Raw genomic sequence first — 69,524 nt, 5'->3', positions numbered from 1 at the left:
CATCACTGATGTGCCTCAAAATGTTAAATAGTTTCAGTAACCACGAATGTTAAAATGATCCATTCGTTTCAAAAGGAATCCACTCAATCTGGAATTTCGTGTGAAGGCTAAAGATTTCCCTTTGCATATTTCACAACGGGTTGAAGTTGGACACATGGATTCACCATGTTGATCAACAGAAATCTGCTTGGTTTGAAAGTGATTTCTGCGTGAGCTGTGTTGCTTCATACATCGCAACAATGACAATGGACCTTCATGACCTACAAAATTTTGTTAATGTGTCAAGCTACAAGATTGCGCTAAATAGATGTTCACTTCAATAACCATAGCAGCAAAATCAGCACAGACAAAACAATTTCTGTCTCTTACTTATATATTTAAAGGAGAACTCCAGTCAATTTTAACATTGAGCTCATTTTTTTGTACATTTGGAGTGCTGTCAATACAGAGAACAACGACAAAAATCGGTGTTGCCTACACAGAGTTATTCTATTTTTAAAATTTGCACCCTGTTGACTTCAATGGGGCAAGTACTAAACCCGCTTTTAGCCTCTTAACATCCTTGATGTGTCATTACAAGTGCACAGAAAATGTGAGTGACTCCTTCTGAGTGAACACGAGTGAATCTGACTGCAGTAGATGTTAAAGATATGTATAAAAATGATGTTATTTAAGTCAGCGCAAATACCTGTGTTTACATCCTGTTTTCGGGTGAAGTCCAAAGTAGTTGATTGCCGAGTTCACGCGCGTGATCATAGGTAACTAAACCTATGCGCGTGAACTCAGCAATCTTTTAATGAATCAACAGCCTATCGGCTAAACTTCAACATGTTTGCTCTTAAACATCCATTTTGGATTGATCTATTTTAAGAGTTTACACCAAAAAAACACTGTTTTAAAAGAGAAGTCATGGACAATTGCGTGACAGGTAGGATAATTCAGTTTATGGCACTTCTCTTTCATTTCAATGGTATCTGCAATCAGCACAACTCTGAACAAAATTCAATGACGTCAAGGCTGTAACTCGTATCTCACAATAATAAGACCATGGAAACTTTTCGCATTAGTTTGTGTTTTAAGTCCGACGCATTCGCATGCGTGTATGAATGGAAGTCAATGGAACATAAAGTGTAGTGTGTTTAGTGACACTAAAGTGAAGTGTGATCAATATAATGGCGAACAAAATTGTTGGTATCTTCAAAAACACAGGAAAAATAGCTCTCTGAGTAATGACAATTAAAGGGATAGTTTACCCAAAAGTCATTAAAGGGGTGGTTCGGGATTTTTGACATCGGACCTCATTTTTAAGTCAGCCTGGTTGTTATTCATCAGTGGAGACATTTTTAAAAAAAAATTATCCAGTCCTTATATTTGGATAGTTAGCCGATGCTAGGCTAGCGCGAGTCAATAGGTATATGTTAGCCAGCCATTAAAAAACGTTTTACCCACTCCACAGTGCACCAAATGCAAATCAATTATAACACTAGACTATCGATGTATATGTCCGTTGAGAGAATAATGTTAGAAATCAAACTTACCTTTCATCACATTGCATTAGTTATAATTTGTTCCCTGTAATCATAAGCCTTTGTCTACAGCAGCAGCGGAGTTATATTGATTACCTAGGCAACCGAGTGAGCCGGTCCACACATGATGCAAGAGTACCGGCATTTACCTGCCGCAGGCACACTGTGTGTTTACTTTTTGCCGCATTACTAACCGGAGCATAGTAAAATTCCGCAGCTGCTGAGAAACTAGTTCCTTTGGGATCATTGAGATGAAAGGTAATGTTTGATTTCTAACATTATTCTCTCAACGGACATATACATCGATAGTCTAGTGTTATAATTGATTTGCGTTTGGTGCACTGTGGAGTGGGTAAAACGGTTTTTAATGGCTGGCTAACATATACCCATTGACTCGCGCTAGCCTAGCATCGGCTAACTATCCAAATATAAGGACTGGATAATTAAAAAAAAAAATGTCTCCACTGATGAATAACAACCAGGCTGACTTAAAAATGAGGTCCGATGTCAAAAATCCCGAACCACCCCTTTAAGTACTCATCCTTATGTCGTTCCAAACCCGTAAGACTTTCGTTCATCTTCGGAACAAGATTTTTAAATGAAATCTGAAAGCTTTCTTGCAGAAACAAACCCCTTGCAGAAGCTCAAACGTAAGCTGCGTAACACAAGATTGAACCTCATTGGCTCTCGCACGTCAAGCGAACATGCTTGAGCTTCCGTTTACCAACAGAGGGATAGAAATCTCTCTGATTTCATCAAAAAGATCTTTATTTGTGTTCCAAAAATGAATGAAAGTCTTACGAGTTTGGAACGACAAGGGTGAGTAATTAAACTAATTGAAATTTTTAATTTCAAACTATCCCTTTAATAGATGATCATGCTGTCGCAGCTTATTTTTGTGCTATAGACCGGCTGCCATAATATTATCTTTTGAGTAGTATGAATATTATGAATATTTATACATACGTTATTAGTTTGCTATGTTTTTATCCATGCACTGTCTTGGTTATTTTTGATTTATATCAAATAAAATAAAAACTGACAGTTTAATAAGCCACATTTTTAGAGTATTCAGAACTGAATCTGAATATAAATATGAGGTTGTTTGTTTAAATATTCCAGGTATTCTCTCCTTTTATCTCTCTTTATCTCTCTCTGTACTGTCTCCTCTCTGGGTTGACCGGGTTCATGTATGACTGCCTTTGGGCCTTAGTAACAGTCGCCAAGCCTCTGATCCCATAGCAACCGGTCACTTGGTTTTGTAAGGCAGAAGGAGAGGACCCGCACACACTCTAACACACATCAAACCAAATGTAACACTCCTACAATTCTGACGGATATCATTGCTGACTATGGCCTGCACAGTTCTCTATCTGTTCCCTTCGATTTGACGAATAACGAGTTCTGCGAATCCAAACCTGAATCTAAACCACAGCTCCGTTTATAAGACTAGATTATTTGAGTTCCAGTGGTCCACTATCACAAAAAAATATAGACTGGTCAGAATCCAGAAGCGATAACCATAAAATAAAGGTTAAATTTCAGCACTTCCACACATAGCACACACACACACGCACATACGTGAATGAAACAGGCGCCAACATCAACATTAACACCTGATTGGGTATGGAGGTAACCATGGATACTGGTCTTGCCTAGCAACAGGCTCAAATGCATAAGTTGTAAACCCCGCCTACCTAAAGGAAGCTGAGAGAACACACATACCTGCACTTTCTCGCACACACATACCTGCACATGCTCACACACAGTCTCTCATTTGTCACTATCCACCCACCTCTTGTTTTTTCTTCCTGTTTACGCCCCCATGCTCCCCCCAGCCCGAATCAGCAGGGTCCCTGGAGGGAAAATTGCCGCCTGTCATTGGCTAACTGCATCTCCATGGTGATGCAGCTGCAGCTGTGGTCGTGCATGCGACAGAGAAACACAGTGTGTAAATCTCATCCCAGCCAATAATGCTGTCAGATCTGTAAACTGAGATGAGAGTTCACTTCAGTCACCTGTGCAGGTGTGTTTTAGTAATGCCAAACAAGGGACTACCAATATCCAGCAAGTGTCCCTAGCAATAATTTTGATCAAACAATTCAAATATATTTATATGTAACCAGCCACTGTTGTTGTAATTTTGGACACGTCTGAAATGGGTCCTATCATTGACATGACCTAAAGTTAAAGTAAATACACTCGAAAAATGCTCTTTTCAAGGGTGTGGATTTAAAAGTGTAAGAACATAAGGTGGGCTAAGCGTTTAAGACATACATGCACAGTTCAGTTGATTGATAAGGTTTCATCATCACTTTAACTTAATGTTGTTAAAATTACTATACTGTACTGTTTCATTCGAATTTTTAAAATGCCCCTACTATGCTTTTTCGAATATTACCTTTCAAGAGGTGTGTATAATAGCTGTTTGTGAATGTAAAAGGTCTGCAAAGTTTTAAAGATCAAAGCACACGACAAATAAAGTTATTGTCTCCTAAAGAAAAAATAGATTCTGAACTGCCGAAACGAATCATCAGCAACTCCAGTCCCAGATCCTGTTACATACCTACAACAATGTAAAATTGTAATAGCAGCCTATGGTCTTCAGACTCTGTAGTCGTAGCTGAAGCCTGGAAGAGTTTGGTTCGTGTTGCCGACATGCAGTGAATCCACTTTGTATGCACTTCAAAAGGATGATGACTCACGCTGGAATTGATACAGGAAAACAGACGCCATTGTTACTGTTTGTATCAATGAGTAAAAATGCAGAGGAAGCCTCTGGAGCTGAAATTCAGATATAGTAATGGGAGTTTTGTTTCCGTTTCACATGCTGTAAGTGGTAGACCAATCACAATAGACTTGGCCATCTGACCAATCAGAGCAGAGTAGGCTCGCAGAAAGGAGAGGTTAGAGATCTTCGAACGAATCGTTTCAGACTCTCTAAAGAAAAGTTTTTTGACATTGGATGCATGTAAACCTATTGCAGGAGACCTCCAAAACTAAATTAGGAACCTTTAAAATAGCATAATGGGGCACTTTAAAAGAAGAATTAATGTAAGCGCTTTTATAAAATTACAATCTACACCTCTGCCATTAAAGCCTCCAAAATGGGTCACATTCACTTCCATTGTAAGTGCCTCAATGTAAACTTGATTTTTACAATAATAAAAACTAAATGAGAGGCAATTAGTTTTTTGTGCTAATCAACATTTTTACAAACAAATGCTGAGCTTAAATGGATAGTTCCTGTCAGATAATTTTTTTCAAAGAATTCATTTTTTACTCATCCTCATGTCATTCCAAACCTGTATGACTTTCTCTCTTCTGTGAAACACAAATTCTAAAGAATGTTAGTTTCTCAAAATATCTTTTGTTGTTACACAGAAGAAAAAAAGTAAAGCATGTTTGGAACAACAATAGGGAGAGAAAATGATGATATAATTTAACATATAGTGGCCTGATTTAGAGAATTTCACCAATTTATCGCATTACAGAATTTGTTATTGACTGACAGGCACAAAACCATTTTGCTTTTCTCAATGCTGCAATGGCAGTTAGACTTAATGTCATTTCATGAAGTTTTAGCCCAAAGAAAACAAATTAAAGATGACAGTTTGACACATCTGTGCCTGGAGTGACTAGTACCAACAGAGAACTGCCTGGTGTATAACTGATATAAGAGACCTCAGGAAGATGAAAGTCGTCTTGTGTGTTCAAATGAGGCAGGTCAAGTTCACATGTGCATAGGTTGCTATGGCCAGGGGTGTAGAAATGATTTCTGAAAATGTCAGGACGAATGTTAAAGTTGAAGAATCCCAAACCTCAATAGATTTGTGATCTCCTAAGAAACTAATTAAAAATCTATGGATTTTTCATTATTAACATCATTATTTTATCATCATTTTATTTATTTGTTATTTAAATGAACATTATGTATCCATGTGTTTTGTCTCTGTGTAGATTTTTTTTCTATAGGTCTAAGCTCTCAAATATTTTGATCTTTCACATATTCAAACTCCAAACCAGCAGCATGTCTTGGTTATGTGTTAACCACAAATCTGTACTACTTTGTGGTATCTTTTGTGGTGCTTTTTTTGTCTATCTGCAGCTTATTATATGAAAGGGTTAGTTAATCCAAAAATGAAAATTCAGTCATTAATAACTCATCCTCATATCGTTCCAAACCTGTAAGACTTTCGTTCATCTTCAGAACACAAATGAAGATCTTTTTAACGAAATCTGAGATCATTCTGTCCCTCCATTGACAGCCTACGCAACTACCACTTTTAGGCCCCAGAAAGGTAATCCATATGACTCCCGTGGTTTAACCTCAAGTTTATCAAGTGACAAGAGTGGTTTGTTTGCACTTTTTTTGAAGATCTTACCATTTTGGAACATGAGGGTGAGTAATTAATGACAGAATTTTCATTTTTAAATTACCTAACCTTGAATTCATAAAAAAGTTTCACAGTAAAAATTCCGTTAGCGTAGAAAGAAAGTCATACAGAGGAACGACATGACATTGAGTAAATTATGACAGAATTTTGTGTTATACCTTGAACAACCGTGTGAACTTGATTTGACAAACACTTTTCTGTCCTGTGATGACGCATTTCCTGTTGAAACAGGAAGTTTGAGCATGACGTCAGTAGTGAACCATAATTCGCTAGTTGCTAGCAGGTTACAGGTGGCCTTAAAATATAATGATCATCTCCTGAAAAATCAGCCGGGCAGTTATGATGAACACCTTACCTACATTAAACATATCCTGTTAGCGGCCCATTCTAACATTATTTAAATATTCATAAGGCTTCATGCATAATACAGTACCTGAGTGGTGATCCAGTCTGCTGAGAGGCCGATGGGAACTCAGCTCCTCCCTCCTCCTATCACAGGAAACATGATAATGGATTCTGAATTTATGATTAAGAATGCCATAAAGAATGATCAATATGGACTGTCATCTGCTGGAACACACACACACACATCCAAAACAGCTGCACATTGGTGGGGGAGGGGGTCTCACTGTTGTTGCCAAGCAACAGCAGATACACCATTCTCAGAATTGTGACTGTATGGGAGCAATGAGAGAGAGAAAGAGAGATTTTACACATAAAATGGCTATTTATGTGTGAAATTGTATCAAATTGTTTTAATTATGCTTTAGCTGTCAGGTAACAAGTGAATGGTTGTGAGAACTTACCCCATATAATGTGAAACATAATTTTATTTATTTAATTTTAGCCAAGATGTTACTGTATGCGTCTTAAAAAAACAAAAACAAAAAAAAACTCTTTGAGAAAAATACCGTAAGTAAAAACTATTCCCTCTCAACTTCCCTTATACATTCATATAATTTTGAAATATTAATGCAGATAAAAATTATCTGCAGGCATGTTATGTGTCAACTACCCGTGTGTGAGCATCCAATGCTGAGAAAATATCTGCAAACTGTTCACAGATGGCTTGTCAAGTAACAAACACATCATCATTCCACACACACACACACACACACACACACACACACACACACACACACACACACACACACACACACCCTACAGTGCCACAGCTGAGGTCGTATTTGTGCCAGTTTTCAGGCATTTTAACTCTTTGATCTTTGAACAATCATTTCATACCTCCTTCTCTCCCTCTCTCCCATCTTTTTATTTCCCCTCTCTTGCATATACCACTTTGTCACTCTCAGCATCAAAGCTTTCCACTGTTCACCATGGCAACTGCCTCCATTCAATTTTATTCGTCAGTTTAAAAAGAACAGAGCCGAGAATAACAACATCCTAGAGTGCGACAGGAGTGATGTGGTTATTAGCCCCGCCCACCCGTCAGAAATACAGGCGGAAGAAGCAATGTCCGACTGACAAGACGATGATCTGTTCACACCTACGTAAGAGAGTGGGAAGAAGAAAAAAGAGAAAATCTGAATAAATTAGGCTACTGTTGAAATATTATGTGAATAATTTAAACAATAAAATATCAAATACATTCTAATTTACTTTTTTAATTAGAAACATGTTCTATTAATTATTTACTAATATTAAGAGATAAATCACAGTAGACACATGCACACATATTCACTCAGTTTTCCTTCAATCGTTTGACCTGACCCTAACTTCAGTCAACATCGCCCTCTGCAGGACAGACCTGCACTTCCACCTGATCAGCTCTAGATAATTTAGTTATTTATCAGAGTTGATTTAGAATCACATATTTAAGTATTAACGCTGAAAATTAAAACTTTTTCAGCTTTCAGTATAACTTCACTAAGCCCAAATGGTTTTAAAAAAAGAAGCTAAACATCTGCCAGCTTTCACATCACATACTTTCATCGGAAAATCCTTCACAATTTTTGTCGTTCTCATTTGTAAATTGTTCGTGTTGGGCCATAATAAGATTCTCTCAGTACAACTTCATTCTTTATCTGTAGCATTCTGTAGGCTATCTATCTGTGCTAAAATGTATCTGTAATCAGGGCCGGTTCTAGACATTTGGAGGCCCTAGGCAAAATTCATGTTGGAGGCCCCCCACCCCCAATAAAAAACACTTGAAACAAATATGATTCCTAACCTTTTTATTTATACAACATTTAATTTTAAATTTAGTATATTTTTACTTACACAGTACATAAGTTTGGACAAATTACTATTTTTAATGTTTTTGAAAGAAGTCTCTTATGCTCATCAAGCCTGGATTTATTTGATCAAAAATACAGAAAAATAATATAGTGAAATATTATTACAATTTAAAATAATGGTTTTCTATTTTACTATACTTTAAAATATATTTCTGCGATTCAAAGCTGAATTTAGTGTCACGTGATCCTTTAGAAAACTTTATAATATTCTGATTTATTATCAAATGTTAGAAATGGTGCTTAATTTTTATTTTATAACATGTGATACTTTTTTCAGGATTTTTTGATTATTAAAAAGTTGTTTTAAAAAAGTTTTCACTATCACTTTTATATATTTAACACATCCTCGCTGAATATTCCTGTTTTTTTCTGTATTTTGATCAAATAAATGCAGGCTTGTAGAGCATAATAAGAAACTTCTTTCAAAAACATTAAAGATAGTAATGGGTCCAGACTTTTTACTGGTAGCTACTACATCAAAATTTATCTAAGGTAATCTCTTTTTTGTTTAATGAAGATGTTATTGTTCTTGTTGTTATTTTTAGCTGTTTTATTCAGTTTATTCACAGTTCCAGAATCCCACTTCAGTAGATGAACATGAACCTGCTTTTATAATTGTTTTAGCTGCGTTATGGGCAGTATTTTTCCCTCCCATTTAATCAATATCTGCAGATATTGTCATATTATTAATATCAGTAATATGGTATTATGTATTGCATTGCTACCTTAAATATGCTATACACAAATCAAGTGGAAGAGAAAGATACGATCGCTACTGAGCAGGAAAAAAATTCTAATCTAATATTCGTATAGGCTATGATGTCAGGGTATTATCTAATCATCAGCATCAGAATATAGAAGATAGACCCATAGATATGAGATCCTTTATTTGAAACATTTAAAAATGTTGCAGTGTGTTGGTTTTTTAACTTTGAATACAAACGTCTTGTCTTTTACTTTTGTAGCTTTTTACTAGTCAGCTCCCAACGCGATGTTATTCGTTGTACGCGCAAATTCAAAGCGTCGCGTCTGGGCACGTTAGACGCTCGCGCTCTTTTAAACTCGTAGACTAGACAAACAAAGCGGTGAATGATTTTTCCAGAAATACGCTGATCTACAGTAGCCCACACGTTTATATTTAAAATACATTGCAATCACTCCAAAATCGATGACCTGCATTTCGAGCTGTGCTTCTTTGCGTGCCTATTTAGGCTTTTGCTTCGCACTCGCTGCACCTGATGGATGCGTTCGTTGACCGCCTCTGACGTCCCCTCGGACTTAACTGGCTGGCGCCTCTATATATACAGTCATGGGCTGGCGTTAATGTGACGTAATGTAACAGTCTATGGTTAAGATAAACATCGTCACTATTTTTAGTTAATTAATACATTTTGAAATAAATTGTAGATAGGACATTTGTACATTTTTTTTTTTTTTTTTGTCCCTCTGTCTGGGCCCCATCCCGCCAATCGGGCCCTAGGCACGTGCCTAGTTTGCCTTTGCGTTAATCCGGCTCTGTCTGTAATAGAAATCCAGGTGCTGGTGCTTGTTAAAACATCCAGGCCTATGTATATGAGGCTAAAGATTGAGCAACGAATCTGTTATAACATACTTCAACATCGTTTCTTCTTGCAAACTTGCAAAACTATAGTCAATACAATAACAGTCAGAGCATTCTGGAATACATGAAGCGTTGACGTTATGTCGGGGTTCTCGTGCATGTTTAAGAGTTTTCGACGCACAAGAAAATAAACATAATTCTGATTTGACCATCATATAAAAAAAAATAATAATAATAATAATATATGGCCTATTTAAAAAATGGCAGCAGCATAAACTGTTAAAGGTAGTCAGTTCTATGTGTATACTTATAACAGGTCTGCCAACTTTTGAGTTCAACTTGAAGTGAGTGTAAACTAAGGGAACCTTGTCAGCTGGTACATTAGGCTAGAATAGGCTATAGCAGGCCTACTATTTAAGTATATTATAAATATCACTATACATTACTATAATATTAATATTACTGCAGTATGTAATACAATATCAACAACTGATTTGTAGCCTATAATTAGCCTAATACAAGGCACTTTTTATAATAAGGTTATATTTTAGAGATATGAATAAAAATAGAATGAGTACTGTATAGTGCCTATTTAGCAAAATGCTCCTCTCTAGAGTTAATTTGCCTAGCTAGCTACTATTGTCACTGAATGGCTTTTCTGAGGTAAATGTAGCCTAACATTATGTGACATATTGTTTACCAGCTGTTTTGACGTCTTTCCGTGGTTGAAACACTTATTGATCTATTATGTTACATGATACATTAACAGTAAGTTGCACTGTATCTTTCAACATACTGTAACATCTCTCAAAGAAACCATCAGCACAGTTAACTTGTTTATTCTCCAAAAGCACAACGTGCAGGCATTAGAACACAGCAGGCGTGTCTCGCCCAGAACAGAAAGAGCGAACTTCCTCAACTCAAACACTATAACCCCCCGGGCGTCCGCCCCTCTCTCCAGGCTGCCAACCGACAGCGCGCCCGGGGTTACACACAGCTGATTGACAGCTGCACAGCATTTTTCAGTCGCTACATTACCCCGCCTCATCAAAGTTCCTCGACCCTGAGGGAACAACCAATAACACATCACAACAACAACTTTACACAAAGTCTCTCAGGTGGGCCGGCGGCCTTGTCTGCCTCCGGGGCCGTGCAGGCCCTGCAATGTCATGAGCTGGAGAGAGTGGCCCTGGGGGGGTGTGGGTGGTGGAAATGTCTGGGTGTGTGTCTGTGTGCCCGTTTGTGAATGTGTGTAGGGCCCGGTGCCCCTCCGGCTGAGTGAGTGCAGGGTGAGTTGTGTCTGGGTGAGGGTTGTTAGGGGGGGTCTGTGAGGGCCTGTGTGGGAGCTGGGGGGTAGTGTCACCGTGGTAGGGGGCCAATCTGTCTCTATGTATGGCCACTCGTCTGCCACGTGGGGGTAGCTGTACTCTGTATACCACCTCCCCAAGTCGTTCTAACACTCTACAAGGGCCTACCCAGTCACTGTCCAGCTTGGGGCAGCGGCCTTTTTTTCTCTGCGGGCTGTGGACCCAAACCAGCTCTCCCGGTTCCAGGTGGCGGCCTTTGTGATGTAGATCGTAGTTTCTACGTTGTCTCGCCCCTGCGCTCTGCAGCTGCGCACGTGCAAAGTCGTGGGCCGTCTCTAGGCGGTCCTGAAGTCTCCTGGCATACTCTCGTCCTGGGGGCACAGCTGGGGTGTCGGGGGGGAGGCCAAAGGCCATTGCTGGTGGGGTGTGGAGCTCTCTACCCAGCATGAGCAGGGCTGGCGTGCAGGCCGTAGATTCTTGGACAGCGGACCGACAGGCCATCAGCACCAGCGGGAGGTGCTTGTCCCAGTCGCGTTGGTGTTTAGCGGTGATGATGGCCAGCTGCTGGATCAGGGTCCTGTTGAAGCGTTCTACTAAGCCATCGCTCGCCCAGTCTATGAAACAGGTCAGCGAATACTCGCGACTCAAAGTTTCGCCCTTGGTCGCTGTGTATGGTGTGGGGCGTCCCAAAACGGCAGACCATGCCCTCCAGTAGGGCTTCAGCCACTGTCTCTGCCTCCTGGTCAGGGAGGGCATAAGCCTCGGGCCACTTGGTGAAGTAGTCCATGACTGACAGCACATACCTGTTCCCGCTGTCAGTGACCGGAAGTGGACCGACTATATCCACCCCAACTCTTTCCATAGGTGCGCCGACAGGGAACTGTTGGAGTTGGGCGTGGGACTGTTCGGAGGGGCCCTTCTTTGCCGTGCAGCTGTCGCACCGCCTGCAGAAGTCCTCTACGTCCCTCCTGAACTGCCCCCAGTAGAAGCTCTGTCGTAGGCGACGGAGAGTTTTGGTGACCCCGAAGTGACCGGCCCCCGTGGCCCCATGCACTGCCTTCAGCACGGTCAGTCTCTCTGCTCTGGGGACCACCAACTGCCATCTCAGCTCTCCCGTCGCTGGATCCTTCCAGGCCCGCTGTAGCACCCCGTTGGTGAGCCGCAGGGCCTGGAACTTTGCCCACAGCCCTTTTGTCGCTGTGGAGAGTGGTGCCACCTCCTCCCATGGTGGCCGTGTCTGCATTTCCACCCACTGGAGCACTGGCTGTATGTCCGTGTCGGCCTCCTGCTGTTGTCTCCACTGCGTTGCTGAAATCTCAGTAAGCTCGCAGCACACAGCCACCTCGGCCTGGCTGACGATGGCTGCCTCCTGACCCTGTAGTTCTTTGTCTCGTGTCTCCCTCCTTTCGCAGTGGCGGCATCCTTCCTCAGCACAGGGTCTGCGGGACAGGGCGTCGGCGTTGGAGTGGCGGGCTCCTGCTCTATGCACCACTTTAAAGTCATAGGACTGTAGCTCCTCCATCCAGCGTGCTACCTGGCCCTCCGGCTCTTTAAAGGACATGAGCCACTGGAGGGCAGAGTGGTCCGTCCTGACGGTGAACGGTAACCCACAAAGGTAGTATTTGAAATGTCGAATGGATGATAACACAGCTAGGAGTTCTCTGCGTGTGACACAGTAGCGCCGTTCGTGCTTATTAAAAGTCTTACTGTAATACGCTACCACTCTCTCACCCTCTGGGCTTAGCTGTGCTAGCACCCCCCCCACTCCCTGGCCACTCGCGTCACAGTCCAAGATGAACGGGAGAGAGAGGTCAGCCGGAGCCAACACGGGAGCCTCTACCAGTGCCTTCTGTAGCGAGGTGAACGCTGTTTGACACTCACTGGTCCAACCAAAGTCCTGGTCTTTGTGTAGTAGCCTGAACAGCGGTGCCGCCACACAGGAGAACCCCCTCACGAACCTCCGGTAATAGGAGGCTAAGCCCAGGAAGCTTTTCAGCTGTTGCTGGTTCGCTGGTGTGGGCCAGTCTCTGACCGTTCGTACCTTTTCATCCATTGTGCAGATGCCATCTCTGCCCAGCCTGTGCCCCAGGAATGACACCTCTCTCTGCATGAAGTGGCACTTTTCCGGGTGGAGTTTGAGACCCGCTGCTGCTATACGCTCCAAAACATGCCACAGGGACTGGAGAGCTGCCTGGAAAGTGGGGCCGTGGGCGAGAATGTCATCCAGGTACACCACACATTCAGACCGAGGGACACCTGACAGCACTTTGTCCATCAGTCTTTCAAAGGAGGCTGGTGAATTGCAAAGGCCAAATGGGAGAACTTTGAACTGCCAGAGGCCATAGCTTGTACAGAACGCTGTTTTTGGTCTGGCAGAGGGCGAGAGAGGTACCTGCCAGTATCCAGATCTCAAATCCAGCGACGTGAACCAGGCTGACCCCGCTACCTGGTCCAGGGCTTCATCAACCCGTGGCAGGGGGTAGGAGTCCTTCCTTGTCACCCCATTGAGCCGTCTGTAGTCCACGCAGAACCTCCACTGACCGTTCTTTTTTGGGACCATGACAACAGGGGCAGCCCACGGGCTGTCAGACGGCTCCACAATGCCTGCCTGTTGCATCTCCCACAACACCTGGTCTGCTGCTTCCTGGCGTGCCAGTGGGAGGCGACGTGGGCGTAACTTGATAGGCGGGCTGTCGCCCGTATCTATGTCATGCTGCATTAGGTGTGTGCGCCCCACGTCACCTTCTTTAAATGCAAAAATATCCTTGAAATGTAGCAATAGTTGCCACAATTCTTCCCCCTGTTGGGGGTCTAGATGAGAACAGTTCTGTCGCCATATGTCCCGTACTGCCGACACGACACTTCCCTCCTCCATTTGGGGGAGCCGGGCTGTTAATGGGTCAGAGGCCTGGCTCTTAGGGCTCTGTGCAGTGTGTGCCGGCTGTGGCGCAGGTGGAGCGGCTAGGTGAGGTGAGAGGGGTAGTGGGGGTGGCGGCTGGCGTGTTCCGAGCAGCGGGGGCTGTAATGTGCCTCTATTCAGCTGTGAGTGGGGGGGTGGGGGCGACGGGGATCTCGAGGGGCGGGACTCCTGGTCCCTACGACAGGGTCGCTGTTGGTTTCAGCGGTGTTTGCTGACACAGTGGTTACCTGGGGTGTTGTAGGGTTGAGGCCCTGGGGGGGTGGAGCCATGTTGACTGGACGTTCCCCTGGAAAGCACAGGGTGGCCTCTGCAAGGTCCAGCCGACAGCCCGTGTTCTTCAGGAAGTCCAGTCCGAGGATGCAGGGGTCCTGGACTGACGCCACCCACACCGGGTGGCGCACTGTTTTACCACCCACCACAAATGTCAGTGTCCCTTTGCCTTTCATGGGTGATAGTTCCCCAGTCACCGTCCGCAGGTGGACTGCTGTTGGTTCCAACACCGTTTGCCTGGGGAGCACATCGGGCCGCACTAATGTCACTGTAGAGCCGGTGTCGACCAGCGCCACGCACTTTACCCCCTCCACGGTGACTGGGATGTGGCAAAGGTCCCCAATTGAAGTTCGGCCCACTACCGCCACCTCCATCGGGCCGGCCGTGCCTGAGGGTGTATGTGGGGGGCTGTGGTTCGTGGTCCGCGTCGCCCCCTCTATGCGGACCCGGGGTCGTTTCCCCGGTGTCTGGGTGTTTTTGGGCATGAGCGTACCAAGTGACCGGGTTCCCCACAGCCCCAGCACAGTCTAGTAGTGCGGTCAGAGTACCGTTGGGTGCCCAGGGAAGCTGCCCGCACCAGCTCTGTCAGCTCCGCTGCCCATGCTGGTGTTTGCGGAACCTCCGCTGCTGCTCTGACCTGGGGACTGTTGTGTCCCTGTGTGGGCATTGTGATATAGGCGCGGGCCGTCTCTCTCTCTGACGCCCTCTCCAACGCCTCCTGCAGGGACCGTGGGTGTGTCAGCTGTACCTCCACACGCAGTTCGGGCGGTGAAAGGGCTTGCATGAACCGATCGCGGGCTAACTCACTTTGTACCATCGTCGGCATGCTGCTATATGCTCTGCGGGTAAGGCTCTCAATGTCATTGGCTAATTGCCGTAGCGGCTCGCCGTGTCTTCTGTATCTATTATTCAGTTCATTGCGGAGGAGCTCCACTCCTGTAAAGTTCCCGAACCGTCGCTGGAGAGCCCCCACCAATGCGACATAGTTCTCTCTGTCATCTACATCTAAGAGTAGCAAGCATGCTAAAGCCTCGTCTGTAAGGCACATCGCCAATTGTAACGCTTTAGTCTCTTGTGACCAGTTCTGTGATTTAGCAAGCAGCTCGAATTGTGCATGAAAAGCTTCCCAGCTCACCTTCCCATTGTACTTCGGCGTTTTCACGGAGCTAGCCACTACCGCTGTTATTGTGGACTGGGCGCCGCCATTGTTGTTTACTTCTGAGCTTCCCGCGCCGGAGGTGACGTTGGTGTCTGCGCCCCCCTCTGACTTCGGCTTGCGGATAGCGCGTGCATGTCCTCGTCTGTCAAAGCCAGCCTCAGAGGCCATTGCTTCCATCGTGCCCCTAAGATGTCCTCTGCTGTCCTCCAGCCGTCGCAGTTCCCTTTGTAAGTCACCAAACGTCCATTCCGCGGCTCTAGCTCCTTCTCTGTCACTCATCTCCCCACGCACACTGTGGCGACGCGGTCTCGCTAACGCTAACTTGACTAACTAAATAAACTGGTCCCTAACTAGTAGTGCAGGGTGCACCCTTGGTCTTCCCTAATCGCGTTTCAGATAATTTTTAACTTCTGACACCAGTGTAACATCTCTCAAAGAAACCATCAGCACAGTTAACTTGTTTATTCTCCAAAAGCACAACGTGCAGGCATTAGAACACAGCAGGCGTGTCTCGCCCAGAACAGAAAGAGCGAACTTCCTCAACTCAAACACTATAACCCCCCGGGCGTCCGCCCCTCTCTCCAGGCTGCCAACCGACAGCGCGCCCGGGGTTACACACAGCTGATTGACAGCTGCACAGCATTTTTCAGTCGCTACAATACCTTCTGAAGTTCAGTCATGTTTATTTCGTGCTATAAATAGTAGTAAAGAGAAAGTGATGATTGGTGCACGTGCCTGTTGAACTGAGGCACATTAAAGAGCGCCAAAACGTTAGGCTATTTATTGTTTCAATAAAATTGATAGATTTTGAAAGCTGGCAGTTTGTTTCCTGTTCTGTTTCCTCTCCTCACTGCTCCACCATGTTTTTTTTTTTTTTTTTTACTGCTTGAGGAAATGGATGTGTGGTGTGAGAGTGTGAGAACAGTGTCAATCGCGAGAATCTCGCGCTAAATGCGTGGGAGTTAGCAGCCTTGACTTATGTGTTCTAGAATAACCTAGCAACCAGTCAGGAAAGCTTAGCAACCAGGTAGAACACTAACTTTTTGAATGCCTGGCAAGAAGCCAGAACAAATTAGCAATGTCTGCCAAATGTACATTACTTTCTTGGCTCTCGAAGTCACCATAGAATCAAAATTGACAATTCATATTTTTTTAAGAAATATTGCAGTATTTATAAATGATTTATCCTTGCACATTATTCTTTTCTTTTTTTAAATTCATGTGCCTTCATATTCTTTAATCAAAATAACTTCCCCTTGCAGCAACAGCAAACCACAATGGTCAAAATCAAGTCCCTCCCTACATTTTTTTCTTGTTCGAGAAGCCGTTTCTCTCGGATATATGTCACAATAAGGAAGACAAGAAGACTAAGGTTTCATGCCGAATTCAAACATAGAGGTAAACTGATAAACAATCTGTAATTGAATGTTTTGCTGTCATCAACAGCAATTCATGTGGGACCATTTTGGTTATGAGCATTGCCTAAGAAATGAAAAATATCTGAATCTGGGGATGTTTAGAATCTCAGAGTTATAATAATTCCGACATGACGTGAACGCAGCATTAGATCAAATCATTCATACGGACCTTTATTGAAAGGAAGCTCAGACCTTTATAAAAAAATTAAACCCCTTTATTGTTTCTCAAATACAAAAGAAATACAAAAAGAAACACAGACAGCAAGAGAGACACTCAGTCAGCGGCAGCAGTCTGAAGTACAGCTCAGTCTTTTGGTTCAGTACGCAGTCTGTTTTCCTCATCCAAGATCTAGGCCAGGTCGCTCTTGTCCGTGACCTCAGCGTGGCTGGTGTCCGAGCCGCCCGGCGCCAGCAGAGTTCTGCGGTTGTAGTGGTGGCCCTTCATGATGCCTGAGTTGTTGTTTTCATTGAGGATTTGTTTCTGTTTCTGCCGGTTGAGGGACTGGACCAGGCCGAGCACCACGGCGGCGAGCGAGTACTGGCCCGTGATCTTCCTCGGCTGCAGGATGAGCGGGTTGGGCTGCACGCGGCCCATCAGGAAGTGCGTGCGGATCTTGCCTTCCTGTTCACTGATGCCCTTCACGTAGATCTCTCCTCGGTACTCGAAGGCGAAGCCGCGCTCGTTCAGGATGGCGTAGGTCTCCTCTGGGAGCTGGATCTTGCCGCTGACACCCGTGCTGTCCATACGACTTGCCAGATTGACCGTCTTCCCCCAAATATCATACTGCGGCTTTTTAGCGCCGATGACTCCAGCCACCACAGAGCCATGTGCCATACCTGAGGGAGAGAGCGAACAGAGTCAGCATCAGCAAATTCACCCTGCTGAAAAGACATGATGGTGCAAGCTGCAATGGAGCTACATTTCAGCCTTTTAATAGAGTGCAAGGGCCCAGTTCCGGAAGAACAAATTCTATTAATTTTCATCACAAAACACTTTTTTTTTTTTGTGATGATAATAATGACGAGTCCTGAAGCTTGTTTATTTGACTGTTTTATGACATGTTAGCATCTAAGGTTATTTTCAGTGTAAGAACAGACTAGAATCTGAAAAAAGAAAAAAGAAAAAAAAGGGTAAATAAATAAATTAATAACATACTTAGAAGGTGATAAGGGCTAGATAAACAGGAAAAATATTTATCAGAATTTAAAATAACTGTTTTCTATTTTAAAATATATTTTATTTATGTGATGGCAAAGCTGAATTGATCCTTCAGAAATCATTGTAATATGCTGATTTGGTGCTTGAGAAACATTTCTTATTATTATAAGTTGAAAACAGTTGTGCTGCTTAATTTTTGTGGACACCTTGATACATTGTTTTCAGGAATTTCTGACGAACAGTATTTATTTGACATTTAAATCTAATAAATTTCTTCACTATCACTTTGATCAATGTATCCTTGCTGAATAAAAGTATTCATTTCTTTCAAAACAACATTTTTAAATGGTTGTGTACAGAAAAATAAAATGTAGATTTTTTAAGTACATTCGAGATAGAAATTCTATAAGTTTTCAATGTGATAAAAAAAAAAATAAGACAAATTTTTTAAAACAAAACTAAGAACTACATTACCCAAGATGCTGAAAGTATCAGTAACCATGGAAACAGGAATAGTGACTGCCCACTCCCACAAAGCATTGCAAAAGATATACCTGTACTCAAGTACGGCTCCTTACAACCTCAAAAACCTTATGTGAATATTTCATCAAAAAATATCTTTCCCAATTTTTACTTATTTATTAATTGTAATGTTCTGAATCTTCTCAGAGCTGGTTGGTTTCATTCATGACTTTAAATCAATATAAAAAAATTCTGAAATTCCTATGGAGAAAATAAACAGGTAAAATACGTTCGGAATCAAGGCTGATAAAAAAAGAGTTGGCAGTCACTATTGTCACTTTAAAATGTGTTTCTAAAAAAATAGTATTTAAATCATTTGACTCTTACCGATTCTGAGTTGGAAGTTGTTAAATGAATGTTTGTTGATCTCCTGAATGCTTTCATTCAGAGCAATGGCGAAATCTGCCAGCGCACACAGATGCCCCCATTTATCCTCACATTGCTATGGTAACACACATATATAGAGAGATTAGTGCACAAGCTAACCCTTTTTCAAACTACAGACACTGCTTATAAGAAGACATCAGATAATATGTTTTAGCATGAGTGAGTGTGTATGCTTCTGTAGGTGTGTGTGTGTTTCCATACTTGTTTCTCAGGAGACAGTCCTGACACAGCCATGTATGTGCTGCCGATGGTCTTTATCTTCTCGATGTCCTGAAATCTCTCCTCCCCCAGCAGCTGTAGAGAGAGAATATTTCAAATATGACAGTCTACATATGTAACATTAAACTTTTATTAGCAGCTTTTGAGCAGGTGTGATGGAACTGTGCATCATAGATGAAACATCAATATTAAAAGTGCCCATATTATGCTTTTTTAATGGTTCCTAATTTTAAAAACACTTTACAGGGGACCTATTATGCCCATTTTTACAAGATGTAATATAAGTCTCTGGTGTTCCCAGAATGTGTCTGTGAAGTTTCAGCTTAAAATACCCACAGGTCATCTATTATAGCATGTCAAATTCGCCCCTGTTTGGGTATAAGCAAAAAAAAAAAAAAAAACTTTTTAAATGCAAATGAGCTGTTGCTCCCGTCCCCCTTTCCAGAAGAGGTTTACAGCTCATACTTTGGATACTCCGGCAACAACAAAACTGGAGAGTCTCACACAGCCAAAATGTCAGAAATTGTCTGTAGCGATGTTCAATGATGTTACATGTTCAAACCGGAGTCGGACAATGATGGAGAGACTCTGGAAGAAGTTACAACTTTTAGAATGCAACTGGATGTTTCTGAATGGTTAGTGGATACATTTATGTAGAGTAAAGTTGATTCAGCTCATCATACACTAGCATGTACCATCATGTTAAAGCGTAACTCTCGCCAAAATGCAACCTAGGGTCTTTTTGTGAATCTACCCGTGGCAAACTTTTGTTTAAAAGCATAATTAGGATGGAAATGCCACTTTTAAGATTGACCGTATTTTCTAATTCGTATTCTCCCTTTTGAATGGGAGTGCTAGGGGCACTTAGCCTAGAAATCCAGACCCAAATCTGAAAGATTAAGGGTCTGGCATCGAGTAATGAAAATCGCCCAACTCGAGGGGTGGCACCAAGCATGCATTTGAAAATCTCACTGCACGCAATTGGATAACACTACGACCAATCACTGTCGTGATTACGCTGTCACTAGCGCTGTCATCATCTGTTTAGCTCGCATCTGGCCCGCCTATATCAGATACACCGATGTGATTGGTGCAGCTCGGCTACAAGGGCATAGTTAATGAGCATCATTACTCAATGCCAGAGTGACTCGCTGAGCAAATTCAAATTAAACTCTGGATTTCCAGGGTAAAGGGCACTACTATGATGGCATCAAAAGACAAGAAAATACGGTCAATCTTAAAAGTGGCGTTTCCATCCTAATTATGCTTTTAAAGGAAAGTTTGCCTTGGGTAGATTCACAAAAAGACCCAAGGTTGCATTTTGCAGAGAGTTACGCTTTAATCTAAAAATCTTTTAGAAACAACTTTTGTGCAAATCCAGCGTTGAGTTGACCCTCGTTTGTGAAGCAGTCCGGGGTAAAATAATTTCCGCAAACACTTTAACGACTTTCTTCGGCACACTTCCTTCATAAATAAAATTCAACTATGGTGTCCTCAGTGGCTCAGATGCCAGGAGTCTATGGAGACTCTTATGTTCGTTGGTACATCCAATACCAATAACAGAACATTTGTCAAGGTTTTTGACGCAGAGGTATATCTCAGCTGCTACAGTGAGGAAACAGAAACGGCAGACTGCTGCGGTTTACTCAGGGCGGATCTATGCTAATAGGGCAGATCGTCACCAGTCGATCCATATACCAGCATAATAGGTCCCCTTTAATTTTCTAATAATATACATTGCAGCATCACCTCTTTTCTCACAGTGTCTGAAGTGGTTTGATAAAGGATTCAGCCTCTCTAAACCCCTCCTTTCCGAGCGCCTACTCTGCTCTGATTGGACAGATGGCCGAGTCTGTTGTGATTGGTCTACCGCTTACAGCGCGTGTCCGAAACGATTCGCCCATTACCGTATCTGAATTTCGGTTCTGGAGGCTTCCTCGGTACTTGTGTACACAGTGATACAAACCGTAATGATGGTGTCGGTTTTACCGTATCAATCTGAGCCCTCATCCTTTGGAAATGCATGCAAAATGGATTTACTTTCACATCACAGGAAACAGTGTCTTCTCGACATGTCGACAACACGATTTAAACACTTCCAGGCTTCTGCTACAACCACAGTGATTGAGATCGGGTCAAAGACAGTAGATGTTGTTCACAGGTAGCCAATCAAGACCATATGCTGGAATTATGCAAATGTGTTACAAACCTACGTCGGTTCAAACAGGAGGTAAGACTGGAATTACTGGCAACTTGTTTTAGGCTGTTCAGAATCAATTATTTCTTTCGGGAGACAATATCTCTACTGATCATGCACTTTGATCTTTAAAACTTGGCAAACCATTTACATTCACAAACAGCTATATTACACACTGCATGAAAAGTCATTTCTGAAAAAGCATAATACAGGCACTTTAAAGGGATAGTTTTCCCCAGAATGACAATTCTGTCATTATTTACTCACAACTATCAACACGAGGGTGAGTAAATAATGATTTATTGGTGGACTACGCCTTTAATTATGTGTGTGTGTGTGATGGTAGAAATCTGACCTCATCAAAATCAGCAATGATCTCGTTGAGCAGCCGCAAACACTCCACACCCTGATTATTCATCTCCGTCTGAGAGTAAAAATCAGCAAAGCCCGGAATGGAGGCGAACATCACTCCCACCGTGTCATATGACTGCGAGTAAAGCTCCTACGGATGGAGACCAAACATTAGAAACCTCCTCACTGGAATGAAGTCAACTTCAGATAACTTTGGTTCAATTTGACACATGTAAAAACATACAAAAATGTGATTCCAATGAACGTCAGAACAACAATACAGTGAACGTGGTATGCATAATGTGTTGACCACGAGAGGGCAGTGTTGCTTTATATCTAACACACTTGATTACCTCACAAGTGGGAGTCAGAACAGATGCATCTGATAAGGCTGATATCTGATAAATGCCAATACAACACATACAACATACAAAAAAACATGGTTTACATTTAATATATTATATAATATTATTAATTATAATATGCAATTCAATATGTTAATATAAGCCATTATCATATATTAGCAATGTTATATTTTAATCATATTATAACAATGTAATATGTAAGAATAAATATATAAACATACATTTTTATATATATAATTAATGATATAAAAAACAAGCGTGGCAACAAAACGTTGCAATGGCAAATAATGTTTTTCAGCATGTGTACAATAACTATAACAAACACACTTGATTAATGCATAATTCATAATGCATCTGACAAAGCAGGATCATTATATTGAACTAAAACCATAAAAAAAAACCATTTTCGTTACTTTATATAAATTAAAAGTTAACTGAGATAAAATAAAATATATAAAAGTTAATTTATTTTATTTCAGCTAGTTGCCAAGGCAACATGTATCATACTAAATAACAAACTAAAACTGAAATAAAAATTAATAAAAACTATATAGAAATATTAAAAAAAGCTAATAAAAATGACAAAAAACACAACAAAATTACTAAAATGAAAATGGAAATGATAAAAATGATTTAAAAATACTGCTTAAAAATTCTCAATTACACTAAAACAACACTGCTGACAAGCTTATATTTTAAACATAAATCAAATACAACAATTACAAAATTATAAAACAGATTGTTTACATATATTATATTACACAATGTTCTTAATTATAGTATGCTATAAAATACATGGTAAAACTTTACAATAAGGTCTCATGTATTAACTAACATGAACTAAAAATACGCAAATCATTTGATACAGTATTTATTCATCTTTGTTAATGTTCGTTAATAAAATAGTCATTCATTGTTTGTTCATGTTAGTTCACAGTGCTATACCTATTGTTAACAAATACAACTTTTGATTTCAATAATGTATTAGTAAATGTTAAAATTAACCCTAACTTATATTAATAAATGCCTTAGAAGTATTGTTCATTCTTAGTTCATGTTAGTGTACTACTGAACTAATGAAACCTTATTGTAAAGTGTTACCAAATATAATATAATATAATATAATATAATATAATATAATATAATATAATATAATATAATATAATATAATATAATATAATATAATATAATATAATATAATATTGAATACTATTTATATAGAATGAATCATCTTAAAAACAGACAAGTGTTACAAAAAAAAAGTGTTGCAATGACGTTACAAAAACGTTTCTCTGCATGTGTTTAATAATTATAAAACAGAAAGGGTCCTGTGTGAATGGTCCAAAAATCATGGCTTACACACACTTCCCATTTACACATGGTTATGAACAGACCTCATATGCACTACATAATCTATCACAACATGCGCAATTATGTGCTGTACTATATTTGAGGTCTAATGTGTGCAAACCACAAGGCCATGCACAGCTCTAACTACTTTAAAGAGGAAGCTGTGGTCAATAGAATGAGGTTAAACTCTCTCCATACACCCTAAACATTCAGCGTCCCACTGATCCGCCCTGCTGACGCATAATGTAAAAAGTCAGTGACTGTTGAAGACAAGTGTAGAAAACAAGTAATAATACACGTAATAAGTGTTAGTCACTGAACCAAATTACTTCAGTGCCCTTTAAGAGTTGCAGGTTTTGCGAGCAAGACCGTGTATGTGTGCATGTGTGAGGGAGAGGGATCATTTTCTCATCTTAATAATAGCAGAGAGTGGCATAAATTATGGTTCACACACTGACACACACACACACACACACACACACACACACACACACACTTTTAGCGTCACCAGTTAAATCAAACCTCAATACTCCACCTGATTATAAATTAATGGGATAATTAAAGCAACTCAATACCCTCACCCACACACACACACACAGGCTTAAATGGATGCATTTTTTATCCGTGAGTTATACAGCTCCATTATTTATTCTCCCTATTGTCTGATTGACTGACAGCAGAACATTCCAGAAATAAACAGAGGAGTCACATCAGGACAAGAGAGCACACAAACACACACACACACACACACACACACACACTGCCTTTACAAACTCAAAGGAAAGAACAAAGGAATAAGACAAAAAAGACACTAGTCGCATAAAAACATGGCTGCCACATTAACAATCTATGTTGCGAGCACAACAAAATTAACTAGAACCAGAAGCACTTCCAAATGGGAGACAAATTTGATTATGCTGCCTACTAAGATACCATATTTTAGCTATATGCTAAGGCAACACTGCATTCGTCCTTCATGGAGAAGGAAATCTCAGAATTTCATTGTATATATATTTTTTTTCTATCTCGCTGAATAATAGCATACATTTATTTCCTATTTAGGCAGCTCACTTGGTGTTTTGAAGAGAGCTACAGACCCCCAATATATTATTTGTATTTTTTTTTTTTTTGTCATGTATATTTATTATCAATTTGTGTAAATGTCTTCATTGGTTCTGACTTCCGCAGCTGCAAATGCTTACAGAAAGTTGACTGTCATGCCAATAAAGCACAACAAAGAACAAAGAGAGTGGCAGTGATTCATCCTCTCCTCATATGTTCTTGCCATCTAAGTGCTGCCATGTTTTTTCTGTCAGACTAAAGAAGTGAGACACCCAGATCCATTCTGTCTCTCTACCTCATTGTCTCTGTCTTTCTCCAGGAAGTGGCGTGCGACATGGCTGGGGAGAATGTTCCGGAGCATGTTCTCATTGTGTTCACGCAGCTCACGCATCTCATTTATCTCTTCCTTCGCCTGCACACGCCATAGGAAGTCCAGACGAGCAGTATACTCCAGCTGAGAGACAGAGAACGAAGCAGGTCAGACAACAAAGAATAAAAAGCATCACCAGATACATTAAATCAACAAAAACAAGCAAAAACACAGGACGGCCAATCAGTGTTACAGTCCTAGGCAGTTATTTTATAAAGCATTCGTCAGGCTCGGCAGAGAAGACCAGCTGTACAGGTCAATATCTGCCCATATCTTCTGCTGGGGCCAGGCAGCGACATAGCCATTATGTTGAAACTGTGTCTTAAGAACTAGTATGACCAACTTTTCAATATCAAATTAGACCAATCTACATTTTTATTTCAACTTGTTAAGAATAGTCTCTGCAGTTTACACAACCGGCCTCTGATCACACTTCAAGACTAAATGTTCGTCACCACAAATGCAAGGAATATTATGAATTTGCCCCTCAACATAACAGACTTACAATGAAAGATCAAAATGTATGTATGTATGTATGTATGTATGTATGTATGTATGTATGTATGTATGTATGTATGTATGTATGTATGTATGTATATATATATATATATATATATATATATATATATATATATATATATATATATAAAATATATAAAATATATATAATATAATATTCAAATATAAATATTCAAATGTTAATATAATTTATGGTGGTCATAAGATTTTTTTATGTTTTTTAAGTATCTTATGCTCAGCAAGGCTGCATTTATCAAACATACAGTAAAGACAGTCATATTGGGAAATATAATTACAATTTAAACTGTTTTTTATTTGAATATATTTTAAAATATAATTTATTCCTGTAATGGCAAAGCTGAATTTTCAGCATCACTATTCCAGTCTTCAGTGTCACATGATCCTTCATCTTTATCAATTATTCTAATATGCTGATTTGCTGCTCAAAAAACATTTCTTATCATTATTAATGAATGTTGAAAACTGTTGTGGTGCTTAATATTTTGGTGGAGAATGTGATACTTCTTTCAGGAATTTCTGATGAATAGAAAGTTCAAGTGAACAATAAGTGAAATTACAGTAAAGTGCCTAACAATATATATATATATATATATATATATATATGTATATATATATATATAGTATATATAAAACAAATAAAAAAGGAAAAAGGTTTTAAGTGACAAAGAAGAGAGAGAGAGAGAGAGAGAGAGAGAGAGAGAGAGAAAGAGAAGGTATATCTAATAACTGGCAGCAATACTAAGCAGATGAATAGCAAATACACACTCAGCAAACACAATCCAGTCACTGGAAAAAAAGGCACAGAAAAATCCTAGCAACTAGAGGAGGAAAGCATCTGTTGGTAATCTTTTTAAATGTGGAAAATAACTCAATCAGAAAAATATGTAGAAATGCTTTAAAACACTCATGTCAAACAACCTTATATAAGTTCTTGTTAATGGAATGTTACAGTCTTAATTAAATGTAAAAACAACAACAAAAACAAAAAATCTGTATGATATTACACAAGTAAAAAATCCCCACATTGAACTATTCATAGTGCCATCCATTTGCAGCAATGACAACATTCATTGCTATCAAAAGTGCTTTAGCTTATTTTTGTAGGTGTGATTTTGGCCCTTTGCTTCAGTTTGTTGAAGATAAACAGGTTTGTACACCATTATTTTCTAGTGCAACACATGTTCTTAGTCCTTGACTAGGTCATTGAAGTTTATTTACATTGTTGTTTTTAAGCCACTCCGTTAAATTAATTAAAAAGTTAATTTGGCTTTGGGATCATTGTTCTGCTAAAAGCATCAGGTTTTTGGGGCAGATTTCCCACAGCAAGACGCCACCACCTAACTACCAAACTACACTGTGGGTATAATTAGTTTTAGGTTTGCACAACACATATAAATGAAATTTCAGCTGGTTAAGTTGGCCCTATTTACACCTGGCATTAAGATCCATCTCGGGTGATCTGAGCATAAGTGGTCAGCCGAGACATTTTGCGGTTTATATCTTCATAAGTGTCTCAAATGTGTCCCCTGTGACCACCTGTGTTCAGATTTCAGCGGAGGGTCTCTGATTTCATAAATATACACATCACTCTCTATGTCAGTGTTACTACATGTTGACAAAGTGCAAAAAGTGCTGTCTAGGAAACATCAGGATAGATTAGCTTTTACACTACAAATCACATGTGCTTCTGACTACCTCTGTACAGTAGGCTGTGTGTTTCCAGGGATTGGATTACAAAATGTTTTGGACTACTCGTGATTAGATCATCTGAAATTAATCTAAAGTGATGGCTATGACTCCAATATTCTCCGCCTTCTAAGTCTCTGGATGCGCCCGGAATTAAATACTTGCCTATTATATAGTACACAAAAAACAGAGTAATATGTCTCAATACATATTCGAAAAACAGTAGGTGAAAAGGACCCGGAATGGCAGTGAAGCGACACAACCGACGCTGGTAGGTCACATGACAGTAACATGGCGGATTTAGTACGTGCGAATTTCATTCATACTACCCACATTGATACTATATAGAGCATACTTTTTTAACGGTCACAAAGTAAATCCATATCTAGTACCCATTCAGACAGTACGTGATTTCGGACGCATCATCTGTCTTGTTTGCACACAGTGATATGCGGGACAGCCTGCATGTGGGTCACTTCTAGCTGTCCTTCACAAGATAAATCAACATCCTTCATCTGAGACTATCAGAGCAATATAAAACGTCACATTAAATTAAGTTCCAATGCTTTGAAATAAAATGTCTGAGACAGTTTAATGAGGGTTTAAGACTTTTGTCCTCCAACAATACATTACTGTTCAAATGTTTGAGGTCAATAAAAAAAAAAAAATGTTTTTCATGTTTTTGAAAAGTCTTGTTTTTGCTCTCCACGGCTGCATTTATTTGATCAAAATACAGTAAAAATAATAATATGGTGAAATATGAATGTTTTTTAAAGTCAATTAACATAAATTATATAAATAAATATATACATAAATGTATTCCTGTAATGCCAAATTATTAATCACTCCTGTCTTCAGTGTCACGTGATCCTTCAGAAATCATTCTAATATGCTGATCTGGTGCTCAAGAAACATTTTTTATTATCATCAATATTGAAAACATTTTTATTGGAAAGAGGATCATTTTTCTTTTCAGGATTCCTTGATGAATATAAAGTTTAAAAGAACTGAATTTTTTTTATAATATAATGTATTAACACTTTAGGGTCCAATTCTCACTATTAACTAGTTGCTTATTAGCATGCATATTACTAGGATATTGAAAGCACATTTTAATGCCTTATCTGCATGATATTCTACATTTCTTAATCCTACCCAATATCTAAACTTAACAACTATCTTACTAAATATTATTGATAAGCAGTCATTAGAAGTTTACTGAGGCAAAAGTCATAGTTAATAGTTATTTATTAGTGAGAATTGGACCCTAAAGTGTGCCCAGAGTATTTACTGATACTTTTGATCAATCCAATGTATCCTAGCAGAATGAAAGTATTAATTTCATTAAAAAGCTTTTTTAGGAGCTTTACAGACACTTCTTACAGCCATCTACTTCTATCGCATGAAAAAGAGCAGCATAGATATTCTGAAAAGCTAAACATCTTTTGTCCTCCACTAGGAAAAAAAAAATCATACATGCTTCAAGCAACATGAGTAAATGATGACATTACCATTTTATTTCTTTCATACAGTGCACTCAGTAAGAACTCTGAAAGCTTTAACGAGAAGTGAGCCGTGCTGCGTTTCTGCCTGTCTTCCATCAGCTCTCTTCCAAACGAAGACCTCCAACAAGGTCCCCCCTAATTAAGCAGTAACACACGCTCATCTGCATTCATTAATATCCAGCTTTAATTGAAACGGTTTCACAAAAGCGTCCAGATTGAAAAATTAATTTACTAACAGTCAGGGCATGATGTAAGTGTTTGTGCCTTAGTATGAGTGTAAACTGCATGTGTGTGCGTGCATTTGTTTATGTATGCTCTCAGACTAATATGGAGCGAAAGATAATTTTATGAGGAGTAATTAAGCAAGTGGGGCAGACGGGGATGTGCGACTGTCCGAATGATTATTAAAAACACATCAACAAGACTAACCTCCATTAACCTCTAATACATATGCACAAAGATGTAGAGACGGACACATACACACAGACAGGAGACAATTAAAGCAGTGCATATCAACTAAATTACTTTTGACAAACTGTATGAAAAGGGTTTAACACAAATGAGTTTTCTAAGTTTTAAGTGTCTTGGGAGGCCTGGTTTTGAATCTCACCACTGTCTGGAGGTGTTCGGGACTTTATCTCTGTCCAAAAAGCAATTTAGACAGCTGAAGTCTGGCAGCTGTTACAAAGGAGACCAAAATGAATGCATTGTTTTATCCATGATAAAGTGATGTGCTAAGCTATGTGGAGGTGACGTGCTGGTTCTCAAGACTCTCACTCAGTCAGCAGATAATACAACAGTTATGCCTTACTCCCTCGAGTAAGGCTCGTACCTGTATTCACAGGTTAATCAAGGGGAACATGTGTTGAATTTGCCCCAGAGGATCATTTTACTGCCCTTTCAGAGCCTGTAGACTCAGTGGAGTTTTCAATTTATAGAAAGTATTTACTCTGTCCTAGATGTTTCTCATAAAATCCCTTACAAGGACTAAACAGACATACTGAAGCAAAAAAACTACAGCCATTTGTTTGTTTTATCTCAGAGCTGCCTACAATGCAAAAATAACACAGTACATTTTTATTAGACTACTTTATTAATCCATTTTGTAATATCTAAAAATCCTTAAAACATTCTTGAGAAGCAACAATGCGTACTTGTTTTCACAGAATGTATCTTTAGTAACTCTATTTTGTCTAACTTCACCGATCGATTTTTTACCGAGCCCCTAAGGGTACGTGGTGATGGAAAAATTGTGGGACGGGAGGAAAAATGCTTTTGCGTTTGCTCACAAAACTTTTGAGTTCTTCCCTGAGAAACGTTGCTCTTGCTTGCAAAAGCTTTAAAACATATTTTTCTTTTTAGTTCTGCGAGCAAATGCAAATGTTCTTAGATATATAAAAAAATGTCCCCCATCACCATGTCCTTTTAGGGGCTCCGTAATTGTTTTCCATGTCGTGAGTATAAATAAGAAACGAGTGAAAAAAAGATCTGCAAGTACAATACGGTAAAATACACTTATATTCATAATATAATATAGAAAAATGAATCTTGATATCTTATGCAATGTTCCTTCTCAAGTAAATTCACCTTGTTTTATACATTTTGTGATAATTTAACTGGAAAACAAGATAAAAATACCAAGAATATTTTTATTCTTAGTTAATTCTTTATTCATATACATATAAAACAAATTATATGAATTGAATATGAATTGAGCGGTTTACTCCAAATTCTCTGAAGAGACCCAATCACTTTAGATGAACAGATTGAATTTAGTCTTTTATTCACATTTAAACATTTAACATTTAAACAAACCTCATTGGTTCTTGTGGAGGCTCAAACGTGCTGCGTAACACGAGAATGAACCTCATTGGTTCTCGCACGTCAAGCGAATATGCTTGAGCTTCTGTTTACCACAATTGATGTGTGTGTTGATGAATGTTTATATGTGAATAAAAGCCTAAATTCAATCTGTTCATCATATAAAGCGATTGTGTCTCTTCAAAAATTCATATGGATTAGTTTTACAATCTCTTTATGAAATTTTTGAAGCGTCAAAGTGGTAGTTGTATCTTCATTTGTGTTCCAAAGATGAACAAACAAAGTCTCACATGTTTGGAACGACATGAGGGTGAGAAACTGATGACGGAATTTTCATTTTTAGGTGAACTATCCCTTTAAAGTCTGAGAGCACTAGAGAGCCAAATATTTCAAATGTTTCTCACTCATTTTATAATACATTTCTTAATCATTTTATAATATAACATTTCTTAGTTTTTAAACAAACTTTCAAGGTTTAAAAGATTTTGAATCCTAAATTTTCATTGTGGTCTCAGACTGAACTGCATATGAAAAGTAATCTCTCCTAGACACTGACTCGCAGTGACAGAGTGCTTGTTCATTCATCCGACACACACACACACACACACACACACACACACACACACACACACACACACACACACACACACACACACACACACACACACACACACACACACACACACACACACACACACACACACACACACACACACACACTCACACACACACACCAAGATGAGCATAAATAAGAAATTATCAAATCACTGTTCAAGAAACACACACCAAGTCCCAATCCATAGGCCAAGCAATGCCAGTGGCACCACCTGCCTAAATGACACACCGTTGCCATGGATACGAGGGGAGGGGGTAAATATGGACAGGCAGTTTATAGCTGGACACAAGCACTCATTTCTGGCACAAGCACAAAGCATTTCGGTCATATGTGAGACTCTGTGTGGCTTAATCAGAGCGGTGTCGACACACACACACACACACACACACACACACACACACACAGTGCTCATTTCTCTATCTCTTTCACTCATCACCACTCAGACCGACTCTTTCCCCTGATCTACGGCATCAAAGACAATAATCAGTAGAGTGAACTTAAAAAGCTTCGCACACACTGTGCGTCAGAGAGAGCTGGGCTTTTATATATTGACTGTGAGACCTTATGAAGCAGCCAATAACTTGCCTCTGTTTCTTAGAAACGTGACATTATAAAATAGGAACTGAATGGCCCCTGATCCAGGTTAGCGTGTGTGTGTGTGTGTGTGTGTGTGTGTGTGTGTGTGTGTGTGTGTGTGTGTGTGTGTGTGTGTGTCTGTTACCTGTTGGCCATGGTAGAACACAGCTAAAAGGAACATCGCCATGAGAAGCAGAGACGTTTCCTTGGTTCCCAGGAAGCTTTTGCTGTAACCAGGTTAACAAGACAGAAAGTCTCATGAGCTCCACAGCATGTTTATGATGATCAGAGTGCAGTTAGTTAAGACAAACATCTGTCATAAATGTCATAAAGAGCCTTGATGATACAATTACAGTGTACACTGTTTGTTAAACACTTAAGATATCTGATATGAAAAAGAAAGATTTGTTTATTTTTAATACAGTGAAATATAAAGTCTGTTTAAAGTTGTACAAACCTTTTTCAGGACTTGGTTATGAATCAAAATTTGTTGTTTAGCTCTTGTTTAGGGGTAATTTGTAGTTTGGCAGATGGTTTTACCTAAAGTGATCTACAGTGGTCTTATCAAAAGGACAATGCCTCTGGAGTAACATTAAGTTAAGTGCTTAATGATGTGCACAATGATGCACAGGATAGAAAAAGACTGCAAAAACTAGTACTTGCAACTAATTTGTTTTGCTTTTACAGTATTTATCCCTTTTTTTAATTTTCTATTTTTTCCCCACTTTTTGGGATGGCAAAACCATGATATTATTTGAAGTGCCTTTGAAGTGAAATATCTTGTAAAAATAATGAACACTAATCAACAAACTTGAAAAATTATTAAAAATGACTAAAATTTTCTGTTCCTCCGATCTGCTGTAGTGCTATTAACCAGCAAAAGATATGTATTTCTGCCAAGTTACAAAAGAAAATCTCATAACTGACACATTGTTACTATTACACAATTATTGGTAATTTTTTATTTTATTGCTGCTCAAGAAACATTTATTTTTATTATCAATGTTGAAAATAGTTGTGCTGCTTAATAATTGTGTGGAAACTGTGATACACTTTATACAGAGCTCTTTGATAAATGGAATGTTTAAAAGAACAGCATTTTTTTTTTTTTTTTTTACATTATAAATGTCTTTACTGTCACTTTTGATCAATTTAATCCAGCAGTTAATGCTAAATAAAAGTAAAAATCCTCAAACTTTTGAAAGGTACACAAAAACTTGGGCACCTTTAGATTTTAGAATAAAACAATGCAAACATTCCTTTACACATCACTAGATAGCACAACTATCACCTTTTGCTGGGTTTAATCCTATAAACTTACAGTTATCAACCTAAACTTTTGACCACCAGGCCACACCACCCACATCTAGAAGACAATTTATGACTGTGTGAAGTTAATCATACAGTAAAACATGCAGGAATCTATTAAAACGCACGCAGACTGCTATTTGAGAAACAGCATGACATTTGTTGCTCTTCTAGTTGTTCTGCGTCACCTTACGCACTTACTTGAGTCATCACAATTACGCCTATACTGTTAAAGTGTGATGTATAATTTCTCTCTTTAGAACTGGTTCTTTAATGGATGTGGGAGTTTGCCTACATACCTCTGATTGAGTGTAAGTGTGTCATAGCGGATAAACAGTGGTGTGTAGAAGGCCTCGGTCAGCACTGCGTAGATAGCGATCATGATCAGCAGGATGGCCAACTTCAGAACCGAGTTGAGTCTTAGGAACACTGCACAGGTCACCATCGCCAACACTCCAGTAAACACGAAATACTGTCAATAAACAGCCAGACAACCTCACCATTAACACCCCATCGCTCGATGTACAGTGAATGAATTGATGAATTGAACAGTTTACACAAATGTTAGAATTCTATCAATCATTTTTAACAGATTGAAACTGCATGTCAGTGGGTGAAAAGACCTCTGGGTAAAAGCAGATATCTGGGATTGAGGCCGATGCATTAAACGTCTGGTTCCTGAATGAGACGGATTTATCGAAATCACACCAAAGCTGTGATAAAAGAGAGAGTGCAAATGTTAGAGAATAGATTGCATTTAAGAATATATCTGTATAAAGAGCAAAATGATTACAATTTTCAAGAACTTTCGAAATATGGGTATTATGACAAGTAACTAATAAGTAGCAGGTATTAAAAGTCTATATTTTATTTATAAATAAAAAATTAAAAAAATAAAATCAACTGTTTTAAATGCTTGTTTAAAATGTTTATTCTGACATTTGCTAAAGACGCATTAAACAGTCATTAAATTATTAGTGTTTTTAAAGATCAACTTTAAGTAAGAGTTAGATGACGGCAAAAGTAGGCCAAATATAAAAATCTGGGGGAAGTTTTTCAATTTTAATTTTCTAATTTCGGCTGATAACCAATATGGTATTGCTATATTGTGCAAGGCTAATTTTGGTGGTTTTAGGCTGGTGAATTTTGTACAAATTTGTGTAAAGACTGTCACAAGAAACAAAGAAAATAAATTCATTTACACCCCACAGTACTTCTATAATTCTTGAGATCAAATTGGTTCAGCTGAGAAATCGCTTAGTGGGGCTCTAGAACTTTATATATCCATGATGAAGTGTGCAAGAGTATAATGATCACATTAAAATTAAGATAAATAAAATGTTTGCTCACTATGTTGATCATGGCAGCCAGGAAGTTGATGAGGATGGAAAGGAAGATGACGACGTTCCGTGCAGCGTACGTTTCGTTCACCCAGCAACACGCTTTTCGCAAAACCAGTGGCAAACACTTGTAGTCCTCCGCCGTTGTAACAACAACAAGGCAAGAGTGCAGAAAGATGAGGACAGAGAACTGTATCACCATTGTGACCATCCTACAAACATGAGAGATCACATATTATATGATACATTTGTGGATGTAATCAAATATTCAAGAGTGAAAAACCCTCATCGAACACTACTGGAAATATTAACCCATGCATGACTTATATATATAAACCCAAATAGATCATGTGTCATCCTCAATGTCTGTGGTGGCTATGGCCAGTATATGTATGTACATGTGTAGGTTTTACCTTGCAGAGGGAAGTAAGCTCTGTATTCCAGTGATGAAGACGAGAACAATGAAGGCACACACTAGATTAGACTTAAACACCTCGTCTCTCATCTGGGAATACTGTAGAGGAAATACACATACACACACAGAGAGAGAAAAGTAAGGACATAAATTTCTCTTCACATGACGACCACACTGACCACACCATGAAAGCAATGCTAACCACATAGGAGAGAGCAGGGTAGGCGCTCACACACACACATACACACAACTCCTGTGCTTTCTGGGTTAGTGAGAGGACGTGTGATGTCAGAGCTGGAGGCGGTGCAAACCAAAAAACTCAAGCACAGAGTGGCACAGAGTCAAAGGCCAAGCAAGGGGCGAAGGTCAACTCAAACGAGCAGAAATGAGGTGAGGGAAATATAAACTGAATAAAAAGCGTTTTTTAACTAAGATGACAACATGCATGGTGGTGGATCATGAGTAATCTGAAATCCCGGGTGTGGGCAAATCCCAGTTGCTCAGGATGAATTAACGTTCGTCAGGGTTCATCAGTGATGGTGATTAAACAAATCAATTTGGAGACCAATCCAATCGGCTGGATTCAAAGGGTCATTATTCCTAAGTGTTGATTTGAATTCAGACTCTTTTTCTTTGTCAGAACCCTCTGATCGGATCAGGAAACACATTATTTCAGGCATTTTCCACTCAGTTGGAAAAATCCATCTAAAACTGGTGACAAATGGTTTTATATGGATCAAATTCAGTTGGACTACACTGTAAAAAATGATTTTCTTCCTCAGTATTTTTGTCTTGTTTTACAGTACAAATATCGAAATATCCTTAAATCAAGGTATAATTAATTACCTAAAGGGATAGTTCACCCAAAAATTCTGTCATAATTTACTCACCTTCATGTTATTCCAAACCTGTATGAGTTTCTTTTTTTCTGTTGAAGAAAGTTGGTAATCAAACAGGTGACAGTTGCCATATTATTATTTTTTTCCCTACTATGGAAGACTACCGTCAACTGTTCGATTGCCGACATTCTTTAAAATATTTTCTTTTGTGTTCAACAGAAAAAAGAAACTCATATAGGTTTGGAACAACCTGAGGGTGAGTAAGTGATGACAGAATTAAAATTTTTGGGTGAACTATCCCTTGGGTGAAGCAAAATGACATAACTAAGATAACAAAAAAAGGGCTGTTTTCTAATGTATACAAATTAAGTGACTCTATACTTAAAACAAGATGTCTGCCAATGGGGTAAGAAAAATAAAATTTAAATTAAGTTTATTTTTCTTACTTTGTGACTTAATTTTGATACATTTTGCTTCTCAAGTAAACGTATTTTGTATTTTCAAGTCAGCATGAAACGGAGGTTGCAATAGTCTTTTTTCCCCTATTGTGACGTATCCGAGTGAAATGAGAAAAAAAATGTAGGACAGGACTTGATTTTGTCCAGTGGGACTTGATTCGCTCGTTGGATGGTTGTGGTTTGCTACTGCTCTGATGTCATGTGAGTGACAGGTTACTGTCCCGCCCTCGCGCCAGTAAACACATCATCAGAGAAGAGATGTAGAGGCAGGGGTAGTTATTTTGATTAACGATTACGAGGGCAGATACATTATTTTATTAATAATTTGATTTATAATGTGCATGGATAAATTATTTATAATAAACACTGCAATTTTCCATAAAAAGAATTGTCCATTTAGATTTTTGACTTTAAACAACTTTTTACTTTAAGAATAAACTTTAAGTTTAGATATTTGTAAAGGAAAGCAAGACCTTTTTTGAGGTGTACCATCTGGTTGACCATCTTTGACTGTCAAGAACCAAGCTCCAAAGTACAGCAGGACAACCTTAACTTGGTTTTTCGGATGGGATATAGTAATTGAGAACATTTTAAACCGCTGTGAGTGTTCTAGAAAGTATTGACTGGCATTGATGGCACTTAACGTCCTTTAGTTTACTCATGACACTCTCTCGCCTCCTCCTCTTGCACCTCCACAACAAAAATAAACCAAAAAAGAGGAAGTGAGAGAGCAGAGAAGGAGGACAGGATGGCTGGAAGATGGGAGCAGGCTACCTTGTGCTCCAGCAGTGCTTCTCTAAAGGTGAGAGAGAAGGGGGAGATATGTTCTTGGCGGAGCTTGTCCCCGCTGCGCAGGGCGATGGCGCTCTGCATGCGAGCGTTAATTTCCTGTGAGCCGGCGCGCACATGCAGGGCTTGAGCCAGGTGGTTGGGGAGCAGGTTAATGGAGTGACGTGTGAGCGCAGCCAGAGTCTACAGAGGAAAAGCACATGCAGCGCCCATGAGTCTAAGAGAGGGTGTGTGTTTGTGCATGTGTGTGTGTGTGTTGAGTGTATCTGTTCATCCAAGAGCTCTGCACAACATGAATGTATGAAAACCAAATAAACATTAGAAAATGACTGCACGAACATATGCACATTTACTTAGCTAAATGAGGACATAAGTAAATATATACTAGCCCAAACTCTACCCCTAAAAGAAAACTTTTGCATTATTTAATACATTTATGAACTTTTTCCTGAATACTGTACAACATACCCATTGTCCTAAATGGTGGTTTTGCCAGATATAGTTCGCTTCTCATGACAATTTTGTCCCAAACTGACAGCTATGCACACACACACACACACACACACACACACACACATAACACTAGCACATAACATGATTATTTTTTTTGGAAAGCGAATGCTCTGGACTGTAAGTAATAGGCTTTTCTAACTGCCTACAGCTAAGCCCATCTTTTAGAGTGGATCTAAAAAAAAAATCAACACATCATTGCAATGTCTAATATTACCGTTGCCTTAATGCCGGAAAGCCATCAGACCTTTTATATCAGATATTTTAAGATTCAGAATATGAGGCTGTTTCAGCTAGTTCTCCTAAAACCAGAAGGATTGCTGTTTTTACATGGTTTTTATCTGGTCCAACCTGGTCTAGATAGTTGATTCATGGTGGTAGACCACCTTGGTTCAGAAATAAAACCTTTATCATTTCTCAAAAACACCACATTTGGCTGACCGTTGAAATATATTTTTTTTCCGATAGCAGCTGTTACACGTGAATTGTATCATGCATGTTAAGGTATATATCACGCAATGGAACAAAATGTCAACAGGTTTTGTACTATATTCTGTATCAACAGCACAATGAATTTTTTTTTTTTTTTATTATAGTCAATTTTGAAAACTGTGTCACATAGATGTTTCGACTGTAGACAGCTTGATTGACTTGGTTAAAGGTGCCTTTAAATTTTTACTGCATTTAAATTATGTAACATTTGGAGGTTTACTTTCCAGCAAAAATGACATTATGATGACATAAACTTTCTCATTCCATGATAAAGCATTTTGGTCATCCAGCCCACGCAGTAGTATAAAAAGGATAATACAGACTGACACAAGATTTCAACAACAAATTCCTGAGGTTCTTATGAGGAAAGGGGTTAAACAAAGATATTAAACACACCATACAAACATCATGACATAAATGAAAAATGGCATGAAGGGGACCTGGCTAAGTTCAGGCCATTCAACTAAACCTGATGACTGTACAAGAAAAGGGAGGCAGCCGCTGCAAAATGTTACCTCACACTGGCAACTCCATGGATCTCATCCAAACCCTACATTGCAAAAAAAATATTTTCTTATTCAGTATTTTTGCCTTATTTTCCAGTACAAATATCTAAACATTATTAAATTAAGATACATTTACATAAGATGCTAAATGACCTAAGATATTAATTAAGTCTTCTTTTACCAAAAAATGATAAAAAATAAAGTGGGTTTTTGCTGAAAACAAGACAAAAATCTCCCAATGGGGTAGGAAAACTTGTTTTCTCTTTGAATTATTTTTAACGTAAGACATTTTTTCTTGTTTTAAGCGTAAACTTTCTCAGAAAACAAGACTTAATATTTTTAGTATTTTGCTTCTCAAGTATTTGTATTGGAAAATAAAAACCCCTTCAGGGTTGCAACAATACCAAGTAAGAAAATAATTCTTGGTAGTGTAGAGATTTTTACTGTTTACATGAGACAACTTGAGTGGCTGGGAATGCTCTAAACAGGCAGCCGGGCCCATACAAACAAACTCACAGCCACACAAACACAGCTCAAGACGTAAAGCAGGACTTGACTAATGCAAGTGTCTAGCTAATTCAGCCGTCTGTTACCTTTGTGTGAAAGTGACAGGCTTCTAAACAGAAGAGGGCAAAATGTTAGAAAAACAGAGTAAACTATTAGCATGTGGCTAAGCTAATGACTCGATACTTTAATAAGCACAAAAAACACCGCCAAATATTGTGAAATTATATTAGATATATATATATTTTTTTCTTTTACTGTAGAACCAAATAAAATGTGTATTTTTTTCATCTACATGTCTCTTGAATGGTGCCTCTTATTAATTCATAAAACCCAAATAAAAAAGATGCTCAAACCAAATTGTGTCAAGATGGCTGCTCAGAAGGATCATGCTGTCAAAGGCGATTACATGGAAGAATGAGAGAAGACCTCCATGTGTGTGGTTCACTAAACATTTCTTTGCAGCAAACCAAGTAACTGCCATATATATATATCACGGATATGTGAACTGAAAGTAAAAAGAAAGCTTTTTTCCTTCCATCACAGTGTAGGCATGTGTTGTATTATATTAGAGCGTATTTATCAGCGGAAATGTCAGCACGGGGTAGAGGTCAAATGGAAGGCTGACTAGCAGAGGATTTTGCATAAACAGGATCTGACACAGACATTTGATTTTGTTTTGACCGTTGAAAGTATCTTTAAAGAGGGCTATCATCTGTGCCGTGAGCTGGAGCTGTAGTCACTGTGAGCCGTGAGTCATCTAGAGAAACACTAGAATTACAAAACTCACTCTGCATACACAGGAATATTCGCAATTGTCTCATTTTGTGGTCTAGAAGAAAGTCAGTCATATCATGGGTTTTGAATGGCACATGGGGTGAGTAATTGATGACAGACCTTTTATCCCTTTAAGCCACACTACAAAATGTATGAATATTATTGCATTAAATGACAAAAAACAATTAAAAATCGGAAATTAATGCCATTTGTTTTAAAGCAAGACAGCATACTAAAACATGTTTTTCGAGCAAAACATTTCACAAAAGTATGCTTGTAAGGTTTCAAATCATAAAACTATAGATATAAAACATTCTGTTTCTAACCACCAGAAAGTGTTCAAATATAGTATGTTCATAGTTAATATGCTGAACACGTGTGGTTAATCTGCAACAACATACAATTTACAGCCACTAAAAATAATAATAATACAAAATGTAATATCGCAAAGGTTCATACATTTTTAAGTCTGGCTTAAGTGTCCAAATACAGTATTTATTGGGGCACTGTATGGACTTCTCATTCATCAGATGTTAGTTCTGTTAGATGTAATGTTTGCTCATGTGTGTAATCAGAATTTTATTAAATCTGTTAATCTACTGTTAGCACTGGGATTTTCATAGAATAAAATTAGTTTTTAAAAGCTGACTGTGTGTGTGTGTGTGTGTGTGTGTGTGTGTGTGTGTGTGTGTCATGTGTCTTTTGTGTTATGTGTAAAACAATATTTTATGGCCTTGAAGACCCTTGAGGGACTTTTGACTATTCTCTTATGGAGTTATTCTATACTCTCTAGCAGTTATAGAGAAGAGTATTGCCTTGGACATTACACTCAACATGACCTTCACAGTATTGTACAGCGATTGCAAAAGACCAATATACAAATAAAAGCGATATAAACTACCTTTCAAAAGTTTGGGATCAGTAATTTTTTTCTGACTGAGGTGTTTACATCAAGGTTTTTCATTCTGGTTGAGCTATTAATGAGATTATGAACTGAATAAAACTGACAAAATCTGGATGGAGTAGAAGAGAAAGAAGAACTTCTGGGTGGATATATCAGAGAACCAATTTGAGATGATCTCTATAATCCCTATAAAAGGTAGAGAAATTTGAGAGCTCTGAAGCTTTTCATATCTAGTAAATCCTTATGGGGTGGAGCTTAAATAGTTTTTTTTTAGTGTAAAAAATGGGTCAAGAATACTAAAAGAGGTGCATTTCCTTTCTTCCTCTGTGAAGAGGCTCATAAACAAAGGGCTGGTTTGACCTGCAGTCACATTTTCACAAATATACAGCTTTACATCTGGACAGCACAAAAACTGACTTCCTGATCTCTTGTTCAAAATTTAGATCTATGTTTTGAACTGGACTTATTTATTGATTTTTTTTTTTGGAATTGTAGACACAGTTTTTTTTTTTTTTTTGGCTAATCAATAGTAAATGGTTTCTCTAAGACGAGGTCCCCATTAAACTCTAGAAGAAATACTCTCAGGTTGCAGTGTTTATTTGCGTGTGTGTATGTTTTTGATTCTCAATATAGTTTTGGATTGCACATAAAAACACAAGGAGTGAGACACTAAATCCATTAACAGAACCCTTCGGCAGAACACACACACACCCAAACAGCCACTAAAACACACATTCACTCACTCACATACACACTGTGGCTGCAATGCGTCACTGAGGACAAAGCCTAAACAGAGAGACAGAGAAGAGAGAGGGAGAGGATGTGAGATAAAGGAGAAGAAAAGAACAGCAGATGAAAGAGAAGAGGAGAAAGAGAGAGGGAAGGATAAACGGAGCGTGAAGGAGAAAAGGAATCCTGCTACTGCCTTACAGACATTCCTGTTGTCATGGATACCAGCCCTAAAATCTTACATATACACATGAACATGTCAGCATACTTCTGTTTGAACAGATCTTGAATCAGACATACACACACACACGTCTAATCAACGTGAAAGCTTGTGCTCTCAGCTGATCTGTAATTGGCTGGTCGCCCTGCCAGTCATACAGTGAGAGCTCTTTGATGTGTTAAGATGACTGCATGACAAAGGCAACAAAAGCACCGCATTAATCAAAGACAACATTCCCTTATGTTAACCATGTCACCATAGCAACAGCCTGGCAACTCGGCCCACACCAAGAGAGAGTTCTGCATCATAATCAGCTGCACATGCCACAAAAACCTTCTAGAACATTGTTATGAGCCATTAAGCACTGAGAACCCTCCAGAATACACAGAGCCCAGCCCACCTTAGAGCCTTGAAAACTCACTAGAACACTAGAACACTAGAACACCCGACCTACAGTCTTGAGAACTCATTGGAACACTGTTTCCACTTTGAGCCCTGAGAATTCACTAGAACACTGTCCCTTTACCATATAAATACTTCAGAACACTGTCTCCAACTTTAGAACACTTTCCCTGTCTTACAACATCGAGAACCTACTAGAACACTGTTCCCAACTTCAAAACACTTTACCCATCTTACAACCTTGCGAACCCACAAGAACACTGTTCCAATCTTCAACTTTGAGAATCCTTCAGAACACTGTACCCACTTTTTTAGAAAAATGACCCTGTCTTACAACCTTAAGAACCAACTAGAACACTGTTCCCAATTTCAAAACACTTTCCCCATCTTACAACCTTGAGAACCCACTAGAACACGGTTTCAACCTTCAACCTTGGGAACCCTTCAGAACACTGTCCCCACCTTAAGAACACTGTCCCTGTCTTACAACCTTGAGAACCAACTAGAACACTGTTTCCATTTTCAAAACACGTTCCCCATCTTAGAACCCTGAGAACCTACTAGAACACTGTTCCCAACTCCAAAACACTTTCCCCATCTTACAACCTTGAGAACCCACTAGAACACGGTTTCAACCTTCAACCTTGGGAACCCTTCAGAACACTGTCCCCACCTTTAGAACACTGTCCCTGTCTTACAACCTTGAGAACCAACTAGAACACTGTTTCCATTTTCAAAACACGTTCCCCATCTTAGAACCCTGAGAACCTACTAGAACACTGTTCCCAACTCCAAAACACTTTCCCCATCTTACAACCTTGAAAACCCACTAGAACACCATCCCCACCCTTTAGAACACGTTTCCTGTCTTACAGCTTTGAAAACCTACTAGAACACTGTTCCCACCTTCAAAACACTTTCCCCATCTTAGAACCCTGAGAACCTAGTAGAACACTGTTCCCTCCTTCAAAACACTTTCCCCATCTTAGAACCCTGAGAACCTACTAGAACACTGTTCCCACCTTTAAAACACTTTCCCCATCTTAGAACCCTGAGAACCTAGTAGAACACTGTTCCCTCCTTCAAAACACTTTCCCCATCTTAGAACCCTGAGAACCTACTAGAACACTGTTCCCACCTTCAAAACACTTTCCCCATCTTAGAACCCTGAGAACCTAGTAGAACACTGTTCCCACCTTCAAAACACTTTCCCCATCTTAGAACCCTGAGAACCTAGAAGAACACAGTTCCCACCTACAAAACACGTTCCCCATCTTAGAACCCTGAGGGTTCCCACCTTCAAAACACTTTCCCCATCTTAGAACCCTGAGAACCTAGTAGAACACTGTTCCCACCTTCAAAACACGTTCCCCATCTTAGAACCCTGAGAACCTACTAGAACACTGTGCCCTCCTTCAAAACACTTCTCCCATCTTAAAATCTTTTAAACCTAATAGAAAACCGTTCTCAACTCCAAAACACTTTCCCCATCTTACAACTTTGAGAACCATTCAGAACACTGTCCCCACCTTTGCAACACTGTCACTGTCTTACAACCTTGATAACCTACTAGAACACTGTTCCCACCTTTAAAACACCTTTCCTGTCTTGCAACCTTGAGAACCCACTAGAACACTGTTTCAGCCTTCAACCTTGAGAACCCTTCAGAACACTGTCCCCACCTTTAGAACACTCTCCCTGTATTGCAACCTTGAGAACCTACTAGAACACTATTCCTACTTTCAAAACACTTTCCCCGTCCTACAACCTTGAGAACCCACTAGAACTGTTTCAATCTTCAACCTTGAGACCCCTTTAGAACACCGTCCACACCTTTAGAACACTGTCCCTGTCTTACAACCTTTAGAACCTACTAGAACACTGTTCTCACCTTCAAAACACTTTCCCCATCTTATAACCTTGAGAACCCACTAGAACACTGTTTTAACCTTCAACCTTGATAACCCCTTTGAAACACTGTCCTTACCCTAGAGCCCTGAGAACACTCAAAAAAATGTCCCTTCCATGCATCTTTGTGAATCAGCTAGACGACAAGTTTGAAAAGCAGCTGGAATTATCTCTCTCTCACAGCCTTGAGAACCCTCCAGATCTCTGTCCCTGCCCTAAAGTCTTGAGAATCCACAAGAACAAGACACCTGTCCTATACTCTTGAGAACACTCAAAAACATTATCCCTAGTCTACAACTTTGAGAACCTAATAGAAAACTGACACTACCTACAGCTTTGAGTAGACTCTAGAAAATTTCTCCAACATTAAAACTTTTGAAAACTCCTAGAACAATGTGGTCCTACAGCCCTTAAAACATTCAACAAACAATGGTCTACAGCCCTGAAAAAACATACAGAACAGGGTCTAACTAGGGTCTGAGCACTCTATGGCACACCCCAACAGTTTAAAGCCAAACAGTTCTGAGAGTCTTCTAGCGCTCTAGAATAGTATACCTTTCTTACAGCCTTGGAAACCTTCTAGTCTTGTAGCTTGAGAAACTTCTAGAACATTATCCAACACTATACATTATACAGACAGCACTAAGAACCTTTAAAATGATTTGCTTCATGAGCCATTCTACAACAGAGATCTTGTACTTTGTAAGCTTGTAAGTTTATCGCATATTACATTTAAATAGAGGCAGAAAAAATGTTCTAAAGGGTTCACAAGTGACATTTTCTACTTGTCTACTGTTTGTAGAACATCTAAAACCTTAAATCAGAATCTTCATGTAAAGAAGAACAGTTAGGGGCCTTTCACGCAGAACACAATTTTGCAGGGACACAAGACATGTTTTAACTTAAGTGCAGCATTTTTAGTATGCTGTTCCTAAACTAAAAAATATATTTTTAGTTACTGCTAGAGATACAAGTGCAATGGTCAAATATGTCCGTCTCGTTAGTTTACGTAGAAAACCTATGGAAAAGCAGCACAATGGAATGAAAAAAAACATTATTTGTGTATGGCCCCTTACATATGCCCTTACAGATCAGATTACTATATAAACTACAAAGCATCTACACACAACCATCCAAAACAAACCAAAAAATATATATACATGCAAGAGGAACAAGAAAGAAAAAGGAGAGATGTGGAAATAAATCAGGAACTGACACTGAACTCAAAGACAGGTGCAGTGAACAGATACAGAGACTGTATTTAAGCACCATTTGCCAGCTGCGTTTGAGGTTCAGAATCGCATATGCGTATTCTAAACTATGCCAGTTAATGTGTGGTTGTTTGCTTGTGTGTGTATTGCACTCACATTCTGTTTGCCCACTATGTTATGGAAGGGAAGTTCAGGGCTCCATGTTCCCTCCGTGAAGGAAGTGTTGGAGGTTCTGTGATCTGATTGGTTGGTGGAATCTCTCATGATGTCCTCAGGCAGTGTGAGCAAGCTCTCCTCTGGCTGCTTGATCAGGAATGTCTCGATGTTATGCCTGCGCAGGAAGTCATTACGGTCCTTACCGTGACCCTCCTCCACCTCGTAATCACCGTTCAGGCAGTCTAGAGCCGCTTTAGAGATGTGAATCCTCCTGAAGGGGTCGAAATTAACTACAGATTCATCTCACACATCCAAAGCACGACACCTTTTTTAAAATGAGAATAAACAGAAACTCAATTAATTTCCTCCCACACATTACACAAGAGGGGGAGATGTAAATAAAATCTCTTTTTTCCATCATGGTCGAACGTGTTTGAGGGCAAATTGATAATCCTACTGTACTTCCCTTACATTTAATCACCAAAGAGAGGTTCTGTGTGCACATGTGCGTATCTTACCCAGGTATTCCCCCTGACTCCAGTTTGTTGGCTATGTCGACATCCCAAGACCAGACGTCAAACTGCCATTTCCGCAAACCGAGAACTCCACACAAAACCGAACCAGAGTGGATGCCAATGCGCATGTCTATGTCATGTTTCGTACGTGAGCGCACATACCTAAACATCCAAATAGAAAAGGTTAGGATGGATAGGTTCTGTTATATAGGCAGTTCTGTAATGGTGACACTAAACAACTGTTGAGCGAGAGAACTCGCTGGGACAAGAACACTGGGTTTTAGAGGGTTTATAGTATATTTTAAAATACACATCATACTATTACTCCTGAACGGGGTAACAGGCAGAAGTAAGTGGCTGTTTATAAAAAGCGGAATCGAGGTCACACTGTCACTGCTGTGTGTGTGTTGAGTGGTAGTGTGAGTGCTGTGATATCTGACTGTTAGTGCAGCACACAAATACACACCTGCTGAACAAGGGCCTCTCATCTGCTATCTAGCCTCTATTAAGGGTGAAAAGGACTGGCCTAGTGGCCTCTTTCTCTCTGTCATTCACTCACTCACTTTTCCTTGCTACGGACATACCACAGACTTCCAGTGCTTTGAAATAAACCTAATTACGGTATACGTAATACAGACTAAACCAAATGCAACCTGTGAGTATATATTAACAGTTCCTTTGCCTAAATTGGCAAAGAAACAGAAAATAAGATCCCTTTTCAAAGAAATACTTTAAAAATGAAAATTCTGTCATTATTTACTTGCTCCCTTGTCATCACCAATCTCTATAACTTTCCTCAGTGGAACACAAAAAGGAGAATTAAAATAAAATGAAGTAAATAGTTGGTTGTTATGAATAGTAGGGGACTGGAGTTGTCAAGCTTCAAAAATTACAGATCCATAAACGTATCTTTAAAAGGTCAACTCATACTAACAATGTGCATTTGACAGCTTCTGAAGCAATATAAAAGCTTTGTGTATGACAAACAGAAACAGAAGTTAAAGTCATTATTCACTGACAATCTTCTGCTCCAGTGGGCTGTTTACCACTGTGATTATACAGTCAGTGATTGGAATCATTCAGACAAGCTTTGTGAACTGGATCAATTGATTCATTGACAAGATCAGACTCAAAGTGGGCATCATTACTTTTCTTGTTAATAAGGACAGCTTCAATATGGTGGATGTCAAGTTGGATGAAAATCAGTGAATATTGACTTAAATTTCTATAATTTCACCACAAAAAGTTGGCTGTGAAATATACTGTAAATATGTGAAATATAGTGCATGAGTCGTATAAATTACTTTTAGAAAGTGTGTGTGTGTGTGTGTGTGTGTGTGTGTGTGTGTGTGTGTGTGTGTGTGTGTGTGTGTGTGTCATTTTGGAACATTTGGAATAAGCCATTCCTTACTCACTTATATTATATTAAAAGAACGGCATGGAAATCCTTCAAAAATGTTTTGTGTTCCATGTAAAGAAAAACATTTTTTTTAGAACAACAAGATGGTTAGTAAATGATGTCAAAATTTAGTTTTGTGTGAATTGTCTTCCTAGTACTGGGCTAGATATATTCTTGCCTATATTCTTCTTTTATGTCAATACTTGTCTCATTTGTGTCTATTTAGGCAATAACCTGAGCAATAAAACCTTGCAATCCTGCAATGTTGAATCATTAATTTTGTGTTGGCTGGCAGTTTAAAACATGAAATGTTTTACAGTTACCTGATGGTTTTGATCATGCTGAGGCCCATCTCAACACAGCAATGAGCATGATCCGGTCGAGGCTCGGGAAGGCCAGAAACACAATAATAACAATCCCCCAGTATCTTGATCCTCAGACAATGATGCTCCTGAGGGGAAAAGAAAAAGACATTTTCACATTTAATGATGTCAAACTGTTGACGGAATTTTTTTTAATGTAATATGACTGAATCAATCAGACTACATTAGGTTATCCCAATAAAAGTAATTTTTAAGGGTCAGGTCAGGTAGAAATAGCTGCTTAAGGTAACAATGCCACAGTTTCCCTTACATTGTGTGCATATGAGAGGGATGTATGAGGGTTCAAGCAATTATAACTGCAATCACCCTGTAATTTCCACTGCAGTCTCTATCTGTTTTAGTTATCTCTCACCCTAACAGGTTTTTTTGTAGAACTCAGAGAGGGTGGTAATTATAACCGCCCATTCATTCATTCGGTCTCTCTGAGATCCATTACTCATGTCTACTGCTGTATTAACATTTTTTTCACTGCTCAGTAAACGGCTGTATGGAAACAAAGAGCCGTTACGCCCTTAACTGTCATTTGTCAATCGCTAAAAACAACACCTACAGCTTGATTAGCTCTGGACTGACTCATGATAACAGGTTTGAAGCACTAGTGCTAATCTGCAGGCTAAGCGAATGCCTTTTATATAATCAGTACCGAACTGTGGGCCAATTTAATGGATATTAAAGGGCCCCTATTATGGATTTTTGAAAATGACCTTTTGTGTAGTGTGTAACATAGCTCTAAGTGAATGAAAACATCCTGCAAAGTTTTAAATCTGAAAGTGCACCGTATATAAAGTTATTGTCTTCCAAAAGTAAGAGTCGACTTTGAGTCAATTAAATGAATCGTTTTTCAAACGAGTCATAAGCCGTTCGTTGTGACGTCAAGACGAAACATTAGTATATTGCCCGCCCACTTATTGCGTGCGCAGACACCAGGGAAAACTTAAATCTAAAACCAACAGCTGATTCCTGTGGATACTGGATAGCATCATGTCGAGAAGACGGCGCTGTGCTCTATACTGTTAAGGTAAAGCCAGTTTTTTTTTTTTTCACTGCCCAAGGACAAGTGTGAAGAATCAGTGGTTAAAATTCACATCTCTACCACGATATCACAGCAGTATAATCTTAAACTTTTTTTGTGTTCCCTTTATTTTACTGACAACTGCTTCTCAAATCTCGGAGTTCAATGCAGGATTCGCAAACCGCTTGCTCCTGAAAGATGGTGTTCAAAATACTTAGTTTTGAGGTTTATATTGTGTAGGTCTCCTGCTAACTGGCTAACTCATGTTATCACTGTCTTACTAAAATACTTCTGCTAATCAGTTGTGGACCACTATTACCTATAACTGTGTCTATTAATGCAGATTGTCTGCCATTCTCACTACTTTGAGGAAATATTTTTTTTTTACCAACGTTTATGTTACATTAGATCATTCACTCTAGAGCTCGGCTAATGTATACATGCACTGTTATTGATACAGTTTCCCACGTATTCACCGCAATATATTAGAAAAAAACTCGGTAAATAAATTAGTACAAGTAAAATAATCGGTTTGTTGATGGACATATGCACTTGTTAATGCTGATGGTGAGGATTTACAGTTGCAACATCTCATAATGTATCACTGAGAAACACTGAGAAACACTGAGTCCTGCTCTAGACGTTCTTGCGATGGAGGTTCAGGTTGAATAACTAGTTCTTCCAATGTTTCATCATCGGACTCACGCTCGCATTGATATGGTCAAATCGACATCATTGTTCGTTACTGTGTTTAGTTTACAGTGTAGGAAGCCTCAGGACAGCTGATGTTGTAATGGCAATGGGCCATAACGTTTTTGTTTTCAACGCACTGTACACGGTAGGCCAATCACAACAGACTGAGTCTGGCCAATCAGAGCAGAGTAGCTTGCGGAAAGGAGGGATTTAGAGAGATTGATTCATCTCACGAGTCGTTTGAGAATCACTGAATATGTAATGATGTGCAAATGTATATTATGAGGAAATTAAACCGTTTTTTTTTTCCTTTGATCCATGTTAACATGTTGTAGGAGACTCCACAACAACATTAGGATACTTTAAAATAGCTTATTACATGGCTTGGTTGAATTCCAATGTAGAATGCGGTCTGTTATTTCTTGATAACAGACCGCTGTGAAGTATAACACACCATTGTCATGAAAAACATAGCATTGCTATGGACGCGGAACGGACTATTTTCTTTAGCGGAAGCAATACAATCGTTTTTAAATCAATAAACTCCTTTTTAAATCAATATTTTCTGTTTATTATTTATTTATTTTGTAGGTAGCCATGTAATAAGCGGGATAATGTATAGCGAGGCGGTTGTTATAGCAAATAACAACCCCTTCAGGCTGATTCAAGACCCGTTCAGCCCGTCGGGGTTGTTATTCGCTATAACAACCGCCTCGCTATACCTATACATTATCCCTTACATAATGTAACAATACGCTCCATACTCTAAACATCAACATAACAGCATGATGCCAATAAATAAACCATTAAATTAAACTTCCTGAAGAATTACAGTGGAAAAACTTGCTCTTAGTTGCATTGAGCCTTTCGAAAAAGTCGTGGTACAGTAAAGGTGTACAATAAGATGGTAATACCATGGTATTTTTATATATACTGTACACAACTGTTAAAAATGTTAGGGTCAGTAGCCTAAGATTTTTTTTATGTTTTTAAAATAAGTCTCTTATGTTCACCAAGGTTGAATTTATTTGATCAAAAATACAGTAAAAAAATAAATATTGTGAAATATTACAATTTAAAATAATTGTTCTATTTGCTAAAGAAACATTTCTTATTATTAATGTTAAAAACAGTTTATATTTATATATAATAGTTAAATATTTTTGTGGATATCATGATATATTTTTTTTCAGGATCAAAAGAACAGCATTTATGTGAAATAAAATATTTAAAACATTATAAATGACTTGACTGTCACTTTTGACCAATTTAATACATCCTTGCTGAATGAATTTATTAATTTCTGGAAAAGAAATCTCTCTGACCCCAAACTTTTGAATGGTAGTGTACCATAGTAGTCAATGATTACCGTAGTCATATTAATAGGTTCCTGTGTAAGCAACGTCAAGTCATGGATTTGTTTCCTATGGAATACTGATAACATGATATGGTACTCCAATGTACTTCCATGAATATCATGGTATTACCAGGGTATATGTCAGTGGCGGCTGCTGGTCTTTCAAAGAGGGGAAGCTCATTTTCGGCCTACATCATAAAAAATTGTCCATTTATTTATACGTAAACTCTACGTTCCTTTTCAAGAAAATGCTCTGTGACCTTGTCGTACCAACTAGGCTTCTTTTCCAGTGACTTGACCAGTGTCCTCTCGATGGCCAGCAGAGTTAAATAAAATTGTATAAATGTAATAACATAATAAAGGTATAAACAATAATATAATAAAGTAGAATAATACTACTATTAATAATATATTACTAATAATAATATAAAAAATATAATAAGTAATAATATAAAAAAGGTATAAATGTATAATTGTGTGAAATGTATTATGAAAATTGGCTAGCAATTTTGACAAGCAAATACCAAGAAATAGGTTGCAGCAGTTTGTCTTTCGACTACACTTGAAAAATCCGCGATGGGACTGAGCTCGAATAGCTTCGGCATCAGCGACTTTTTATTGTATGAAATCGCTGTCAATCAAAAGGAGATGCAGTCTTTCAACAGACCCTCCAATCATCACGCAGAAGCCCGGAGTCCAGGCCAGCCCACACCTCATTCATCCCCAGAGACGCTGAGCGTCCGTGGGCGGGACATAATCGCAGCATTTATCCAATGACCGTCTAGTTTTGAAGCACTGAAAAAACTCAAAGCAGCCCCATTGAAGTCAATGGACGCTGTGCTTCAACAGGGAAATGCACTGTGACGCTACGTGAATGTATGAGAAGGAAATCGAGTCAGCCGACCTGCTATTCTGAACGAACTCGTCTTTGAGATGAACGTTTTCTAACGCATTTTTAGTCAATAAAATGTTAACACAATAGTACATATTTGACCATTAATTTTTTTACATTATAGGGGAAGCCGAGCTTCCCTTGCAGTCTTAAAGAAATCCCCACTGGTATATGTCCACAAAAACATTTTATCTAAACTGTACGTCTAAAAAATATGCCAACTTTTGTTAAGGGATTACCAAGTAATTCCATGTTTCTGCATATATTACACGCTTAGATAATTCAGTACTTCAAGTAATGAGACGGGTTAATGCACATTTCCCATCAGGCAGCGTGAGGGCATAGGAGAAAGAGAGAGCCAGGGAGAGACAGACAGAAAGAGAGTGAGACAGATTTGTGGAAGATAAAGCTACTGTAAGACAGGATCTTCAAAGCGTTTTCAGGATGTGGCACGACGCAAGAAATCAAAAACATTATGTCTGAAAATGTTGCGACAGACAGCACAACCGCCTAGTTAACCAGTACAGCACTAACCACGCACATGTGCCATTTCTAAGTAAACATTGCCATCGGGAGAGAAAATGAATACTGCTCATCAAGATAAACACTGCTGCAGAATTTAATACAACACCAGGCCTGCTCGCATGAGTGTGACTGCAAATTCACACAAACGCACAAGGACACAAGGATATTTAAATATGACATACTGATACAACCATCTGCAAGCACACATATGCCACATTTTAATATCTGCATTATGCATCAGCAAGCCACTTTATGGTTGGTTGATCTTCAATGATTATTGTACTGACTCATGAATAAGATTATTGGAGAGTTGCAGCATGAGGATGGAGTTTAATATTCTTCATAATGCACTTATTTCCTCTCCCTGAACAACAGAACAAAAAACACATTTGTTAAAAATACAAAATCAATCTGCACATGTATACGTCTGCAAGTAATGTTGTTCTTTCTTCCAAGGGCAGCTATCAAGATTTGCACTAGCCGCACACACACACACACACACACACACACACACACACACACACACACACACACACACACACGCATGCACACACACTCATATATCAGTGTTATTAATGGTGGGGACAGGGTGACAATGTTTTTATTTATTTGACTTTTGCAACAGCAATTTAGCACATCAGTGCACTGCAGGACATGAAGGGTGAGCCATCACACATTTCAGCCTCCTCTTAACTCTGACTGAACTCAGCTTATCTGGTGCCACTATAAACGCCATGCCAAGATACTCTGCCACTGCCCTTGGCACACAAACATAACACTCTCTTAGTTTCACATACATCCTGCATCTGATATGTTCAAGCAAAGCAGCAGTCTAACTGCAATTTTCGAGGTAAACAGCACTGACTTGTGTAAATAAAGCACTAAATAATCATAATTTACAAAGAAAGGCAGTGCATGACAATGACTTAAAAGGATAATAATCTGTTACTCACCCCCATGTCGTTCATAATAAGTCATAAGTCATAAGACATAAGTCATAATAAGATGCAAGTTTCTGAACAAGGTTTTCAACCAGTGAATTTGACTTTGAGTATTTAATTTAACAATGCTATAAATTAAAATGGCTTTCAGTAGAGGGTCAATGATAATAATTACAATCTTGATTGTCATGAAATCTAAAACACATAAGAAGACACATTTACATCCACATTTACATCCAAATGATAATTATTATACACAGAACCCAAACCTCAAAAAATAGCTATTAAATGTTCAAATCATCTGAATTCAGTCAACAGAACAGAATAGAAAATGCTTTTTGACTTCCATTAAGTCTGACAAATATCCTTTTCAAACAGTGTTGAGTATTTCACTCCGTTTCTATGCTTTAAGCAATTATATATTACAAAAGACTGTGTTGATTAAACTGCTCCTATTATACTTTTAAAGGTTCCTAATTTTGTTTTGGAGATTTCCTTCAACAGGTTTACCAACTTGATCTCATGGGAAAACATAAGTTACTATTTTATGGGGTGGCGATTTCGTATAAATCCGAATGATTTGAATCGTACAAAAACATAGATTTTTAAAGGAAAGTCATTATGAAGAACCACCCATAATCCACCCCTAAACGTACCCGTCACTGGGCTTTAAACAGAGAAGATTCGTACGAATTAGCCACCAATTAAGCATACCGTAAAATAGTTACAAATTGCTATGAGATTGTGTTGGGTTTACATACACCCAAGGTCAAAAAACGGTTTAATTTTCTCATAATATTCATTGCAAATCACCTCTTTTCTCACAGTGTCTGAAATGGCTCGATAAAGGATTTGGTCTCTCTAACCTTTTGGTCTTTTAATAGGGTTACAGTACATTTTCACTATATTTTACATTCAAATTATGATGCACAAAACATGCTCAGCACCTGTTAATATGAGCTCTGAAATGAATGCACTGCAAACATGAGATACGTGTAACACACCTAAACAGAATACCTCCTCAACCTTGATGTACTAATTGACTTCAATGTCAAGGTCAAGTGCTTCCAGAACCACCAGCATGTCATGCCAACACTCGGATATCAAACAAACAATATCAAATACACATAACTAAGAGGATAATTGTGATATCGGGAGATATAAGGCAAGTAACAACATGCCTTAATTCATTGCCAACTGCTATTTCAAGGACTATTACATGTTGCTAACTTGCTATATACCCTGAATGGTGCTGTGATATGGCTTACATCTGTGTGTCGTGTACGTGTGTTAGGTCACTTACGTGCGCCAGTCGGTCAAAGCGTGCAAAGAGTTCGTTGAGCATCCGAACAAGTTCCTGAGCGGAGAGTGTGGTGGAAAGATTGGTGAAGCCCTTCACATCAGCAAAGAGAATACTGCATAAAACACACACGCAAACAGATCAGCTGAAAAATCACAACATCTTTCCTAGACTGAAATAATACAATCAATCAGTAAACAGGCTGATTGCAATATTTTAATGTGAGAAAACAGGCAAAACTTCAGAAATATACAAGAGAATTGTACTAATGAGTTTAAAAATACTGGCTATGCAAGCAACACTGCCATTTAAAAGTTTGGGGTCAGTAAGATTTGCATGTTTTTTTTTAAATAAATTCACACTTTTATTCAGCAAGGATGCATCAAATTGATCAAAAGTGATCAACTTTGATAAAAATAAGAAATGTTTCTTGAGCACCGTATCAAATCAAAATGTGACACTGAAGACAGAAGTAACAGCTGTTAAAAATACAGCTTTTTTATTAAGGGAATATTTAACATTTGAAAACAAGTGAAAATGGTCAAATGGCTTCAGTTTGGCTCGATTTGGCCATTTTTTGGGACCAGTCAGAGCCAATTTGGTGCTCATACTGTGACTGACTGTGCTGCAACAGGCTACTTGTTTGGGTTATAAAAGAGAGTGACTCAGCTATAAATCAAGGATGACTGAGCCATAACGGTGGGTGACTGAGCCGTAATGGTGGGCGACTGAGCCTTAATGGCAGATGACTGATTCAATTCCATTTGATTCTCTTCTATTCTTTTCACAACGACTGTACCAAAATGGAAGAAATTACCTCACGTTCTCATAGCGGTGAATGTAGATACGGTGAAACTGGTGCTGTAGGTTCTCGTCCTCCACGTTGGTCATGTCGTTAATCATCTCCAGCACTACAAAGCGCGGCAGCACCGACAACACCAGACGTTCCTAACAGGTGCAGTGTGGGTAAAGCACTTTATTAAACACGGTCTTAAATCAGTTAGCCACTGAATGCACACTTACACATAAAAAGAGTTTCAACCAGTTTACCAATTTAACTAGCTCACCAGTCTAACCTTTACATTACATTACAAACGATAGGGTAGAATTTCATTATGACTGTTTTGCAGTATTATTTAATCCCAAACATTATTATATGATACAGTTTCCTTTTACTGCAATTACAGCTTCAAGTCATTTGCATCCAGTTCTAGTTTCCTTAATGGTTCACCAGTCAATCAAATATCCCCAAGCGTCCAGCACACAGGGCTAAATATAAATGCATAACAGTTTATTCTCTAACATTATTTCCCAAAAAAACAGAAATAAATGTATTATTTAGTACAACGTGAGTATAAAGAGTCTGAATGCTTTAGCAAAACACTGAAAGGGACATATATCTGCCATATACAGTATATTAAAGCCAAAGTGCGTTATTTCTGCATCACCAAAAGCAATTGGTTGAGCCAATATTACCAATCGTGGGTTGGACAGATGCTTAAACAAACAGAATGAGAGCGTTTACACTTTTCAGGGGAAATTTAACTTGCATCTGCCTTGCCATACTAAGCTGAGGTAGGAGAAAGTATTTTCAAATAGAAAACAATGACACACCTCAGCTTTAATTGTCCTTTGTGTCGCTGCATGGATAAAGAGCTTGTACTGCAAATATGAATTAAACAAGCCAGAGGTTTGTGCTCACCACTGGCTGGGCTAAAAGCAGGGGGAATATGGAGAGATGGACGTACAAACGAAGAGTAAGCACACACACACACACACACACACACACACACACACACACACACACACACACACACACACACACACACACACACACACACACACACACACACACACACACACACACACACACACACACACACACACACACACACACACACACACACACACACACACTAGTACCAGTATGGGCTCCACTTAACTGGCAAATAAAACCCACTTCAGCAAACAGCCGGAGAGCTCTCAGAGCAAGAGATGGGGGGAGGAGATGGAGTGAGACTTGGAACCTTTCTACACTAGCCTTCTGTCCCCATGAGATGCTGTTCTCATCTTCAAATCAATTACTCTCACCCACTGGGGCTCATTGCTGGAAAAGGAGTGTGATATACAGTAGCAACATTACGTATGCACGTGAGTGTGTGTGCACTTGCATGTATGCTTTTAAAAGTTTGAGGTCTGTTTAATTGGGGTCCGATTCTATTCAGCAAGGACATGTTAAATTGAAAAAAAGTGACAATAAAAACATTTATAATATGTTACAAAAGATTTCTAGTTCAAATAAATGCTGTGCTTTTGAACTTTCCATTCATCAAAAAAATCCTGGAAAACATGTATCACGATTTCCACAAAAATATTACGCAGCATAATAGTTTTTTTTTCAACATTGAGTAAATGTTTCTTGAGCAGCAAATAAGCATTTTCAAATGATTTCTGAAGGATCATGTGACACTGAAGACTGGAGTAATGATGAAAAAAAATAAAAAAATAATCCGCTTTGCATCACAGGAATAAATTAACACTAATAAACACTCTGGCCACAAACACGTTTGCATGTGTCATGGGGTGTGTGAAGGAAACTTCTGAAAGTTGCGACGAACACAAACCTGTCGCTGGTTCTCCGTCTCTAGGCGGAGACGTGCCTCGATGCACCTGCGTGTCTCCAGAAAGGCCTGTCGCTGGGCGCGGTCTGACAGGTAGCTGATAAACATCCCTGCAGTGTTTATGCATAAGAACAGCAGCACCTGAGCTAACAGCTGAGAGAGAGAGAGAGAGAGAGAGAGAGAGAGAGAGAGAGAGAGAGAGAGAGAGAGAGAGAGAGAGAGAGAGAGAGAGAGAGAGAGAGAGAGAGAGAGAGAGAGAGAGAGAGAGAGAGAGAGAGAGAGAGAGAGAGAGAGAGAGAGAGAGAAGACAGAGAATTTTACTGACCTTAAGAAATTAACTGCAGGTCAGACTACACATAGATACAACTTAACTACATCCATTCATCAGCTGCTGTATGACAGTATGTGGAATTTTACATCTAAAAATAAAAAATAAAAACAAAAAAAAACAGCATAAACAAGGTCCAAAATTAAGATTTTTGTGCCAATGACAAGTGAATGAGACCATTTTCCAGCCATTAAAAAGGAAACCATGAAACAATATTGTGCATTTTTATTTTTTTGCCATAAAGAATTGGGATTATTTTGCTGTGCATTTTAGTGATGTACTAGGTAATTGTAGGTAGATAACTGTGTCACTTGCAGTATCTGCAAGATGATTCATTTAGATTAAGATTCATTTCATTTAATGTGAAGAATATTTCCTCATTTTACAGATACCAGCCACTGCCAAGTACATTTTATTTATTTGCCAAAGCCATTTTTCCCTCACATTTGGCATTTGGCAAGTGTAAATTGTAGACCTTGAGCATAAGCATTCAAGAGAAAAAATCTTGCTTATTTTAATTTAAATGTAATCCTATTCCCTATGAGACAGAAGCTAAATGTCATCTTTCTCTTTATTTCACACACAAACACACACATGCAGATTAATGTGCAATTAATAAATGTCAGTCATATACTGGAGGCACAATATTTTTTACAGTTAATAAGCATGCTATTATTTCAAATGTACTCATTTAAAAGCTAAAGCAAAGTGGTTTTTAAAAACCTTTTGTGTTTGCTTTTCAGGTCCACTTATTTAATGACAGACACGTTGTGATTTTCTTATGACAAATATGTCAAAACCATGCAGTTTTTCCACAGCTGATTTTTTGTCTTGCCAATGATTTACATATTTTAGCTTGAGAATAACATGAACTAGCATTTAGGCATCAGCTAAGCTGTTCTCCTACCATGCATTTCCAATTGGTTTCCATTTTCTGTTTGGCTTACCACATCTTCACAGAAAACAAACAAAACAAAGGACTCATGCAGCCCATCCACCAGGGGGAGCCGCAGAGGTGAGAGTAAACTGAGGGTAGATACCAAATCCACTAAAAAAAAAAGGCTTAATATATTCAGTCTGGATTGAACCAGTTAGCCCTCTGAAATCAATAAGAAATAAAATATACTGACTTTCTAATAAATATAAATATATTTTTACAATCAGAACAAATGCATCTCATGTCTACCAGCGATAAGTTTGTAAATTTGTCAGATGTATGAAAGCTGTTACCTCAGTTGGGCCACCAAATAAAACATGACTTCAAAATTGTAATGTCCAATGTGACTGGCTGGCTGCTATGACATTTCCAGGGCTCAGAGTGAAACTATTGTATTTACAAGGTATAATCAGTGTCTAATCAAGCAGTTTCGACTTCATATTGAGACTAGATACAACAAAACAGACACCAACACCAAGTTTCGACTTCATATTGAGACTAGATACAACAAAACAGACACCAACACCATAAGAGACACGCTCTCTTTGTCTGTCCGGAGTAAAGTAGCCCAAAAAGTTAAAAAGTTACACACACAAAGGTACATATTTATATTTAGACACAAGAACAAACACGGTTAGTTTACCGCATTTGGAACATATACTGTCATGCCTCTCAGAGGAATCCAAAAATACACACGCTTTACCAAACATGTCGTGAAATCTCCAGAGAGTATGATGTAACCACCTGCAATCATTAACACTCTAAAACAATCACTGCAAAACATGTTTAAGCATGTCTCTGCACCTATTACTACAAAAGCCTCATAGGCATTTGTTTGTGTGTGTGTGTGTGTGTGTGTGTGTGTGTGTGTGTGTGTGTGTGTGTGTGTGTGTGTGTGTGTGTGTGTGTGTGTGTGTGTGTGTGTGTGTGTGTGCGTATATGTGTGTGTGTCTGCTTCAGTTAGACACATCCCTCCTGGCAATCTAAATTTGATGACTGATTAACGAGCCCCCCATCCTTTACAGTTTCAATTACTCTGGATTTTTATTTTTGTCCCGTGGGGACATTAAAGGGCTGCCATTTTAGATAGAGTGAAGCAAAGGGACCCTAATTAATACAACCCCTCTAGTACACACACACACACACACGCGCAAACACACAAGCATGCACACACACGCGCGCACATGCACAAAAACACACCACAGAACCAATGCAGTAAACATTATCAACATTCAAGTATCAAGCTAGCATGCAAATTGACGTAAATATAACTTCTAATCATTTTAATTGTTGTTGTTTGTAATTGTAAAGGATATTTACAAACATAAACAAAACCAACACGCACTTAAGTATTGTGTGTGCTTCATAAAATAACGAGCACACACACACACAGATCAGTGATGTGGACAGTTTTAATAGGAATGCTCATTATTTCAGACTTTCCCCATTCAAATCACTGACCTTAAAATACATTATCTCACATTGTACAAATGCCTCTCCACATACGGAAACATGAACAGCAGACAGACTAATGAATATGAGTCTTTGTGTGTGTGTTTTTTTTTTTTTTTAGAATATTGCTCTTAGCTGTAGAAAACATGAATAGATGGTTAAGTGACGCTTTCTAGGTTTACATTTATCTACAAGTACATTTCCCAACGTCACTTTAAAGTCAGTTCATACTCGTACTTGAACCACAGGTGTAGTTCATATTAATTATGGACATGATCTATTAACATTTGACAAACAGAAAGAGTCACAATAATAACATCTTAATTTTGAACAATAAATCTAGTTAAAGGAGAACTCCGGTCAATTTTAACATTGAGCTCATTTCTTTGTAAATTTGGAGAGCTGTCAGTACAGAGAACAACGACAAAAATCGGTGTTGCCTACACAGTGTTATCCTCTTTTTAAAATTTGCACCCTGTTGACTTAAATGGGGCAAGTTTTAAACCTGCTTTTAGCCTCTTAACATCCTTGATGTGTCATTACAAGTGCCCAGCCAATGTGAGTGATTCCTTCAGAGTGAACACGGGTAAATCTGACTGCAGTAGATGTGAAAACAGGAAATAAATACAGGTATGTGGGCTGGCCGAATTAACTTCATTTTTATTCATATCTTTCACATCTATTGCAGTTTTAAAAAGAGGATAACATTTTTGTCCTTGTTCTCAGTACTGACAGCACTCCAAATTTACAAAAAAAATTAGCTCAATGTTAAAATTGACCGGAGTTCTCCTTTAAAACATGAGAAATGTCTATTTGTGAAATGTTTTGAAAAGTATGGAGCCCCTAAAGGGACAAAAAATCCGAGATGTTTTGCGATCCTCCGAGAAACGTTGCGTTCGCTCGCAAAATGTTTGGGTTCCTCCGAGAAACTTTCAAATTCACTCGCAATACTTTTGAGTTCTTTTTTTGCAAGTTTTGCAAGCGTATGCAAATGTTCTCAGGGGAATGTAGAAACATGTTTCTGCCTCAGAGTGAAAAAAGTGTATTTTAAACTTATCCTTCTTTTGTGAGGTCTAAAGCTGCAATTATGAGAAATAAAGTCAAAATTGTGAGATATATGGTCTAGGGGTATGATTCTCGCCTTGGGTGCGAGAGGTCCCGGGTTCAGATCCCGGACGAGCCCCCATATTTGTCACGGCTGGCTCTGAGCCGCGACAAATGAGGGAGGCAACGAGAACAAAAGCAAATTAAAAATATTTATTTGATCCAACATAACAAAATAAACACCACTACGGAAAACATTCCGTTCAGAAAATCAACATAAATAAAAAATAAGCAACATAATAAACTAGTGCTGTCAGTTAAACGCGTTATTAATGACGTTAACGCAAACCCATTTTAACGGCATACATTTTTTTTATCGCGAGATTAACGTTCTTTTTGGCCTAGCAAACTTTGTCGTTTTTTTCACATGCTGTTGCAACAACTAGTAACGTTAGAAAAATTACAACACCACACCGGATCTAGCTAGACCGGACAAAAAACGACAGGCACGCCATACACACTTGTTTGGGTTTGTGAGCCGGCCAAAGAGTAGTAGGCTAACATTACGTTCTGAGTGGATGGCGAGCGCGAGATGCCGAAATGGATGCCAATGAGATTCTGAATGGAAAGTTTACTTTTAAAAAGTTGCCAAATGGTTCCATTGACAAGACCAAAGTGATCTTTGTGTTTTATCGTTGTGAACTGAGCGATGATCGCAGCACGTCCAGTCTGAAACACTTGACGCGAATGCGAATTCTCTGATGCGATTATTTGCTCCAAGTGAGAATGTTAGTGTGAAATTGAACACTACAGTATATGCCAATGTTGTTTTCAATAAAAAAAACATCTGCACAAAGCAAGCCGATCCACTTTTCCATGTTGATAAGAGCATTAAAATGAGAAAAAATAATGCGACAAAAAGAAATCAAGGGACATTTATAATTGCTAAAAATGTGCGATTAATTGCAAGTTAACTATGACATTAATGTGATTAATCGCAATTAAATATTTTAATTGTTTGACAGCACTATAATAAACACAAGATATATGCTCCAAAATACAGGCCTGCAAACTACCCAAACTTAAACTAATACATGGCGCAAACGAATAATTAATAAATAAATAAAGCAGCAACCCAAAATAACAGACGCCAAAGGGGGTAACCAAAAAAGGCTAAAGTCAGAGATCCATCACCTTTTATCATTCCCTGCTCGTTATAATAACACGGGCCCAGAGGCACGTCACAGTTTGCAATTGTGAGACATATGGGTCAGTTATAAGAACTAGTCTCAACTAGTCTCATAATATGAGAAATATAATTGCAACTGAGAACAAATGGGCTAATTGTAAGATATAAAGTTGCAATTGCAACAGTCCCAGTTGTGAGATATAAAAGCGGAAACATGAAAACTGGCTTCTACAGAAAATAGAGGCATTTGTATATGAAATGAAATTCATGCATTGTGGCTTAAATATCAAAACACACTTTGGGGTCACTGTACATTTCCTACCGCGTGTAAATACAGCAAAATAATTTGCAAAACAAATCTGTTAAATCACTGACTTCTAAAATGAATACTTCAAACGCACACACAAACACAGTGCACTTTAACTATAGCCTTTGACACCATAATTATCTCAGCAAAGTACAGTGATATCCGTCAGCATGCAGCAGAAATCGTTAAGAGTGACTGACTCTCATTGACTGCAGCAAATTAAAGAGAGAAGAGAAAAAAACAACAACAACAACTGCAAAGCAGCCCCTAGACCAACAGATCTAATGAAACTGTTAATATCAACATTGTACTCCAGCCAGAGAGTCTTCACCACGCAGAGGAGCCGAACTGAAATTTAATTAACACTCCATTTAATTACTGGGGTTGATTACGGTTGTAAAATGCTGCCTCTGAGATTTCCAGTAGATGGGCTGCTGTCCACTGATAATTCAACCATCGAGCGGAAACAGTACAATGCCCATATGATAAACTTTGAAATTGAAATTTGACATTTAAGGTATTTTTAAGTGACGTACAGCAGCCAGTCTCCATGGAGCATCTTAAGGCAGATGAGCAAAGCATTGTGGGAATAGTTGTATTCCACTCACTGTGACCTTTTGGCAGCTCTGAGATTAAACTCCACAACCTTTACTTCTGACAGCCCAGACCTTTAAGTGCTATACAGCAGCACCTATAACTGCTTACCTACAGTAGTTTTACATATTTCATTCATAGCACTTTTCACTGATGCGGTCAGAGTTAATCTCAATCTATTTTAAACGGTTGCAATGGTCTACTATTCTTGTGTCCTGTTCATTTTTATTCAGAGTAGATGCCATATTTAATTTGATGTGAAACAGTCTGGTCAATATGTTGGAGTTTTTATTCACTGGCAATTTATTGTCTTTTTATAAGGACAACAGTGCACAACAGTATTTTGATCTTATTATTATTATATATACACGACAGCATTTAGATTCATATTGAACAGCATTCTATCCATCAGACCCTCATTGTCGTGTCAAATCAAATATGTCATCTCCTCTTCTGAGGTCTATTATTATGCCAAAAAACTCACCACTGCATTTCCATTCTGGCTTTCTGCCATCTTTTGAATTTAAAAACAGGACAATCTAGCTTTCTCACGTATGGAGACATTTTCCCTAATCAAACCTGATGCATTGGACCGTTACCTAGTAATCCTGTCCATGTTGCTTTCTACAGTGTAATACTGACCTCAGTACAATTTTACACTATCATTGTTAGCAGCAGCTGATTGTTCTCAAGGTTTCGATTACGCGGCAGGACAGTCTACGGTGTCAGAGTTCAAATGCTAAATTGAAAAATACATTATTAATCACTCAGACATAAAAACATGTCATTGACCGGGCAGCCCGCTGTGATTGATTTTTGTACTGTACATGTGTGAAAATCTACATGAGCAAAATATGTTGTTTGCTGTGTATCATAAGCTTTGATAGACCCCATTTATTTCATCTTAGCCCCCTTAAAAAGTCTTCAATGAATTTAGCCTCCTTAAAGGGATGGTACTTTTTTGGGTGAACGATCCCTTTAATCTGAGCTTTTTGTGATCTCAGTTCATGTTTGCTGAAAACAGCCACTGCAGCAAACTGTCTGAAGTGATTTCACTCTGATTCCTCCCCTCAAACGAAACTTTGTTATATTAAGTATCATCTTTCCCTCAAGTCAATGGCATATATAGGGCAGCAATTTTGGGCATGGAGCGCCACCCCCACTAACAATGCTCCACTTCTCTTTCACTCTCTGTTCCACAAAATGAAATGCAACAAAATACCCTACCTTTTTACTCATATAGCGACACCAAAAAAGGTACTGTATTTGCACTTATATTTTGGACACTTGTATCTGCAAACAAATGATGCTAAAGAGCTTTTCTCTGAACTAACTTCCCTTTTTCGGAAACATAATTTTCAAAATCAAAATCTCAAAATCATACCCTTCAAAATCACACAAAATCGTATTCATTATAATAAGAAAATACCGTCCATAATCCACAACTTTTGACAACCAGAAAGTGTCTTCCTGTCTCTGTTTTGAATTGTTACTATTTATATTTCCAACACTTGCTTCAATATTTGTATACATTTTTAATGAAGCTGGTGTCCAAATACTTTTGGGGTCATTACACACACACAGACGTTTTTGAAAGAAGTATCTTATGCTCCACTAAGGCTGCATTTATTTGATTAAAAAATACAGTACACACGGTAATATTGTGAAATATTATTCCAATTCAAATAACTCCATAAATGTAATTTATTCCTGTGATGGCAAAGCTGAATTTTCAGCATCGTTCCTCCAGTCTTCAGTGCCACATGATCCTTCAGAAATCATTCTAGTATGATGATTTGCTGCTCAAGAAACATATTGTTATCCATGTTGAAAGCATTGCCTTTGCTCAATGTTAATGTATTGTGGTAACCTGTGAGTTACCGAAACAGAAATACAGAAAGTTCAACAGAACTTATAATTTTCTATAAGCAAAATGATGTCTGTACTATCATTTTTGATCAACTTAATGTGTCCTTGCTGAATAAAACTCTTTGAATTAATTTCTTTTAATTTAATTTATTTTAATATTACCGTTTTTACTGTATTTCTGATCAAATAAATGCAGCCTTAGTGAGCATAAGGGACTTCTTTTAAATCAAAAATAATATATGTGTGTGGTTCAGTTATCCATACGTTATGGGAAGAAAATGTCTTAAATCTTAAACATCGAGGATATTTTTTGTTCTCCATTAGGAAAACAACTTATAAATCATATTAAATGATGATGTAAAAATGCAGAAAGTTTTCTGTGAGGGGTATGTTTAGGGGTAGGGTTAGTGTAGGGGGATAGAATATTTGTACAATATAAAAACCATTACGCCTATGGAGAGTCCCCGTAAACCACATATTCAAGAATGTGTGTGTGCATGTCTGTGTTTATTATCAGACAAGCAAGATTTGAACTCAAAACCTCTCGCTCTTAATGCAGTAAATACTTTTCTGGCCCACATCTCCCTCATCTCCCTGCACTTTGTCTATCCACAATCCACCCCACTGCACGCTACACTCTCACATTGATCTGGTGGAGTTTCTGAAGTGTCTTATAAATGATTGATGGAGACCCTGCAGGAGTTTCCACAAACCCAGAGAGAGCACAAGAAAGCAACTGACGTCCATCTTACCCAGCCATTGACGGCATTCTACTTACATAGCGCTAAACCCCGAAACAGGTGTGCGGTCAGGTCTGAGGGTGTGTGTGTGTTTGAGAGCGCGTCCTGCAGTATGAGCGAAGGAGAGGGAAACGAAGAGATGCTGGCAGACAAGTGTGTGAGTCAGAGAGCCCTTCTCCATATCTCCCTCCCACGCATGCTATTTTTACAGTCTACCTCACACAGCATCTTCGACCACTGCTTGGACACACACATTTTTGGGTCTGCTAGAGATGATTGGCTATTTTGACCTGAATCTTCATATAGACATCTGGATCTGGCCCAAATCTGTGTGTGAAAGGACACCAAACAACTCTGTCTGTCTGTCTGTCAGTCTGTCTCTGCTGTAATGACAGTGAATAATCTTTGCACCCTATAATTAACTCACACAGCTTCCTGTCTCCTCTTTGTTTTTTAGTCTGTGTGCTTGTTTTGGTGTATAGAGCATGTTGTTTTTGTGCAGCATGTGTGTGCAGGTGAATGTCACAGAATAACTGTAGTGTCACTATGATTTAATTTAGATGTAATATGATCTGATTACATGTGTGAAGTGGACTGGCCTGACCTCAGGTCATCTTGTCATTCAGAATCTCTTTAGCATCTGACAGAGAGAGAAAGAAGCTTTGTTGACCTGCATACACACGCATAATGCAACCGTGTCCATGCAGTTAAAGCAACGTATAAAGGGACAATTCTCCTAAAATAAAAAACGGTAATAATTTACTTATCCTCATATTGTTCCAAACCACAAAAGAATATATTTTGAAGAACACTGGTGTGAAAACAACTTTAAACCCCATTGAATTTCAATATGGCCCACAAAAACAAAAAACAAACAAAACATTTTTTTCCCAAGAAAGGAATTCATCCAGTAAATGTTGGTAGAATTTCCATTTTTGGGCAATCTATTCCTGTAATTGTCTCTCTCTCTTTCTTTTTTTTTTTTAAATATATACAAAAACATATGCTTTTATAAATATATTTGAAAACACTTGTAATGCTTAAGCTCTCATCAGATGTTACTGAAATGGGTAACTGATTGCAGTTCTCTATTATGACTGCTTTGCCGCATTCACGAGCTCTTCTTGACCTTTATTGACCTCTACAAAATTTGGACCGCAAAAACAAGACATCAATATCAGACAGAAAAGCATAAGGCAGTCCGCAACGAACAACCTTAAAATGTCACTTTCAGCACCACGTCGGGTGGACAGCGACCATTGCGCCTGGGTTAAATGCCTCAAGCACTGAAAACATCCATTTGCACCCGCACCAATGCACACAAACTTGCCATGATGTAATATTGCACGTTTCTCTGATGCACTCTCGTCTCACCTGATTCGTGGAGATCTGCGCTCGTGGAGGCACCAGCAGCTGGAGCGCGATGTGGAGCGCGGAGGTCAGCAGTCCTGCCACAATGGCCCAGGTGAGAGGCAGCGGAAGCATGCTGTAGGTGGCAAAGAGCGTGAAGAGCACGTACCCTATCCCATCCCCGAGCAAGCCGTAGCCCAGTCCCGTCGCGAGGATCTGGGTGGCCATGGCGATCCAGGTCACCGCGCCGCTGTACTGCAGGTAACCGTGCGAGCTCGTGTCCTTGCGCACCACAACCAGAGCGCAGATTACCACCTCGATGCCCGTGAAGAAGCCGAGCAGCATTCCTTTGATCGGGTCCATCGGCGTGGACGCCAGGGTCAGGTGCAGCACGAGAAGTGTCAGCTTGGTCACCACGTCCAAAATGTTCATGACCACCACTGACTTCCGTCGCTGGCCGAGGAAGTAGCGCTGGTAGAGGCGCTCGAGGTCCCTGGACTTGAAAGCGTAGCGCAGCGTGGGGAAGATGACCCCGCGGTACGTGTAGCCCCAGCTCAGGAAGAAGTCTGAGTTGCTGGGCGCGCAGTCGATCTGCAAGAAACCCAGGTCACTGCTCGAGCGTTCGGGGAAGACTTTAGTGCCGCCGTTGTTGTGCCGGTCGCCCACCGACGTCCTGCCGGCGGAGTGTTTGCGCGAGCCCTGCGCGTGATGCTCGTCCGGTGAGACGGGTTTTGGGCTGTGTTCGTGAATGAAGCGCTGCTCGGTGATGTGTCGCACGGCATTTTGCCACAGCAGGCGCTTCGGTCGGTTCCCGTTGTTGTTACTGGGTGTTTTGTTGATGGTGTACAGCTCCTCGCTCGCGCTGGAACAGCGAACCTCTGACAACTCCATTGTTCCCACGCCAGACGCGGTTCTATTTACTCACACGCGTTCCCAGAACAGAGAGAGAGAATACGAGCAGGTGTGTGCGAGGAAGAGTGAAGGCGAACCGAATGGAGAGTGGAGAACGCATCGGGACAAGCAGACTGGTCCCACGGCAGCTGCCGCTCATCATCATGCGTCTTGTCCTCCGCGAACGTCAGAGCGATTCGGTCTCGCTTGCTCGTGCCATTTGGCTGCGCAGCGCTACAGCATGGCATGCGTCCGCTCGCGTGCTGAGAAACAGCGCATCTTAACGCGGTCTGACGAGGAAAACGTGCCCTGTTGTCTGCGTGTGTTACCCTCTGTGTTGCTGCAGCAGGTCTTGGTGTGGTTCTGTTCTGCTATCGCAACCAGGATGCACACTCAAGAATGTTAAGGAGTCCTTTCCACAACGCCATTCCGCCCCTTGTGCGGTACAGTCTTTTAGTCTACTGTATGTGTCTCTTCTGTGGTATTTCCCCCCTGTCTCCAGGAATCTTTGTCATATCCAGCGGTGATGGTTTAGGACTGGAGGTGTCGAGAAGAAGACCTTCCTCAGTTTTGAGGCTCTCACAATGGGTCGCGAAAGATAGAAAGCCGAGTGCTGAAATTCAAGAATAATATCACTTAAAACAAAAGAAAAAACATGCAAGCAAAAACAACAAAAGGTCTATGTCAGCCAGTAAGGATACTGAAGGCTCCTGTGATGTGAAACATCCAGTGCGTCCGCTCATCTGGTGGAGATGGTATATTTACACTGAGAAAAAGAGAGAGGGGGGAGGAGGAGGGGTGTGTGTGTGTGACTGAGTCTTCCCGACGTCACGAGCTCCTTGCCTTTTTCCTCCCCGCGCGCAGCTTTTGTTTTGGTCCTAAGCACCGCAGAGGAGCGCGAGCAAGAAAGAATGGGACAGTGGGACACAGAACATTTGACAACATCATTTTTGACTGCTTTCAACGAAAGAAAATAGATCAATTTAACTGCAGTCAAAAATCAATACTAAAATGATTGTTATTAGCCTATTCATTATATTGTCTTTCCGTCCTTCGGATTAGACGTTAAACCGAGGTCCTGACTCTCTGTGGTCATTAAAAATCCCAGGATGTCCTTCGGAAAAAAGAGTAGGGGTTTAACCCCGGCATCCTGGCCAAATTTGCCCATTGGCGCCTGTCCAACATGGCCTCCTCCTCCTAATCATCCCCATATATACTCATTGGCTTCATCACTCTGTCCACCATTAAGCTGGTGTGTGGTGGGCGTTCTTCAGCTTGTCTGACAAATATCTCAATGTCACTTAAACTATGCATCCTTCTGAATGCTTCCAAAACAAAACTTACTTTCCAGCTCTGCTTTCAGATTTGGTGCGTGCACAGAAAACAGTGGAATTGGACATTTAGGCCTAGGCTACATGCAGGCGAATATCGTCCTTTTCTATGTGCGACTAAAACAAAAATGAGCTCAAATCTCAAATATTATAAAAAGTTATATTGCAAATCGCTTTTATCATTTTATTAGATTTTATCAGGATATTTTTAGAAACACAACACACTTACGTTACCGTGACTCACCGGCTATTCGTCTTGTTCAAATATTTTACAGCGCGAGACCCCAACTGCGGCTGATCAAAGCGGGCCGACGACGCCTCGCGAGTGACTCATCACGTCCCCCGCTTGCGCCTGACGGCTGTTTTTTTTAACGGCTGTGGGTTTGTACCATACGAGACACTGTCTTTTCCAGGAGTTTCTCTCTGCGTTGCTCACTTCCTCACTTTTTTTTTTTTTTTGCTCTGAAAAAAAAAAAAGAAGAATGATAAACTGCCACAGGAAACTGTTGGAGGCAGCGGCGTGTTACGGCCACTGTTACGTTCATTCAGTTAATATAAGCACACAGTGTATAAACTGCACACTACCTAACACCAGGGCTCGATCATGGTCCTGCGATGCCCCCCTCCACCTCCCATAATGCCAGACCCCTTATCCTACTTAGTGACAATGGTGATTTGGATTAAAAAAATGCATTTTAGAGGTGCTGTAATTTCTTTTGACTATACTAAAGTATAAAAATACAGTATGTTTCTGATATTTAGAAAACATGCTGTTTACATACCTGTTTCTCTGAAAAACAATGCTACAGCCAGTAATTCTACTTTGAATATGCGTTCCATGCTGGAA

General features: G+C 39.2%; 1 protein-coding gene across 1 annotated transcript; it reads right to left on the bottom strand.

Annotated features, from left to right (window-relative positions):
* Positions 1-17,009: 17,009 nt before the first annotated feature.
* Positions 17,010-67,346, bottom strand: adcy8 (adenylate cyclase 8 (brain); the record flags this gene model as incomplete). The annotated part of the gene is made up of 18 exons (XM_081374220.1): positions 17,010-17,650; positions 18,822-18,936; positions 19,083-19,175; positions 21,653-21,799; positions 24,721-24,879; positions 31,685-31,766; positions 33,147-33,319; positions 33,471-33,560; positions 34,198-34,399; positions 34,601-34,701; positions 36,674-36,871; positions 45,008-45,278; positions 45,526-45,684; positions 47,245-47,372; positions 54,028-54,139; positions 54,842-54,972; positions 56,649-56,798; positions 66,480-67,346. The coding sequence occupies 18 exons, from the start codon at positions 67,344-67,346 to the stop codon at positions 17,163-17,165; spliced, it is 3,666 nt and encodes a 1,221-aa protein (XP_081230346.1). The 3' UTR covers positions 17,010-17,162.
* Positions 67,347-69,524: the final 2,178 nt, after the last annotated feature.

This window comes from Scardinius erythrophthalmus (assembly GCF_964197995.2).
Source record: "Scardinius erythrophthalmus genome assembly, chromosome: 9".
Lineage (NCBI taxonomy): Eukaryota > Metazoa > Chordata > Actinopteri > Cypriniformes > Leuciscidae > Scardinius > Scardinius erythrophthalmus.
This window is presented reverse-complemented; position numbering and strand designations above follow the sequence as displayed.